At 59.1% G+C, this 67125-nt stretch overlaps 5 protein-coding genes across 9 annotated transcripts; 4 read left to right on the top strand and 1 right to left on the bottom strand.

Annotated features, from left to right (window-relative positions):
- Nucleotides 1-23108: 23108 nt before the first annotated feature.
- On the top strand, nt 23109-37392 carry KCNK3 (potassium two pore domain channel subfamily K member 3). Its single transcript, XM_065681974.1, has 2 exons — nt 23109-23448; nt 34813-37392. Exons 1-2 carry the CDS (start codon nt 23166-23168, stop codon nt 35703-35705), a joined length of 1176 nt encoding a protein of 391 aa, XP_065538046.1. The 5' UTR covers nt 23109-23165; the 3' UTR covers nt 35706-37392.
- A 5759-nt stretch (nt 37393-43151) lies between these two features.
- Nucleotides 43152-47796, top strand: SLC35F6 (solute carrier family 35 member F6). Its single transcript, XM_065681973.1, has 6 exons — nt 43152-43287; nt 45119-45191; nt 45262-45433; nt 46124-46336; nt 46704-46814; nt 47003-47796. Exons 1-6 carry the CDS (start codon nt 43211-43213, stop codon nt 47473-47475), a joined length of 1119 nt encoding a protein of 372 aa, XP_065538045.1. The 5' UTR covers nt 43152-43210; the 3' UTR covers nt 47476-47796.
- Nucleotides 47797-48249: 453 nt separating this feature from the next.
- Nucleotides 48250-53044, bottom strand: CLU (clusterin). 2 transcript variants are annotated; one of them, XM_065681970.1, is made up of 9 exons: nt 52942-53044; nt 51604-51710; nt 50880-51028; nt 50552-50722; nt 49898-50315; nt 49234-49347; nt 48910-49136; nt 48500-48681; nt 48250-48414 (listed from the first exon to the last, which is right to left on the bottom strand). In XM_065681970.1, exons 2-9 carry the CDS (start codon nt 51686-51688, stop codon nt 48408-48410), a joined length of 1353 nt encoding a protein of 450 aa, XP_065538042.1. In that variant the 5' UTR covers nt 51689-51710; nt 52942-53044; the 3' UTR covers nt 48250-48407. The 2 variants fall into 2 exon arrangements, with proteins under 2 accessions (XP_065538042.1, XP_065538043.1); XM_065681971.1 differs by lacking the exon at nt 52942-53044 and adding an exon at nt 51844-51963.
- Nucleotides 53045-53467: 423 nt separating this feature from the next.
- Nucleotides 53468-58372, top strand: LOC136015692 (uncharacterized). Of its 4 annotated transcripts, none has more exons than XM_065681967.1 (2): nt 53468-53536; nt 54009-58372. In XM_065681967.1, exon 2 carries the CDS (start codon nt 54244-54246, stop codon nt 57940-57942), a length of 3699 nt encoding a protein of 1232 aa, XP_065538039.1. In that variant the 5' UTR covers nt 53468-53536; nt 54009-54243; the 3' UTR covers nt 57943-58372. The 4 variants fall into 4 exon arrangements, with proteins under 4 accessions (XP_065538039.1, XP_065538040.1, XP_065538038.1 ...); XM_065681968.1 differs by having other exon boundaries at nt 53500-53542; XM_065681966.1 differs by having other exon boundaries at nt 53524-53642.
- Nucleotides 58373-60534: 2162 nt separating this feature from the next.
- SCARA3 (scavenger receptor class A member 3) lies at nt 60535-65996 on the top strand. Its single transcript, XM_065679240.1, has 6 exons — nt 60535-60875; nt 61997-62056; nt 62126-62245; nt 62707-62805; nt 63225-64268; nt 65219-65996. Exons 1-6 carry the CDS (start codon nt 60869-60871, stop codon nt 65656-65658), a joined length of 1770 nt encoding a protein of 589 aa, XP_065535312.1. The 5' UTR covers nt 60535-60868; the 3' UTR covers nt 65659-65996.
- The last annotated feature ends 1129 nt before the right edge of the window (nt 65997-67125 follow it).

Below are 67125 nucleotides of genomic sequence, written 5' to 3'. Positions count from 1 at the left end.
GGTCAGAAGCTGGAATACGTGATCCTTGTAGGTCCCCTCCAACAGAAAATAGTATATTATCCTATCTATCCTATCCTATCCTATCCTATCCTATCCTATCCTATCCTGTCCTACCCTATCCTATCCTGTCCTGTCCTGTCCTGTCCTACCCTATCCTATCGTATTCTATTCTGTTCTATCCTGTCCTATCCTATATCCTATCCTATCAAGTTCTATCCTATCCTATCCTGTTCTATCCTATCCTGTCCTGTCCTATCCTATCTTCTCCTATCCTAACCCGCTATCCTATCCTATCCTATCCTATCCTATCCTATCCTATCCTGTCCTGTCCTGTCCTGTCCTATCCTATCCTATCCTGTCCTATCCTACCCTATCCTGTTCTATTCTACCCTATCCTATCCTACCTTATCCTATCCTACCCTATCCTATCCTACCTTATCCTATCCTACCCTACTCTATCCTATCCTAACCTGTCTTATCCTGTCCTGTCCTGTTGTGTCCTATCCTGTCCAGTCCTGTCCTGTCCTAACCTATCCTGTCCTATCCTATCCTATCCTATCCTATCCTATCCTATCCTATCCTGCCCTGCCCTGTCCTATCCTATCCTATTCTATCTTATCCTGTCCTCGTCTTTCCTATCCTATCCTATCCCATCCTATCCCGTCCTATCCTATCCTACCCAATACTGGCCTGGCCTGGCCTGGTCTTCCTTTCTCTTCCAAAAAAACATCATTCCTTGCACAGTGCAGAAACCCAGGTGCTTTCCAATGCCAAGTTGCCATTAATGTGACAATAGGATAAAGATGACCCAGACAATGGGAAAAATAACCACTTTAGCTGGGAGGGCACAGTGCCAAGGAACTCAAGTGCCTCTGCGGGCACCCAGCTAAGTTCTGGGGCTTTATTAGCCCTGAATCAGCCCCGAAAGCCCTCATGGAGATCCAGGTTTGCCTGCTGGGGAAGCTAGTTCATCTCTGACCATAACACATCTCAAACCCATTTTATATCCCTAAAGGACAAACAAGGACAAACTCTGGCCCCTGTTGCGACACCCAGGGCAGCACAGTGGGAGCACCCATGTCCACGGGGGAGCGCAGCCATGCCAGGGCTGCCTGTAGGGATGCTTGGTCAGAGGCAGGGGCCCTGCCAGCTCATCCTTGGCCAGGGACACTCACAGGCCATCAGTGTCCTGTTTCGATGGCTGTGACCCTCTTTGTCCCCAGCAGCCAGTGAGACAAGCGGCAGCAGCTGGATAAGCCCCTGTGTACGGGGCCCGATGCAGGACTGTGTAGGTGCTAAAACCAAAAGCTTTGAGCACAGCTCTGCACTCTGCTCCTTCCTTTTGGGGCTGTCCAGGGGAAAATCTCATAAGGACTGAGAAAAAAAACAAGTTTTCGTAGCCGTGTAGCTGCTTGAGGTCGGCAACACCCTGTCCTCACCCTGGTTCCCCCCGCTTCTGTATTTGATAGTGGAGGCAGGAGTCAGCACACTCTAGAGCAGAGTCTGCCCGCTCCCAGCTGGATTTTGGCCACTGTAGCCATCCCTGCTGGGAGCTGGGATGCCTGGCATCACTGTTCCAGCCTCACGGGGCTCACCATGGGGTGAGCTTTGGGGCTCAGCCACAGGGCAGGATGAGTGCTGCCCTAGGGTGTACCAGCTGCCCCATTGCCACATTTCACCCTCTTTTAGATGAGGATTCAGGTCCCAAGCCCCTATATCCAGCACCAAACTGCAGTCTAATTCCATGCGGCCCTGAAATTCAGGCAGTACCTCACCACCATGGGCTCTGCCCCTGTCTGACCCCAGCCCCTTCTGCTGCTGGGGAAAACCTCCTGGTCTCGCCCCCAGCCCCTGCTCCAGCACAGGGATGTAGCAGGGATGCAGCTTTTGTCCTTGGCCAGCCTCAACCTGGTCCCAGTGCAGATACAGAGCAGGCAGAGGAGTGTGTGAGGGTGGCAGGATGAAGCCCAGAGTTGTCCATGCAGGAGGCTGGAGCTGAGCAAGCATCATAAGCATCACAAGCACAGGCCCTGGTGTGGTCCTCACCTGGGTCAGTCAGAATCCACTGCTGAGGGCTGGCAGTGAACTGGCTGCTCTGTGAGCTATTATGTGCAGTCTTCAGTGAGGGTGGGAGACAGCAGTGACCCTTTTTACCTCTCAAAGCAGGTACCCTCCCCAGCAGTGCCTGTCTCCAGCCCTTGCTGCCCTTCCTGGCTGTCCCTGCCCAGCGATGCTGGGTAGGAGGGGTACCAGCCCTTTCGCAAGAGCATCATTTCTGGGACTGTCCTCTTTATAGCAAGCTTCTCTCTGCAAAGGGAAAGGAGAACCAGAGCGATGATCTTAGCAGGGACAAGCAGGGCTGTGGTGCTCTCCCTGTCTTCAGTGCTGCCAGTTCCTGCTTGGCTCTGCTCTGCTGCCGGAGGTCACAGCGGGATGTTCTGGCAGGGTTGCCAGCCCCTCTGAACCCACCCTGCCTTGCAGGGGCAGGAGGAGACATCACCTCCTCCCCTCCAGCCCCAGCTGAGCCTCCAACACCATCCCTGGGACCACACTGGGGAGATGGGGACTCAGCCATGGCTCCAGCAGAGCAGTTCAGCTGAGGACACCTTGGCTGGGCCACCACAGTCCCTGGAGGTCTGATTCCTCCGTGCCACCAGCTCTGCTTCCCTCCCGGCCTCCCCGAAAGCTCCTATCCATTGCTCGCCCAACTCTACCAGCTTCTCTTATTTAAAGCCCTAGGAATCCTGATCTTCCAGAGAAAAAGGCTGGGCACACTGTGATGCATCAGCAGAGGCACCAGGTACATTGTGCTCCCAGCCCTGGAACATGCCAGCATGAGGGCGAAGCCGGGGCCAGCAATGTTTTTTGGCCTATGTGCCGCAGCGGAACTGTTTAATACCTGCCACGCTATGGGCTTTGGATGCTGCATTCAGTAGCTGTGCCCAATGAATTATTTATTCCCTGCCCAGCGTTTTTATTCCTCCTTCCAAGCCCCTGCTGGAAGCAGGGTTTGGGCAGAATGGATGCTGGCAGATGGCAAGCGTAAAAGACAGAAAGAAAACAACCCAGAAAGCATGACATGATTGGATTTTAAATAAAAGTCACAAGCAGATCTTGATGGTGATGTTCTCACAATGCTGAAAACCACAGCAAAAGACCAAACTTCTCCAAGTCTGAATGATGCAGCCTCACAAACGCTGCTGCCTCCTGGTTCCAGCACTGGGTGCCCTTCTCTGGGCATCCTTGTAGAAGTGAGAGCCTCCCATCCTGTGTCCCTGGTGTCCCAGGGGCTGGCTGGCCCCATTCCCAGCATGATGATCCTTTGGTTATCATGCAAAAGCCGCCCCTTAAATGGGGAGACATCAGCATCATTGGGCCCGGAGGAAACAAGGCATGAGCTGTGCCTACTCACGCACTGTCAGTGATTGCTCCCGCTCCTCGGGTGAGCTGGGGCTCCTGCAGGCAACACCGATCCTCAACTGCGTTATTAAGGATTGAGTCATCAGGCGTGAGGACAAGGGGGCCCAAACTCGTTGTCCGGGCAACCGGGATTCTGGCGTTTCCTTCATTTCAGATGCTTTTCCTTTTTTTCCCTCTGTTTTGCATCACTGGTGATTTGTGAATGGAGTCACTCGGGATTGCGCGGGCTGTGATGACAGCATCGCCTCCCACACGGCAAAGCCCTCTGACAAATGTCTGTGGGTCTGGGGATCTTCCAGTCTGCCCACTCCCTGCAGGGGAAGCCACTTACTCAGATGGGGTAATTCCTAGTTGAATGTACCATGTCTGTGAGTGAGGATGAGCGGGGCAGTTCCTCCTGCAGCTCCCCTTTCCCTGCTTGAGATGACCAGCAGTAGTGGAGGGCCCTGGTCTCCCACCAGGAAGCTGCTGGGGGATTTGGGAAGGGAGAAGCAACATGCTGCATCCTCCTACCTCCCGCATGCCAAGCAGCGAGGGATGCTCTGCTGCACTGCTCCCATATTTCCCCGGTGCCAAAAGGGCTCTGTTCCAGGACAGTAACAGAGGGGTCTGCCGGGGGCTGCCACTGCCCTACACAAGCCCCAACTTCTCAGGCTCTGGCGTCTTTGCAGAGGGCATAGAACATGTTGCTGGTGGGATTAAAGATGTGGATTTGATTCCTGTGACTGCTTCTTACCTTTTGGGGTAAAGGGGAAGAGCAGGAGGAGGATCCCAAGTCTCCTCCCCTTGGGTTTTTGGTATTGGGGGGTTTAGGCAGGGAAAGAGCTGAGTCTCAGGTCTCCTTTGTACCCCCATGATGCCCTTGTTGATAATGCCTGCCCCAAAACACAGGGCCCTAAAAGCTGCCAGATAGAATGAACCACCTTGGATGGAGGAATCTGTCCTTGCTCTACATGTGGAGATATCCTGGCCTCCCCCTTCTCTGCAGGTAGGTCTGGGGAAGGGCTGGGGGGCTGAGTAGTGCAGGGCTCCTACCCAAGGGAGTAGGTGCCCCTAGGAGGTCAGGGCTTCAGCTGCAAATGCCCCCAGTGTCCCAGTGCTCGCAGCGCTGCACTGGGAGGACTGGCCAGGATCTTCTCAACGTCTGGCATTGCCCATAGGGCCACTATGTCACACTGGTTCCTGGCCCCAGGACAGGACTTCCAGCATCCTCATGTGCAAATCTCAGCTCACACTGCTGCAAAATGCAGAGTCAAGCTGCTCTGGGCTACAAGAGGCCAAATCTCAGGCTCTGGGTGCTGCTTCCCAACCAGCTGTGCACACACAGGGATGCAAGGCTGTGGGGAACCTCTGCTTCCTCCCAAGTCCAAACCAGTGTTCGCTGAGTACATCTGGCTCCAAGACAGCTTCTGCCCAGGCTCTGGCTTGCCATGCTCCTGTCACCAGCTTCCTATCCTGTTTTCCCTCCAGGCTTCTCTGATGGCTTGTAAGGGAGCTGTGTCTGATGGTGGGATGTCTGCTTACATCCCAGAGGAGAAGCCACATCACACAGGCTTCTCACCAAGCTCCTTGGAGCAGAGAGCCCTATGAGGCTGCCCAGACTGTCCTGCTCTTGTTGGGAAAGTCACCCTGAAAGTCAACCTCCATGATCCTGCAGGGACCATTGTGGCCACGATGCCCCAGGGAGCCAACGCTGCAGCTGGAGATGCTGTAAATCAGGGGGAGGAGGCTTTAGCTGTCACCACTCTGAGGCGTGGAGGGTATTTTTAGCAGCTTTTCTCTGCAGGCTTGTGGTGGCATTGCCCAGGGTGCCTGCACCAAGCTTGTCCCTCCCAGGGATGGCGGGGTTTGGAGCTGGATGCATCCGAGCATGCACTGTGTGCCATGGGGCTGAACGGGACATCGGGGACTGTCATGATGGTGACAGGGGACACTGGAAAATGTTTAGGAGAGGGCCCTGCTCCAGGAGGACCTTCTGTTTTCTGTGCAATCCCAGCAAGGATGCTGGGCTTGTTATCACCCAGCCCAGGGACCCTCATGCGGAGTCCTGACTGTTCCTTGGGGCTGAGAGTCAATGTAAGCTTTCACTGTGTGACTCTCTTGCAGAGACTCTAAAGACAAGACATCAGGATCCTGTCTCTAACAGCAGCCCTGAGCAGGTGCTCGGAAAAGGTTTAAAAGCCCAGTGCAAGCAAAATGAAACTTTAACCCCAGTCAAACCCTCCCCATCCCCTGAAAATGGCCATGCCTCCCCACGGCGCTCATGTCACAGCACTGCCGACCCCTTCTGCCTGTGACAAATGTCCCGTACTGATATTCCGCAGCACCTCCTGCAGAGCACATGCTCTTGATGCTGCTGTTCCCCATGTCCTTCATCCCTGGCGGTAAACCATCCACGGGGACTAACTGCTCACACAGAGGGGAGCCGGTCTGTGCAGCTTGGAGCTCCAGGCTTTGCTGTCCCCAGCTGCCTGGAAATCATGATGGCAAGCTGGGACATGCTGAAGAAGGTGTAGATGATCACCAGTTTCACCAGCGAAGTGGTCAGCCATCTGCAAGAGCAAGGGTGGATGTCATCCCTGGCTCACAGGCAACAGAACAGTGACAAGGGCACCAGAGCGGTCCCCATTTCTGTTCCTAGCACAGTCATCGATCATCTGCACAACTCTGCAAGAGATGAAGAGCATCAGCCTTCCCCTCCACTGACCACATCCCAGCTCTGAGGGCCTTGTAAATAGAAAGCATCAATATTTGATGGCTCCCATCAGTTGTTTTGCTCTCGAGGTGGCGGACAGGTTGGACAGAGCCTTGGACGACATGGTTTAGTGTGAGGTGTCCCTGCCCATGGCAGGGGGGTTGGAACTTGATGATCTTAAGGTCCTTTCCAACCCGAACTATTCTGTGATTCTATGAGTCCATGACAGCAGACTCCTGGGTCTGTCCAGTCTGTGTCTGCATGGTGCTGGGACATCAGAGGGGCCAGTGCCATGCCTCTGCATGCCAGAAACCAGCCCCCTCCACACAAAAAGCTCCAGCTCAGCTCATACAGACCTGCCATCTACCCCATCCATCCAGGTGGGATGCAGCAAGAGTGATGTGATGGGGTGCAGAATCACCAGCCTGGCCACAGACCTCTCCACCCTGCCCCACGGGCACGGAGCACAAGGCAAGAGCTGCTGTGTCCTGTGATGGTGGCTATCCGAGAAGATGGGTCTGGGAAAACCCTGCGGTATCTGCCTCTGTCGGCAAATAGTTTCACCTAAATTGGTCATGGGGCTCGGTTTCAGGGGAAGCCAAGCACGCCGCCGCACAGCGATGCCATTTTGGCAGAAACGTGGGCTTTTTTGTGCATTAGGCTGTTCCCCTTAAAATAGCTGTTTGGAGTTTATGCCTCGGATCCTTTTCATTGAAACAATAAGGAAGGAAAGGGAGGGCAATTGAGCTGGAGTTTAAAGTCCGTTGCTGCGTCACCAGCGTTACCAGCTTGTATCAGAGGAGGGACTCGGGACTTCAATCAGCATCTGACTGGTAAAGTCAATGTTGGGCATCATCCTGGTAAGGATGCTCTTCTGCCAGCCGAAGCATGGCCTGGTCCTGATCATCCAAAGCTGGCCAGATGTGGCTTCTATCCATCAAATGTGCTGCATGAGCCCTGAAAGTGGTTCTGGAGGAGTTTGTCTTCTAATCCCTGCTAGCTCTCATCTGCTGGATGCACAGCAAAGAGAGGTGCCTGCAACATGAGGGGAGATTGAGATGAGCTCTTAGGCAGAAGCTCTTCCCTGTGAGGGTGGTGAGGCCCTGGCACAGGGTGCCCAGAGAAGCTGTGGCTGCCCAATCCCTGGCAGCGTTCAAGGCCAGGTTGGACAGGGCTTGGAGCAACCTGGTCTAGTGGAAGGTGTCCCTGCCCATGGCAGGGGTTGGAACTGGATGAGCTTTAAGGGCCCTCTCACGGATGTTGTTGTTGCTTGGTCCCTTCTTCTTCTGCAGCCCCAAGCCTCCCCCAAACCTCTAACCCTGCCCAGGACCCAGTGCAGATGCTCACGTGGATCCATGTGATCATTGCCTGCAAGAACAGGTTACTTTATCCACGAGGATGAACATAAAGGGAGAGGAAACCTCCAGACTCTGAGGGGAAATAACTTTTTTGCAAGAAAGCTGGTTCCCTGGTCCCCAGACACCTAAATCCTCCCAAGAGTAATGGGCACCTCTCGCAATAGGGCCATGAATGATCACAGCACTGCCAGGCTGCATCGCCAGCAGCGAGAAACCCATGAGCATCCTGCTCATGGACAGGATGTTTACTATGCACTGGGAGCAGTCTTTATGTGATTATTTGTGTAATTAGAGAGGAAAACACAAAATTACAGCATAAGCGTTGCAGGCGTGCTAAGAAAATGTGGATTAGTAAAGCCGGTAATGAAATACCCAGGGAGGGCGGGCGGGAGAACGGTCCCCTCATCTCCCACACGCTGCTTGGGAAAGCATCGTGCTGCCAGTGCTATAATCCTGTTATTCATGAGCCAGGGTCTGGCCACCGTATGCTTTGTGCCAACACAGCCCTGCCTGCAGCGCTGCTGGCTCCTGCTCCCTGTGGAGTCATAGAATCACAGAATCACAGAATGATCTTGATTGGAAGGGAACTTAAAGCTCATCCAGTCCCAACCCCTGCCACAGGCAGGGACACCTTCCACTAGAGCAAGTTGCTTCAAGCCCCATCCAACCTGGTCTTCTGTCCTTATGTCTGTCTGCACCAGCTTTGCAAAGGGGGGACCCCCAAGGACTGTCTGGAAGGGATGCAAGCCAGGGAGCCAGGATGCCCTCCCCACAAGCCAAACAGCATCCTGCTCCACCCCTGCAGCGACACCCTGATTTTGTCTGATGTGCAAAAGCTGTCCTGGTCCCTACTTAGGTCCTCACCACCATCACGAGGCTGGGATGAAGTCTGAGCCCATCAGAGCTTCTTAGAGCTGGCACAGCCCATCCCCATCCCCTCTGGGCTCCTCTCTGCTGGTCTCAGAGGGGTTTGTAACCATGGGCACTGTGCACAGTGCCGGTGAGGAGCTGGGCTGGGATGGCAGCCCTGGGAAGGGCAGAGCTGCCTGCACTGGCTTTGCAGGGGACTGCTCAGGGTCCCCATCATCTCTCTGGGGACCGTGACCCCCAAGCTGCGGGGTGCGTGCCTGTCGGGTTGGGTTGTGCGTGTTGCCCGGGGAAGTGGTGCTTTCAGAACACACTGTTCCCCGCCTCCCCTCGCTTGTCAGAGTTTATTTTTGCTCTCCGGTAGAAATTGGATTTTCTCTGATTTCATTCCTCTGCTGTCATATCAGGCGCTTCTGGCTTTCATGCCTCTTGCCGCTCCCCGATGCTTTTCTGTTCTTGCTTCAAACAACTCTTGGTACGACAACTGAGAGCTCGGTCGTCTCCATGTCTTTTATTCCCCTGCACTCACTGCCAGGGCCAGTGCAGATGCTCTCAGATCCCACACCGTTTCACCGGTGCCTTTGCAGGGGTCCAGAAAACATGACCTGCAACAGCAGCCAGGAGGAATGGGGATTGCTTTAATGTGGTGAAGACACAGTGCCAAGGTGACATGAGCCTGGTTTCCGAAAGTAAAAGATATGTCTGCAAATAGGAAGGGGCTATCCAGTGCCCTGGTGGCCAGCAGAAAAGGCTTGAAATGCAGTAAGGGAGGTGAAAGATAGGAAAATCATTCTAGAAAGAAGAGCTGGTCTGGACCACCCAAGGTCAGTAAAGGGAGATTTCCAAGAGCAGATTAACAAAGATGTGCCAGGTTGCGCACAGAACAAGCAGAAGGTTTTGCATAGGGACAGGAGATCCCAATTTTGCACCCACAGACCACACAGGCCCCTTGGAAGCAGATCCCAAGCCCTGTGGGCTGCTGATGTGTTGAGACCTGACAGCAGCTCACAAGCCAATGGAAGTTCAGCTGAGCGTGGACTGAGCCTTTTTCCCTGCCCTCTGCCTGCCCCTTCCTTGCTCAAGGGCTTGTGGCATTAGCTCTGGGCTTGAGTAGTTTCTTGGGTCACTCTCCTGCAGCCACAGTTTGGGCTACCACCATCTTCCATAGTCTGGTGACCACCAGTGGCGTTACAGTGGGCTATGCTACCTCCTGAGGACCCGGCCTGATCTCAGCAGGATATGCAGGTCCACTAACCAGTCACACCAGCACCCAGCTACAGACTGACCTTGCAGACACAGCTCTCATACAAGGGACTGTCCTCCTGAGCAGCCGCTCACTCCACTCTCCTCAATGCCACCACTGGGTTGGGTTTGCTCGCAAATGTCCCATGTGGACAGACTCAATGCATCTATCCCACTGCCTGGTGCTCCTTCTCAATGTATTTCCTGGGAAAGACCAATCCTGCTGGCCATGCCCTGGGTTTGGCAACTCCTCAGCATGGTAGCCTCCACACCCAGCATCCCCACTGAAGCTTTTCACCCTCCCACCCATTGCAAATCCCTGGAAAAAAAAGCAGGAATTCCTAAGTTCAATGAGATAAACTTGTGCCTTGATGAACTAAGGTGAACTGCTCTTTGAAAATGCCCTTTGAGCAGAAAGCATGAACAACCTCTCCTGATGTTATGGACTCAAGTCAGTCATCCAAACATAGCTGGCCAGATCCACCTGAGGTACTCAAAGGACCCGGGAGGGTGCCGAAGACATGGGCTGGCTGATATGGCAAAAGATCCATGGGAGATGCATGGCTTTCCAAGCTACCTGATTGAACTTGAGGGCACCATGAATGGCACTAGGCGCCTACTCATGGACATCTGGATCACAGTCTGGCGTCATCAAATACCTCCTTTTGGTCTGAAAACACTCTCTTGAGTTGTCCAGCTCCCAGTTCAGATGCAGGCACGATGTCTGGGGAAACTACAAGTGCCTCCCTCTTCAGGTGCTCAAAACCAGACAGCAGAAAAAGCAGAACGGCTCTTTGAGAAACAGGTCATAGAACCATAGAATGGTCCTCTTGAGACATCTCCAGGTAGACCCTGCTAAGCCCTTGCACCTCCAGTTCATCTTGGCCTTGCTCAGAGCTACACAGCCCACAGACCCAGAGCAAAGCCTTGGAGATGAGTGCATCTCTCATCCCATTTTTGCCAGGCATCGTGGTTTGCCTTTTAACTCCGTGCTTTGCTCCTCTGGTTTCCTGGAAAACAGCCTCCAGTTGTACTCCGTGATTCCTGCCGCATCCCTGAATAATCCTTCTCTTCTTCATTTTTCTCCCCTTTTTTAAAAGGAAAAAAAACCCCAATACTTACATATCCTCTTGGCAGACTCTGGCTCCCAGCCTCAGGCCGCAGCAGGACAAGTCGATAATAGATTTCAATTCCATGTTTCCCTGGATGCCCATGACTCACTTGCGATGCTTCTTGCCCTTTTACTGCTCGGAATACAAATGGCACAAGTGCCCCAGGTGCCACAGGAGCCTGTGTCTGGTTTTTGGCTGGACTTACTCACCTTGTGCAAGAGGTGTGGAGTAATTCTCTGCCCAGCCCAGAAACCCTCCCCTTCTCTCTCTCTTTCCCAGGGTTTTTAAGTGCAAGCCTTGGCTGCCTAAGTGAGGATGAACCACTGCCAACCACATGGACCGATGCCTAGTTTCAGGCGGGTTGGTAGAGAGATGAATCGGGGCTTTGCCCTTCATACTGTGCACAGTTAAATACCCGGTGTAGTCTGATGCCAGCACCGGATGGCGTGAACCACGGTGGCCAGGACCTGCTGCATTCCCAGCAGAGGCTCTCACGTAGCCAGGGTGGGAGAAGGGACGTGATCTGGGTCACAGCATCTCATGGAGGAGCCATCTGGATCGCAGGAAGGGGTTGGATCTGTAGGCATGGTCCTGGGACACAGCCTCCAAAGCTGGATGCGAGGCTGTGGGTGGCCTGTCTGGTGCAGAGACAGCAATGGGACAGCCCTCATCTGGGAGGAAGAAAACTAGGATTTCATTAGAGCAGCTCCATCCTTTCGTCCTCCCTAACAGCTGGGGGGACACAGTGGTCGCAAAGGCCAAACCATGGCTAAGGACTGGCTGAGCCTAGAAGAGGTGATGCTTACTGACTCCAGGGCTGGAGATGCTGATGTCCAGGGGATACCTCCTGTGACACTGGTTTCTCCCATGCTTCCCCCCACGTTCCTGCTCCCAACAGTTGCCCTCATCACGTGTGGCTCCAGAGAACAAGACATCCTGCACCCTCTGGCAGCTCGAGTATACTCAGCTCTCACAAAAGAGTCCTTTCAGGAAAGCCCGAAAGGCTCCCTAAGCAATGATCCCAGGCAGAGTCTGGGATCCAGCTCTGGGGAACGGGTGATTTCAGCTTATCCCCTGGGTCTGCTGCCTCCCCACAGGAGTCTCTTGGGCAGATGTGGGGAGGGAGAAGAGGACTTCTGCCCTTTGAAACCACTGCCTGGGCTTTCCTCCTTCACAAGGGCTCTCCGGGCTCATTGCACTCCCTTTCCTCCCAGGATTTCCCTCTTCCCTGCAGTACATCCACCACTCAGGTGTTCCCATGAGCAGAAGGTTTCACCTCTCCATCACCAGGACCCATTCCAGCCCTGTCAGCACCCATTCAATGTGCTTTCCTCCAGAAGGCCCCTTACAAAAGTCACCCAGGACCTGACACAGCCTGCTAGGGTAAGGTGATTGGCTGAGAAAACTCTGGGAAAGGAGCTGAAATCACAGACTGTTGTACCAACAAACAAAATGGGATGGGATGAGATTAAACCCCTCAGCTCCGCAAGCAGCGTGATGCACTTCACTGCTGGATTTTAGGGGAAGAGGATGCAGCCGCCTCCTCTGCACTCCCCTGGTGATGGTGGAGCAGGGTGGGCTTTGCTCTTATAACTGCTCTCCCTTGCGTCTCCTGGGAGGTCAAAAAGATTCTGCTGGTGGGATCTCTGTTTCCCCAGAGATACCAGTGTGGGCTTGGATGTAAAATCTAACCAGCATCACCCCATCGCTATGGCACTGCCTCATATTGCAGCCCTCCTTTGATTCTTTTCCAGCCTGTACCCTCATTGCTCTCTCTTATACAGGAGCAGCAGAGTGACCAGGATGCTGTTCTTCTCTCATGCTGTGGCCAGGGAAGAACTAGAGGAGATCTCACTTGGCTTATAGGTGGTAAGAGTTTGTAGGGTCTGAGAGTAACAACAGAGGGCTCTTCACATCTTTCCAGCCAGCAGTGACCAGCAAATGCCAGCCTGGGATGCAGGAGGAATCCCATATGCCATTCACTGCTTATATCCTTCTCATCCACAACCCAGCCCTTTCCCAAAGCTCAGAGATCATTCCTTGGAGGAGCCGGGCTCCCAGCAGGTGCTAAAAGCCTGTGCACTGTGCGCTTGGCAGAGGAACGGAGGTTGGCAGCAGCTCGCAGCTCTGCTCGACCGCAGCCAGCCTGTTGTTATTGCAGCTTGCTGCGCTTTACGTAAGCCTGGCACGGTCCTGGAGAAATCTTCCTGGCATGGGGAGGCAGTGGGGAGGGAGGAGGGCTTGCATGCATGAGGGCAGACCCCCGAATACCCCAAGATCGCTGAATTCCACCCGTTCTGGGGTACTGCTGCTCTGTCAGAGGTCCTGGATGCTGCTCTGGATGCACGTGCAGCCCTGGGGTGACGTTGCAAGCACAGGGCAAAGGGGCAAAGCAACTACCCCCACCCCAAGCAGGCACAAAGGGTGGGGTGGCAGCCCCTTGGAGCTGAGCTCCATAGATACGCCTGTAGCAGGGTATAACCACAGCCAAACCACAGCAATGCCTCCAGCTCACCCACCCTCGGAAGTGACCAGCTCCATCCCACCAAGCGTAGGGCACCCCAGATCTCATCTCAGTCTCTCCTCTGTCAGGTTAAAGCCATTCACCCTTGTCCTGTCCCTACAGGCCCTTGTCAAAAGCCCCTCTCCAGATTTCCTGTTGGCCCCTTTAGGCACTGGAAGCTGCTCTAAGGTCTCCCTGGAGCCTTCTCTTCCCCAGGCTGAACAAGCCCAGCTCTCTCAGCCTGTCTCCATAGCAGAGCTACTCCAGCCTCTGGAGCATCTTTGTGGCCTCCTCTGGACTCACTCCAAGAGTTCCGCATCCTTCTCATGTCGGGGCCCCAGAGCTGGATGCAGGACTGCAGGGGGGGGGGGGGGTCCTCACCAGAGCAGAAATTTCATGAGCAGAATTGATGCCATTCTGGCAATGTTGTGATGAGCCACATGGGGGGAGTCTGGACCCTGTGCCCATGTTGGCTGGATGCACAGGGACCACAGTGCAGGCACATGGTGTATGCACAGGCATGGGCAGCCTCATGCTGAGCACCAGCTTCTCCCAAGTCCCTGTGGTGTGAAACAAGAAGCATCCTGAGGGACACTGGTTTTGCAAGAGGTACCCAATCTGTGCCAGTCCATCCTCCTGTGTCCTTTTCTGGTTGTGCACGTGGCACAGTGAGAAACCAGGCTTGGGCTTTCACACTGAGGAATCCAGACACGGTGTTTTGGTCCCCAAAACCGCACTGTGGTTTGGGCTGGGAAGCTTCAACAATGCCGCAAAGGTGAAAACAAGCCACCCCTACGCCAGGGTTATCAGCTGCTTGCAAGGTTCTCCCTCGGCATGTTTCTGAGTGCAGGGTTGTTGCCTTTGTCACTTAAAATTAGAACAAATGCTGGGTTTTCGTTGTTTTGACTGCATTGCTCTATATTTACATTGCTTTGGGTTTATTAGCATTCTTGGTTCCGTCTTTTTGTGACAGCAAAAGTATGTGCTTCAAATGAATCACAACATGCGTTTGGGAAAGTTTTATGGTGGCTTCCAGTTTTCTGTCGGTTTGATCTTGTGTCTCGGCCTGTCAGAGTGTGTGCTCTTAAAAAAGCACTCACGAAAGTGAATTCCTCTGCTCGCCGGCCCTGCCAGAGCATGGGATGTGAAAACGCTCCAGATCAGCTCTGTCAAGTCCTCCCTCCCCCTGTTTTAAGCTGAATAGCTTAGATTTGCTTGTTCTACTTAAATAACGACAGTCTTGTCATTTCTGCAGCCAGCTAAATACTTTATATCTATTTGAAGTCCAGCAACTTGTCTCCCTCCATCATCCAGAGCGAGATATCAGCAACTCAGAGGGTGGTTCATCTCACCCCGCTCTAAACACTGTGCAGAGGATGTGCTGAGTCACTGAGCTCCTTCTGATGGACGTGGCTTTGGGAGCTTTCCAAAAGGGCAATAACCTCCTGGCGAAGGGAAGATCTAAGTTGCTGCAAGTAGGGTCTGCTTTTCCCAGCATAGTTAGCTCCAGAGGACAGCATCTGTTGCAGCCTCCTTGCTCCTTCAGAACCTGGGCTGGGAAGGTCCACGATGCCCGGAGGGTTGGGGTCAGCAGAGCAGCTCCATGATTTATCAGCAGGGCTCATAAATGAATGCTGAAGCGTGCAAGCTTGTGCCAGGAAAAAGGTTTTGGCTGTCAAACTATTTAAAGAAGTTTATTACATCTTTGTGCTCCTCCCCAGTGTGGTCACCTCAGCCCAGGGTGGGATCAAGCAGCCCTGGCAAGACCCTCTTCCCATAAATGCATTGATGCAGAAGCCAGATCAGCATTGCTGGGGTCTATGGGGTGGATTTGCATTGCATCCAGGCTAGCTCTGCTCTTTCTTCCCAGGGAAACAGCCTGAGGAGCGCTCAAATCCCACGTGCTTTGGCAGAGGACCTACCCAGGAGTGGGCAGTGATGGGGACTGGCAGCATCCTGCAAAGAAATTCCTAGCAGGGACCCAGAGCTTTCTAGGGGGAGGTTTGCTGCATGTGACCGTGGAGGATTTGACATCCCTTCTGATAGACCTGCTGCTTGTTCCCATCCCTCTGCCCCCTGAGGTTTCACCCACGCTAGATGAGGTCAACCCTTCCCTGATGACAGTCTCTAGATTACCAAAGATCCCAAGGCACAGACTGTTTGCATGGCCAGGAGCTGAAAGCATTTAACTCATCTCCCTGTCTCCTGCCACACCACTGGGAACCACGAGACCCTGAGAAGGTCCTAAGCAAAGCCCTGGGTCTGAAGAACATCTGGGATGAACCCACTTCCCCAAGATTTCCACCACAATGTGATGGATATTCGGGTGTGTGCTTTGGGACATCCATAAACTCCTGATGCTACAAGTGTCCAGACAGGTGGAGGGCTGTTCTGCTCCTGTCCTTATCTGGAGCTGTCCCTGTTCTACATGAACAGAGACAAAACCCTGGTCCAGACGGATTCTTGATCCCACCCAGAACTGCTCTCAGGAAGCTTTTCCTTTCCTTTTACTCCTCTGTGTCCATCATTAGGCTTTGGGGTTAACAGGTTCCTACCTCAGCTGAGGAAGCTTGCAGGCACCAGTCCCAGTCTCCTCTCAGCAGATGGGGGTGGCTGATTTGGAGGAGCATCACGCCTGGTACTTTGGGGTCTGTTACTAAAACCTTGCTGTTCAATTTGTTTTGATCCGTGTGTTATTCCCAGCACTTGGAAAGAAGAAATCCAGGCCCCAAATTACCCAGACTGATGCTTCCCTCCGCGGGTGCCGAGATCCGCTGGCCACAGCCCAAGGGCTGGCAATCTCTGCCGGCCTCCAGCCCTCTAGGCAGAGAGCTCTGAGCTCCCCAAAACCACTGCGGGCTCAGTGCTGGGGCGCTGCTGCTCGCCAGGGCCCGGGGCAAAGCTGGGCTGAATGGGAAAAGCAAAATATATCCCTAGAAATGAGACAAAACCCCAGGCCTCTTGGGCTCCTCTTGCTGAGCCCAGGATCAGACCTCCGTGTTCCTGACGGGTGAATAACTTACAGCAAGACGATGTATTTATAGCATCTAGCTCATGAGTTTTTAATTAAAATTCCATTTTCTTTTGCTCCAGATGGCACGAACAACCATTTTGGTGTTTTTGTTGGGTTTTTAAGGGATCACGCGGCTCTTGGCGGGCTAGGTTTGTTTTGGGGGTGTGGGGAGGGCGTTTTGGGGAGGGGTTCCTCGTATCCTGCACAGCACATTGGCTGCTTTATGGATTTGCTGGGGTGAAGGTGGCTCGCTCCCCCCTCACCTCTGCAGACAAGTGTCAGGTCCCCAGGGATCACATCCATGCAGCCGCCGCGGCAGGGAGAGCAGCTCTCAGGGCAGGAACGGCTTCACGTCAGGAAAAATCAGATCAGGAAACCAAACCATTTACCGGAGCTAAATCGAGCTGGCTGGAGAGGCTGATGATGCATTAGGGAGCAGCAATGCCAATGAGGCCGGGATGGATGCGTGCTGCCAGCACGTGCTGCTGCCCCGCGGCGCAGGGCACCCCACCATCCCCACCGTGATGCCCGGCTAGGATGCAGGCAGAGATTTGCATGGCTGCTTTCCAGCCTAATGCTGCCCTGGAGAACACTGGGGACACACCCTGCACCCACCAGTGCCTGTAGCACCCAATCCTACAATCACAGAATGGTTCGGGCTGGAGGGAACCTTAAGGATCATCCAGTTCCAACCCCCCTGCCATGGGCAGGGACACAATGATCCCTGAAGCAGCCTCCTGGGATCTATCAAACCCCTTTCCCATACCTGGGAATGTCCCAGAGGGACTTTCTCTGGAAAACACCTGCCAAAATGAGCTGGTGGAGGAAAAGTTCCCACTTCCTGGAACTGGTGCTGCCCCACCAAACCCCGTAGCACAGAGACGTGGTGAGAGGAGAAGACCCAGTTCAGGTCCTTACTTTGGGTGTCCTGCTTGCAGGAGCCCTTTCCTGTAGCGCCCACCAGACCTGGGCTGGTTTGGGTCAAGGGTGACCAGGGCAGGTCATGCTGAGCATGCAGGGGGGTGATATCCCAGAGCTGTGAACCCCAGAGCCAAGCCCTCTCTTGGCTCCTGCTCTCCGAGGCCCTGCCAGATGCAAACAGAGAGTTCAGCATCACTGGTACCGGAGAAGCCGCAGCCCAAACCAGGTTAGGAAGCACCAAGAGGACTTAGCATCTAGCTCCTGCTGTGTTACTGCTTTCTGCATGAAATGAGACGTATCACGGAAACCTTCCAGCTCAGTGGCCCTATAAAGATATCCAAGCTCTGTGTATTCTTTTTTAGCAAACACACATGGTGATACAACGTGGAATATGGGGCTGCCACAGCTCCTGGGACCTTCCTGTGAAGCTCAGCGCAGGAACGGGCAAAGATCCAGCAGAAGCTCTGCAAACAATGGAGTGAGGCTGTACAGCCTGTACCTCTCTTTGGGAATAAAACAGCGTGCACTGGGTGACGTGTAGGAGTCTGAATCCAGCATCCTCTGCAGGATGTTCTATGGTTATGTCAGTGGTCACAGCACCCCAGAAAGAAAGCAGAGAAAACCCAAGAAAGCCAGACTCAAAGTCCATGTTAGGCGTGGGCATGCAGGAGGGGTGGACCAGGGCAGACTGCAGGATCCATCAATCTCAGCACTCAGAGAGCAGGATCAGTCTGTCACAAGGGTCTGGATCCACCACTCTGGTTGTGCTGTCATTTCATGAGCTCATGTCAGTGCTGCTGATGGGAGATGTACAAAGGACCATCCCCCTCTGGTTTGGGGTCTCAGAGGACCTTTGGTATTACTCTGCCTGGAAAAACCCTCCCGTCCCAAGCCGTCCCATCCCAACACTTCCCAACACATCCCACTCCATTCCATCCCATCCCAAAGGCCATTGCTCTCTCAGCCCTCCCAGCCTGTGTTTCATAGAGGAGGCGGCTCATGGGAGGTTCTCTGGACCTCCAGCTGCAGGAGAGGCAGGGAGGCACCCAGGCTGCCCAGTATGAACTGTCCCACCAGTGCCAGTCCCACAAAGGAGACCCAGGGGTGCAAGGGCTGCCAGTGCCCATGGTCCCTTCTCTGAGCTGCTGTGGGAGAACAAGGGGGACCTGCAGGAACGGGGTGCCCTGGGAGACCCAGGCCAAGCAGCCACCACCCCAATGACTTTTCCACTGGCCCACTCCTCAAAACCAGCCTCTTTCCCTGAGTCTCACTTGCTGACCTCCTGTCCCAACCCCATTGCCCATCTCCTGGGATGGGATGGGGGCTGGTCCAGAGGTGTTGCTCTGCTTTCCTCCTGAGACATGAGATCAGGAAACCTGAGCACGTTTCCCTCCCAGCTCCCAAAACCATCACTCAGATCAGTGGTGTAGAGCAAATATCCTGCCCAAGGGTGGTGGCAGGGATGGCTGGACCAGGGCATAGACCCGGCTGCAGGCAAGGACAGTGCAGCCTGCAGGAGTGTTGGCAGCCCACCTCTTCCCTCAGGACTCAGTGTCTGGCTGTCGGGGCAGAAATGCATTAGGATCCTGCGAAGACAAAATAAAGAGTCCTTTGGGAGTGACTCGGCAGCGCAGCCGGAAGAGACACAGCACAGTTTGCTTTTTAGGAGGTCTTTTTAGTTTCTTTTTTTTTCTCTTTCATTTTATTTTTGGCAGCTGCAATGGCAGCAGGGAGGGAGCAAATGGGCTCACTCGAGCCCGGATGCATTTGTGGCTTTCAAGAGGCAGAAGTGGCCGGAGCTTGAGAGTCTCTGCGCTGCAGAGGGCATGAGTCACAGGCAGGCAGTGGGGCTGGGGAGGTGAGGGAGAGGCAGGGATGGAGGAGCAGGATGCAGGGATGGAAGAACAGGGATGGAGTAGCAGACATGCTGGGATGGAGGAGCAGGGTGCACGGATACAGCAGCATGGGTGCAGGGTCGGAGTGATAGAACACTGGGATGGGGTGGCAGAGCTGGAAGAGCTCGTTGTTGGGATGGAGGAACAGGGTGCTGGGATGGAGAAGTGGAGTGCTGGGATGGAGGAACAGGGAGATTGAATGGAGAAGCAAGGTTGGAGGAGCTGGGTGGTGGGATGCAGGAGCAGGATGCTGGGATGGAAGAGCAGGGATAGAGTAGAAGGCATACCAGGATAGAGGTGCAGGGAGCTGGGATGGAGAAACAGGATGCAAGGATGGAGCAGCATGAATGCAGAGTTTGAGGGGCAGGACACTGAGGTGGAGTAGTGGGGTTGGAGGAGCAGGGTGCTGGGGTGGAGAAGCAGGGAGTACGGATGGAGGAGCGTCTGCCTGGAAAACCCAAAGACCCACCACATTAACCCTCATCTTCTGATGCCAGAAATGAAGATACCTGCTCGCATGCCACTTGTCCTCACTCCAGGCAGAGAGTCAGGCAGAGTCAGTTTCTGTTTCCCTTCCTCATACCCCTTTTAATACCATCCTCTTCCTCTCAGTGGTATCTGGAGTGGCTGGGGTTGGGGCGGAGTAGCATCCACTGACCCTGGAAAGCAAACAGCGCCTTTCCCTGCTCAGGGGTTGCTCTCCTTTTCCATTTTCCCTGGAAGCAGAGAGCTCAGCCCCTTTTGAGAGCCAGTCCTCACCCACCCAAGATCTCTCATCCCACGTCTGGCAGCAGGACGTGTTTCATGTCCATGCCTGCACTTGGAAGCAGGCTTGAACCCCTCTGCCCACCAGCAGGACACTGGGGTGTGATGCAGTTTGCCCTGCCTGTGCCTCCTGGGTGAGCCCCACAGCAGCCCTGGGTGACAGAGAGCCACAGCATCTTTTGCAAGAGGCCAGTGAGCTGAGGTCCACCATCTGCGGCTGAATAAGGCCCCCGAGCTCATCACTGCTGCTTTCCCACCTCTAAGGAGATCTCAGAGCAGAAAGAAACTGCAGCAGCTCAGAGCCATGACCAGGGATGCTCCTGGGGCTTGTCTGAGGGGCTCAGCAGGGAGCAGGGAGTGTTTTAGGGAGTAAAGAGATGGCTGCTCCCCAGAAGGAGAGGTCTCCTCTGCCTTTTTCCTGGCTCCAGTGGCTGCGGTGGTGGGCGATGCAGCAGCTGCCACCAACAGCTTGTGTTGCATTCTGTTTGCTCACGCCTTGCAGTTCCTGCTGGCGAAGAGCACAGCTTGTGTGGGGAAGCAGCAGCACCCTGCCAGACACAGCACCCTGTGAGCCACAGCACCCCACTAGCTACAGCACCCTGCAAGCCGCAGCACCCCGTGAGCTGCAGCACCACATGAGCTGCAGCATCGCTGAAGCCGCAGCACACCTGAGCCACAGCACTGGTGAGCAGGCACAAAGCCCCTGTAAATTATTGTTCCAGCTCTGATTTCCTGATGCAAAGAGCAATTGGAGGGTGATGTGGTCCTCTTGGCACCATCTTCACTCTCCCATAGGCTGGCAGTGGGGTGCAGCAGACACCCGGAGCATGGAAGAGGCTTTCGTTGTGCCCAGAGTGACAGTGGCACCAGCACATCCCCACCACCAGCCCTCACCACACTACAGAAATCCTCCCCAGCCTGCAAGCCAACTTTCTCCAAAGTAATCTTGCTGTTTTTCTGGATGAGGAACCACCCTGCCTTTGGCTCAACCTGCTAAGTGCATGGATGCATGGAGGAGCCACAGATCTGGGGAGCGTGCTGCTGGGGGCAAAGGAATTACATCCCTGCCCCCCATGTGATCAGGATTTCAGCTCTTTTCACACTTCACCTCCTTGGAAATTGCTGCTTTTCCCTCTTCTTTGCTTTCACTGGGTGCAAAACAGACACAAGTCATCTTCTGGCTGAGCTCAGCATGCTTCTGCCTTGTGGGCCAGCGTGCCCTGGCCGGGCTGGCTCCCTGCCCTGCTCTCCTGCCCCTCTGCCCTTTCTCACTTCCACAACTTGGAAACCAAACAGAAATGTTCCCCAAGGGGGAAAAGAACAGGGCTGGGAGCCCAGGAGGGCAACAGTCACCTCCTGGCACGGGGGAAGGTCCCCTGGGAAGCTGCCACTGAGAGTTCGTGTGACCATGGAGCATCCTGCCTCGCCGTGCCCCGCGTCAGAGCTGTGCCACGCAGTAATTCCCATCCCCGCCAGCCCTCGCGGCACTGGCACCATTGGGGCAGGATTTGTGTCCCAGCCTCCTGCATGTGGGCAGAGCCGGGGGCAGGACCCTGGGGTCCCTGCAGTGGTGTGGGAGACTGGAGGGACCCGGGCATCCTGTTGCAGTGACACATGTCCCAGCATGCCGGCAGCCCACTTGAGGTGCCAGCACATGTGCAAACAATTGTTCCTCGTTTCAGGTGTCAGCAGCTGGTAAAATGTGTCCTGGGGCCACATGGGCAGGCCGGGTTCACTCCTTTTTCCAGGATCTGATCCTGCTTCCACCCAGGACTGCCGTGTTTACAGCGTTTCTCTTGGAGATCTCCTGTGTTTTGCATGGTGGATGCAAGAGATGGAGCAGGGGATGGGGACACATAAGCTGACATCAGTGCTGGGGCACCCCAGGGTGCCAGAGACACCCCTGGCCACAGGGACAGCCCCAATGCTACTGGGCTGGGTAGTCCAACCGCCATCCCCTGCACAAAGCATGTAAGGATCCACACAAACTCATGAGCATCTGTGCTGATGGAGAGTCTGCAGGGCTGTTGTGCAACATGGGAGTGTGGGAGTATGTATGGAGGCACATGTGCGTGTGTGTTACGTGTGTGTTTGTACGTGCATACATGTGACTGTGTGTACATGTGCACCTAGATGTGTGTGAGTGTACAAGTACGGGCAAGGGAGCATGTATGCACATGGGAGTGTGTGTATATGTGTATATGTGCGTATGTGTGTAAGTGTGCGTGCAAGAGTGGCTGATGGGTCTCACACGGGTGTGTGCATGAGTGTGAACACATGTACATATGCACCTCTGTGTGCATATGTATCTGAGTATGTGTGCACGTATGTGTGTGCAAGTATAGGTGAAGGGGTGCACATAGGTGTGTCTGTGCGTGCATGAGTGTGCATGTCCATATGCATGGAGGTGTGTGTGTGTGCATGAATGTGAACATGTGTATGTGTGCACCTCTGTGTGTACATGCATAAGAGTACAAATGCATGAATGTATGTGCAAGTGTGGCTGAGGGGGTGCACATGGGTGTGCCTGTGTGGGCATGAATATGTGTGTGTGTGTATATATATGTGTGTGTATTGTGTGTATGTGACTGAATATAGACAGGAGTGTCTGTGCTCATGCGACCATGCACATGTGTGTGCCTCTCCATGCATACACACGTACAAGCATGTACACACAGGTGTACAGAAGTGTCTGAGTGTCAGTGGGTGCACACCCTGCATAGGGCATGCTGGTGTCACCGGGTACTGGTACCAGCACTGGTGCGGGTACAAGTGCCAGTACCAGTGACAGTGTGTGGGTTGGGTGCAGGTGTTGGTAGTGGTGCTGGAGTGGGTGCTGGGTTGTGCCACTGTCTGTGCAGGTATCACTGCCGGTACCTGTGCAAGTGCAGGTCCGAGTACCGGTGCCAGTGTGAGTTCAGGTGCAGGTGCGGTGGGGTGTGGTTGTCAGTGTCGGCGTCAGGACCGGTGCTGGTGAAGATGCAGGTGCCACTGTCTGTGCGGGTGTTGATGCTGATACCGGCGCAGGTGCCAGTACCGGCGCTGGGCAGGTGCTGGCACTGGTGCAGCTGCGGAGTGTACCAGTACCGGTGCCGGTGCGGGTGTCAGTACCCGTGCGGGTGCGGGGAGCCGCCGGTCCCGGTGCCGATGCAGGGCGCTGCGGGTGCCGGTGCGGGGCGGTCCCGGTGCGGGTGGGGTGCGGGGCGGTGGTGCTGAAGGACAGCTCCGCCCCCCCCTCCGCCCCTCCCGCCCCCCGCTCCTCCGCCGCGCCGCGCCGCGCCGGGCCGGGCCGGTCCCTCTGCCGCTGCCGCCGCCGCCGCCGCCGCCGCCATGCCCCAGCCGGCCCCGCCGCCCGCCGCCGCCGCCGCCGCAGCATGAAGCGGCAGAACGTGCGGACGCTGGCGCTCATCGTGTGCACCTTCACGTACCTGCTGGTGGGCGCCGCCGTCTTCGACGCTCTGGAGTCGGAGGAGGAGACGGCGGAGCGGCGGCGGCTGGAGGCCAAGAGCCAGGAGCTCAAGAGCAAGTACAACCTGAGCGCCGAGAGCTACCGCGAACTCGAGTGGGTCGTCCTCAAGCTCAAGCCGCACAAGGCCGGCGTCCAGTGGAAATTCGCCGGCTCCTTCTACTTCGCCATCACCGTCATCACCACTATAGGTACCGTCTTCCCGGTGCTCCTGCCAGCGGATACCCTCCTCCTCCTCCCGGCTGCGGGACGCCGGCTCGGGTCACCCCCCACCACCACTCTCTCCCCGGTACAAACCTTCCCCGACCTCCCGGCCGTCCCCGTGGTATCGGGGTGACCCAACCGTTCGGCTCCTCCACTACAGGGACCCCCCCCCAGCCCGTCCCCGTGGTATCGGGGTGACCCGACTGCGTGGTTCCTCCGCTACCTGGACCTCCCCCACGCCCGTCCCCATAGTATCGCGGCCACCCGCCTGACCCGATACTCGGCTACCGGGACACACACTCCCCCGCCCGTCCCCGTAGTATCGCGGCGACCCGCCCTCCAAGCCCCCGATATCCCTCGGAAAGCCCCGTCAGCGCCCTACCCAGAACGCCAATCCCCCCAGCGGCGGGCGCATCCACCTCTGCTACCACGAAATCCCCGCTCGACCTCCGCCCGTCCCCCCGGTACCGGGGCGACTCTCCCGAAGGGGAGACTCTGCCATCGGAAAATCCCAGCCCGGATCCTCCCGAAATCTCCCTTTCCCGTAGCGTCAGGGCTACCCGATCTGCCCTTAGCTCCGCTGCCCTGGGAACCCCCCTCCCGGACCTCCGCCCATCCCCGCGGTATCGGATCTACTCGCTAGTCCCGCTTCCCAGCCCTGGAGCCCTCACCGGACACTCCCTTTAGCGCCCATCCCCGAGGCATCGGGGATCCCTCCTGCCCACCCTCTCCCACCTCCTCTTCCTAGAGGAACAGCAACGTGCCCATCCCCGTGGTCTCTGGTGTCCCCGCTCTCTAGGCACCCCTATCCCTGCAGCCTCTGGGCTCCTCACTGTCACATTCCCCGTTTTGTACACACACACCCCCCCCCGCACGGGTCGGGGGCCCGTCACCTCCACTCCCTCACCCCACTGCAGCTTAGGGGGGCGATCTAAGCTAGGACCTGCTGGGTCCAGCCCTGCGGGGGGCAGCGAATGCTGGGGGGGTTCCCAGTGGGGCTGTGGGACGGAGGAGGAGGAGAAAGGTCCCCTGAGGACAGGGGTCCCTCGCAGCCGATCTCCTGCCCCTCCTGGGGGATGGATCCCCAGACCGAGGGACCCGGTGCCCGCTTGCTTGCACGGATGCACTGACCTAACAAGGGAGATATCAGCGTTGCACCCCCATGCTCAGGGTGCTCCTCCTGCCCCAACCTGGGGATGCTCAGGGTGTCAGGAATCAGGGTCCCTGAAGAGATGCTGCTGGAGACTGCTGGGGGGGGGGGGCGACCCCAATTTGGGAGAGGGGCTCAAGGAGCTGGGGGGGCTGCAGGGTCCCGCAGGGTCCAGACCAGTTGGACTGCCAGCCCATCTGTCCTTGGGTGCCCTCGATGGGGACCTGCCATCCCCTGGTCCCCAAACTGGGTGGCTGCTGGTTCCCGAGGCTCAGGCACGGGTGTTGGGCAGCTGCTGGCTCCCGGGGCTGACACACGGGTGTCGGGGTGGCCGTGGCTGAGTGGCGGCGGGGTCTGGCCCTTCCCTGCTGGCGAGAGCAGCTGGGAAAGGCTCTGGAAGTGAAGCCAAGCAGCTTATGTTTGACGTGCGAGGGAGGAGGAGCGGGCAAGGGGGTGCGCGGGGGGCTGGGGCGAGGAGCGAGCGGGAAACGAGCAGCGTCTCGCTAGCCCACACAAAGGATGCTGCAGTGACGGAGGAAGGAGACAAAGCCGGGCCGGTGGGCACGGTCCTGAGGCTGTAGCTCAGCACCGGGCTGCGGGCAGGCTTGGGGGCTCTGCCATGCCTCCCCTGGACACCCGCTGCCCTCCCCTACCTGCAGCTGCACGGACCCCGAAGGGATGGAGGAGAGGTGGCTGAGCCCTGATGCAGGCGTTACACCCCAGCAAAGCATCCTGCCGCCTGCAGAGGGGGTTAAAACCCTGATCCCTTCTTTCGGGGTGTGTTGTGGGAGCTCAGGGGCGGCTCTGGGGTTGGGGTAATGGCACCCAGACCCCCAAAACGTGTCTGGCCACAGTGGAGTGGGAGGCGGATGCAGAGGAAATGTCCCCAGACTGGGCTCTATTGCTCTGCTAGCATTAAGCACTTCTTTCCCAGCAGCTTCAGCCTTTCCATGATGTCCAAGAGTCCATAGGGAAGGGGCACAGACGTAACTAGGTACAGCCATGGTGGCTTCATCAAAATCTGAGGAGTTAGAAGGCAGGTGGCCTGTGGCAATGGAGCTCGGGTGTGCCAGCAACAAGAGCAAAATCATCAAAAGCCACTGCTGTCAGGGAAGACAGGAAAGAAAATTCCATTATTCCCATGAAATGGGATTTTCAGGGCGGGGGGGTGGGGGGAGGCATTCTCCCAGGAAATCACCCACCAGCCCCTCTGTAAAGCTCCTGTTGCAGTTGGGGATGGTGAAGAGCCAGGCTCCCGTGGTGCTCCGGAGGCAATCAGAATGTCAGGTCAAGATCTCCATGCCAGGGCCAGCTTTAAAATGGGAAGGAGGGAAAGCCAGGAGGGCGACAGGTCCCACTGAGAAAGTTTTTCCTACATTTCAGGGCTTTTTTGGGTTTTTTTCCTTTATCTGGGAAGGGAGCCAAGAAGCGGCTGCTCTGAAGGTCTCCCACAGTCCCCACTCCCTCCACAAGGCTGTCCTGCACCCTGCTAGTGGGGTGCAGCCCCACCAGTGCCTGGAGACCCCCAAAGCACCCCAGAGGGGGACCGAGGACTGGAAGGTTTAGGTTTGCTGTCACTCACTCCGCAAAGCCACGGGCAAAGGGAGCTGCAGGGTTTGCAGGGACCACGCTCGCCTGTCCTCACAGCAGGGCTGGTCCTCAGGGTCTCCTTGTGGGATGTCAGCATCAGCAGCGCATGTCCCCTGCCACCTCCATCCCTGTCCCCGCACCACGGGCCTCTGTGCTCCGGGGCTGGCTGTGATGGCTCTTTCTGGATCACTCCCAAAAGACACATTTCCTCCCTCCTTCCTCCCCGGCTCGCTGTGTGCAGAGGCGAGCGGCCATCTGGGCCGGGGCAGGTGGCAATGCCACTGTGGTGTCACCATCTGTCACGGCCCTCCTCCTGCCCCACTTGTTTATCAACGGAGCAGGGGCCCTGGGGTGAAACCAGGTCCTCACTGACCCTCTTTGGTATGGTCTGTCCCTGTCTGTCACCCCATCACCCCCATCTTGGGCTGCCCCTTACGGTGGCAGTAGGCCTGACCTCACTCCATCGCATTCATACGGGAAGCCCTTACCCTTCCAGCACCAATGGGAAGGGAAGGACCTCCATTTTCTGGCTTTGGGGGATGCAGCAGAGGGAAATGTCTCAGGAAGGCATGGGAACCACTGGAACAAGGAGGAGGTTGAAGCAGCCTGGGGGCTGCAGTGGGGCTGGTCGAAGGGAACCCACTCCCTCTGGCCCCTCCGGACATTTCTGTTCCCATCCTGCAGTAGCTGTGCCTGATAAAAAAATAGCAGTAGAAATTAGTGCTGGCACATTTGATAGGTTTCAGAGTTAACGTGCCGGAGGGAAAAACTGTCCCACTCCGTGCCAGGGTTGGGATATCTCTCCCCTCAGCCCAGTGCCCCACGGAACGCGATGCCCAGTGTGTGACCCCAGTCCCATTACAGGCAGTGGAAAGGGACAGGCAGCGTCTCACCCCTTCCAACCCGGTGCCTCCTTGCTCGCTGGTGTGGGGTGGTCCTTTGAGTGCTCCAGCCATGCTGCAGGGGCTGGCAGGGAGCAGCACTGGGCAACTGGGATCGCTTTCTTTCCCCTCCAGTTAACCATCAGGCCACCCCTCGCCTGTGGTATGCTGGTATTGCTCATTAGGGTGTTCACTCTGAAACCTAATGAGGGTATACACCCCTCTGCCACTGACCCTCATTGCAGGGAACACGAAGAGGGTGAATGGGGAGATGGAATGTATACACAGAGACCAGAGTCATCCCTGAGCCTTTCCCAGAAGTGATGTGTGTTTTAGAGGTACAGGCCACCACCCCTGCAGCCTGCCCTGATGGGTCTCAGTGCCTTTGCCAAGGAGGCAGAGCCTCTTCCCAGGGTGGCTTCAGCAAACCTGTGGTGTGACAACATGGGGTGGTATTGTGGGTGTCCTCTCCCATGGGATTTTGCCCATGGACCCTCTGAACAGGGGGCTTGGCCCAGCTGGCTGGATCGCTGCCCCTTTGCGAGCATCCCTCCCTTCCTCCCATCCCCCGCTCCCTCCCAGGCTATAAATTCCATGCTCCTCTCCATCCCGAAGCGATAACAGCAATTAATACCCGCTCCTTCCCTGCCCCCCTGCCTGGCCTCTCCCAGCTGATGCCTCATTAAGCTCGCCAGCAAAGCCTGACTCAGAGCAAGGCATAAACACCATTCGCAGGGCAGAGATGCTCCGAGGCGAGGGGGGGGTCACCCAGGACAGGACCAAAAAACCCCAATTTCTTTGGGTTTGGGCGTTTTTCCCCTCGGTTTCCAAGCCCCAGGTCTGGCTGCTTCATCTTGGTGCTGCCAAGTCCAGTGCCAAGAGGGCAGACTGGAGCTGGAGGCTGCGGGAGAGCCCCGCTCTGCTGGGGTGTGATTTATGGGCTGGCTTAAATATTTATCAGGCGGCTCTCGGGCTGAAGTGACTGCGGCGCGGGATTTATAGCGGGCACCACCACCTTGGATAAATCACAGCAGGAGGGTTAATTGAAGGAGCAAGAGTGGAGCGTGCTGCAGTGGGGAGGGGGTCTGCCTGCCGAGAGGGGAGGAGAGCGGCCATGGGGCAGAAAGTCTGCACTGGTGCTGCAGTGGTGACGGGTGCTGGGTGCATGGTGCTGAGCACTGGTGCACGGTGCTGGTCCATGATGATGGTGCATGGTGCTGGCTGCTGGTGCATTATAATGGTTCACGGTGCTGGGCACTGGTGCGTGGTGCTGGTGCACAGTTCTGGGTGCCTGTGAATGGTGCTGGGCACTGGTGCATGGTGCTGGGTGCCATTTCACACCCCTCCACACCTTGCTCTTACCCAAACAAAGCTGGGCACCAGGAGGAAGGAGCCACATCCTGGTTTTCACACTGGAGACCCCGGGTGAAGGCAGCCAGGAGAGCTGGGGTCAGCCACCCCTCTGCCAGCCTCCAACCCTGCCCTGTGGGGGCCTGACCCAAAAGATGGGTGTAAATAACACATTTTCCGTAAAGGAGGAGCATCACACGGCATCCGCCTGCTCCCGGGGATTCCGCAGCTTCAGGTCTGTGCTGTCCCAAGGGGTGCCCCCCAGCAGAAAAGCCCAACAGGACCAGTCTCCCAGATAAGGGTGTCCACCAGCATCCAGCCATGCCCATCACCGGCATATCGCGCCTTGCCTGCCAACTCAGAGGGTATCCATGTCCTGCTGCAGGGTCCCTAAGGTCAGAGGGGGACCCGCCTTTTGCAGGAGGAGGGGAGGGATGGAGCGGGGAGGGAGAGGGGGCCGGGAAGGGGCCTGGCGGAGCCCCAGGACAGAGGGAAAAATTGCCAGTTTCGGCGCAAACAGGCGCTTGGCCGGCGCCGGGATTTTCCATGACACCATCCTGCCCCCCCCCCGCCCGCAGGCAGCAGGGCTGGGGGGGACCGGCGCTGGATGCACCCCCAAATCGTCCTGCTCTGCCGCCTTCCCCGGCAGGAGGGCAGCGAGAGGGGATGTGGGGCTGCCCCCCGGCACCCCCACTGTGGTGAGAGCAGGGATGGGGGACTGTGAGACAACCGCACTCCCAAGTGTATAGGATAAATCTGGGGAATGGGGTCACGGTGATGTGGGGACATAGGGGTGGCAGGGGGCAGATGCTGCTGCAGAGGATAGGAGGGGGTAATGGGGAGTTACCCCAATGCTCTGTTTGGGCGGGGGGGGGGAACAGGGAGACCCCAAAGTCTGCCCCCCATGCCCTTCACCCAGAGGAGGGGTGAAGGGGCGCAGGAGAGGTGAGTGCAGGGTAGGAAGAGGTCTGTGGGTGGGTGGGTGGTCGAATGGACAGATGGATGGATGGATGGATGGATGGATGGATGGATGGATGGATGGATGGATGGATGGGTGGACGGATGGTCATAGAATCACAGAATCCCAGGTTGGAAGGGACCTCAAGGATCATCTGGTCCAACCTTTCTTCGCCAAGCGTGACATAGGGTAGATGTCCCAGCACCCAGTCCAGCTGAACCTTAACAGTGTCCAGCACTGGGGACTCACCACTTCCCTGGGGGGATTATTCCAGTGGCTGGTTGGGGAAAAATTTTCTTCTTGTGCCCAGTTGGAATCTCCCCAGCAGTAACTTGTGCCCATCACCCCTCGTCTTTTCCACGGGACTCCTTGTAAAAAGGCAGTCTCTGTCTTCTTTGTAGCCACCCTTTAAATACTGGAACATGGGGATAAGGTCTCCCCTGAACCTTCTTGTCTCCAGGCTGAACAAGCCCAGCTCTCTCAGCCTTTCCTCACACGGCTGCCCGGTGCTTGGATCATCTTTGTGGCCCTTCTCTGGACCCTCTCCAGCCCATCCACATCTTTTTTTGTACAACAAGGGTCAAAAATGGACACAGTATTCCCAGTGTGGCCTGACAAGCACTGAGCAGAGTGGGACAATGACATCTTTATCTCTGCTGGTGATGCCTTTGTTGCTGTTCCCCAGCAACCTGTTGGCTTTATTGCTGCAGGATGGAAGGATGGATGGATGGATGGACGGATGGATAGACGGATGGATGGATGGATGGATGGATGGATGGATGGATGGATGGATGGATGGATGGATGGATGGATAGACTGATGGATGGATGGATGGATGGATGGATGGATGGATGGATGGATGGATGGATGGACGGATGGCAGGCAAGGTGAGAGGATGTCAGGCTGGTTGCCTCTTCAGCTGCTCTAATGAAGGCGCAGCGAGGACAGTCCCTGCTGTAGGTCCAAGTCACAGCTGGGACAGGGACAGCCTGGGTGCTCTGTGTCCCCAGGCTCACTCCATCTGCATCACTCAAGTGACCACCAACTCACCCCAGGGACCTGCTGCTCATGTCCCATCCCTCTGCTCTGGCTGCCGCTCTCCCTGCCCAGCCAGGACGTGTCCCCTTCCTGGGGGGGACGGAGGCACTGCCAGGCACCAGTGTCCCCATGCAGCACACCCAGAACTGTGTCCCTTCATGCTGCGCTGTGTTTGCTCAGGGCAGGCTGCTGCTGCCACATGGCTTTTTCCCAGCTGCAATCTACCTGTTGTTTGCATCTGCCAGGCAGTGCCAAGGGTATCCCATATGTTGGCTTCATCACTGGGTACCCATCGCTGGGCACTGATGACCTGGCAGGGCTGGGCACAGCCTGGGTGGCTCTCGGCTGTGGGTGCTGAAGAGAGCTTGCACCATTTGTACCTCAGTCAAGCTTGTGTCACCCAAGAGAAGTGGGTGCCCATTATACACTGAGTGGGATGCTGGTCCTTACTGGGAGCAATGGGGTGGTGGGACGCAGGTCTGGATGCACAGCTGACATGAGGAGGATAAGGATCACAAACTGCACCCCAAGGGATACCCACTCACTGCCTCCTTCCTTCTTCTCCATGAGAGCCAGGAGAATAGAGTGCCTGGAGCTCTAGTCCCAATCTCCTGCCATGGGCAGGAACACCTTTCACTAGACCAGGTTGCTCAAAGGTTTCATGCTTGTGTGAAACCAGCCTCAGAAGGACCTGAGCTGGGTTCATCCCAGGCTGGGACAGAAACTGGGGCTGCTCCAAAACGTTGGAGCCCCCAGAGTGGTCAATGCCTCTGTAGACATCCCCAGCCCCCCTCAGCCAGGATACTTGAACCATCCCTACTGTTCCTCATCGCTCCTGCAGCTTCACAGCCCAGCAGTGGAGAGTGCGAAAGCTGCAACAGGTCAGAGACCACAGTGAAGGGCTCTAGCATCCCTCTGCCGGGGCCAGGCTGTTGCAGCAGCAAAAGGCAGCAGCTGCACTGGGTAAGGGAGGGGGACACCCACCTCATGTACCCCTCAGCAGACAGCCAAGCTATGGAACCCAACCTGCTCCCTGCACGGGCCCCGGAGGACGAGCACCATGGTGGCTCTGGCAGCAGGAGGCAGGGCTCCTGCCCAGGCATGGAGGTGTCCTGGTGTGGGCCATGGCTCGTGGCCACCAGCCCTCTCTCCCGGCCAGCGCCTGCTTTCCTGCAGTGATGTGTAAAGCAGGGAGCTGTTTTCCTGACTGCTTCACCCCCTAAAACCTCGGCCCAGCTCCGGGTCCCTGTTGTCAGCTGGGATGCTCTGTGCCCTGCCCTGGCACCCTGCACCCAGTGTCCCTCATGGTGTCCTGTCTCCCTACCTTCCCAACCCTTTGCACCTTCCATCCTTGTTACAGCTCCCCTCTGCAAAGTCCTCCCCTCCTCCCATCCCCATCCCCAGCAGCTGCCCACTAATCCCGGCCATCCATCGCTCCGACAGCCTGGGATTTGCTCCAGGCCAGGGCCCTGCTGAGACCTGCACCTGCTCCCTGCAGCCCTAAAAAGGAGAGGAGCCGGCTGCGTTCCGCAGGGACGTGTCATATTTTCTCTCCGGGGACACACGCCGTGCTCCCTGCCTGCTGGCAGCACCCTGAGCCGGAGCACCCTGACCATGCTCTCCCATGGCAGCATCCCATGGGACACCCATCTGAGGAGCACCCACTGGCAGGGTGGTTTGGGGTGCAGGAGATGGAGAGGAGATGCTGAGCTCCTTTTGGAGGGAGGGCAGGAGCACAGCAGGAGCCTCACTGAGACTGCCAGGGAGCTTGGCCAGGTTGGGAAGTGCCACAGTGCCAGTGCCTGCCAATGCATGCTCCTTGAACCTGGCAACTGCGGGACTTTGCCGTATCTCCGGGAGCTGAGCACTCTCCAGTGTGGTTCCTTGCCACAGTGGATGAAACTGCAGGTGCAAGAGAGCTTTGGGGGTTCACTCTTTCCTTCGCCTTCCTGGGGTCTCCCTCTCCCTCCCAGCTGGATTTCATATCCCAGTGACCTTTCCCCTGTCCTCAGACGTGCTGGAGATCAGGCAGCGCCCGCTAAAGCTGGGAAAGGGGAGGGGGGTGACAGATTGACGGATGCTTGGACGCGCTGCGAGAGCTCATAAACTCCTTTCCCTGGGGAAACGGGGCTAAATATAGCTGCGGGAGGCTGCGGTGGTGCGGGGCAGGCAGGAGCAGGCAGGAGGATGCTCAGCGAGGCTGTTGGCAGGGATGGGGGCCGTGGGCACTGCTGGAGGCTTCTGTCCTCAAACCCATCCTCTACCAGCTGATGCATGAGGAATGGGGATATTTGGGTGTCTGGGAGCAGGACAGAGGCATCTGGCAGGAGACGGAGGGCACGGGCAGGCAGATGGGATGGTGAGGGCTCTGAGCCTGCCCTGAGGGCAGTAGGATGTGACCGTGGGTAAGTGCACCCAGTGGCCACCCAGGTCTCATGGCATTGCCTCAGTTTCCTTTCTGGTGCTGGGGGAGGGGCACAACAAGCAGCAGGCCCCCCTTTTTCATCAGTGGGGGAAGGAGCAGGATGGTACCTGCCACTGAAGGGAGCAGCGCTGCTTTCCAGCAATGCCCCGTCCCTGGCAGTGTTCAAGGCCAGGCTGGACAGGGCTTGGAGCAACTGGCTCTAGTGGAAGGTGTCCCTGCCCATGGCAGGGGGTTGGAACTGAATGAGCTTTAAGGTCCCTTTCAACCCAAACCGTTCTATGACTCTATGATGCTCTCTAGCTCCCTGAGCCACAGCCCAAGTCAGCAGTGCTGACAGGGGTAGAAGATCATGCCAGCTCCTTGGATGCAGCTTGAACGGAGACCTGATGATCCTTGGTTTTGCCTGGCTCTGGGCTGGCTTTATCCTTGGTGTGCCAAGAGTGATCGTGACTTTGAGGGATGCTGCCTGCCTCTACCCAGCCAGGATTAAACAGAGCCGGAGCAGAACAAGCTCCCACGGGCTTGGGGTCTGCTGCAGCATCGCGTGGCCATGGGTGATGGTTTACTTGCTAGGGCAGGCCTTGGAGAAGCGGGTGCTGCAGTGGATGTGCTTGTGCCGGCACCCCCAGCCCTGTCCCAAACATGCTCATGGCCCAAGGGGAGCATTTTTGAGCCCCCTGGGGTCTGAGTGGTCAATGAGCTGGGTTGCAGACCCCAGCCCCCAGCACTGCTCCTGCCTGCCCCTGCCCATTGCCCCTGCTCCTGCTCCTGCCTCTGCCTCTGCTCTTGCCTCCTCCTGCCTGCTCCTGGACCCCAGTCCGATGGCTTGGGGTGTTGGGGGTGAAGCTCTCAGTAGCCTTTGCCCTGGCGGTCATCCATGGTGTGGGGTGCTGGAGGTGGAGAAAGGGGAGAGGAAGGAGAAGGGGAAGGCAAAGAGAAAAAATGGGAAAGGGAAAAACTAAAAGAAAGGAAAAGGAAAAGAAAAGGAAAAAGGAGCAAAAAGAAAACCAGAAAGAATGAAAGAGAGAAAAAAGATAAAGGGAGAGAAAAAAGGGGAGAAAGGGAAAGGGCAAGGAAAAAAGAGTAAGAAAAGGGGAGTGGGAAAGGAAAAAAAAAGGAAAGAGAAAGAAAAGTAGGGAAAGGCAAAAAGGAGAAGGAAAAGAGGAGAAGGAAAAACAGAAAGAAAAGGGAAAGGAAAAAAGGGAAAGGGAGTGGGAAAGATAAAAAGGGAAAGGGAAAAGGAGAAACAAAGGAAAAGGAAAAAAGAGAAAGGGAAGGATCAGGAAAAGGGGAAGGGGAGCAGCCGGCGCCCAACAGCGAGGGCCCCTCTGCAGCTCCTCAGCCCGCAGCTCGGCACCCCCCACCCGCAGCCTCAGCTGCCTGTGCCAGGGATCCATCAGGAACAGCCAGCGCAGAGGCAGGACAGGTCCCTTCTGCCAGGGCTTGTGCGCAGGGAGCTGAACTGAAACCCCAAAGGGACCCCAGGGCTGGGTGTGGGTGCTCCCCCAGCTCGCATAGCAGGCTTGGATGGCAGGCAGTGGGCAGTGGGGACATGGCGATGGGGGGCAGAGGAGAGCCAGCTGCCATTGTCTCTTTGGGTCCTCAAAACTCCCTGTTCTCCTCCTCTCCTTTGCCTTTTCAGCTGCTCCGATCCAAGCATCCCCAACTGCCCCCATCCCACACCAGAGATCCATCACCTCGTCCATCACCCTCTGACAGCCCCCCAGCTCCTTTCCCCACGAGCCCAGGGCTTTCCCCCTTCTCTCGCTCCCTCCTCTTCATTTTCATTTAGAGACTCCATTACCCTCCAGCCTGCAGAGCCATCTGTGGTCACTCCTTGTGCCTGGGGATGAGGACAGCACCGGTCAGGGTTGGTGGAAGTGGTTTGAAGCTCTACACCCCCTAACCCCCCTGCCCCAGACCACCGAGCTGATCCCACTCTGTGGCTTTGCTCCTCAGGTTATGGCCATGCAGCCCCCAGCACGGACGGGGGGAAGGTCTTCTGCATGGTCTATGCCCTACTGGGGATCCCCCTCACCCTGGTCATGTTCCAGAGCTTGGGCGAGAGGATCAACACCTTTGTCAAGTACCTCCTCCACCGCATCAAGAAGTGCCTTGGCATGAGGCGGGTGGAGGTCTCCATGGCCAACATGGTCACCATCGGGTTCTTCTCCTGCATCAGCACCCTCTGCATCGGGGCGGCCGCCTTCTCCTACTACGAGCACTGGAGCTTCTTCCATGCCTACTACTACTGCTTCATCACCCTCACCACCATCGGCTTCGGGGACTACGTGGCCCTGCAGAAGGACGAAGCCCTCCAGAACAAGCCGCAGTACGTGGCCTTCAGCTTCGTCTACATCCTGACGGGGCTGACGGTCATCGGGGCTTTCCTCAACCTGGTGGTGCTGCGCTTCATGACCATGAACGCCGAGGATGAGAAACGGGATGCGGAGCACCGGGCGCTGCTCACCCGCAACGGGCAAGCCAGCAGCATCCACACCACGGACACCGCCTCGGCCGTGCCGGTGGCGGCAGGGGGTGGCGGGAGCGGCGGCGGCGGCGGCTTTCGGAACGTCTATGCTGAGGTTCTCCACTTCCAATCCATGTGCTCGTGCCTGTGGTACAAGAGCCGGGAGAAGCTGCAGTACTCCATCCCTATGATCATCCCCAGGGATCTCTCCACCTCGGACACCTGCGTGGAGCAGAGCCATTCCTCGCCTGGCCGCTGTCCGGAGACCCCCTCCAATAGATGTTTCTGCAACGCCCGCCGGTCGGCCATCAGCTCCGTCTCCACCGGGCTCCACAGCCTGGCGGCATTCCAGGGGCTCATGAAGCGCCGCAGCTCCGTGTAGCTCCTCTCCATCCCCACCCGTGTCCCCCAGACCCCTCCCCTTGGCTCTGTGGCCAAAGACCTCTCTTGGTCATGGCAGGAGGAGACCACCCCAGGTCTGGCAGTGGGACCCCCAGGGAGCTGTGGGCCATGGTCCTCTGGCTTGGGAGGGATGCAGGAACAGCGGCAAGGCTGCCTGGTCCTCTGGGAAGCGGGAAGAAGGGAGCTGCTGGTTTTATTTTATTTTAATTTAAATTAATTTTATTATTTTATTTTGCAAAACCACTCCTCAAAAATGTGAAACTTGGAGAGCTGGAGAGTGCTTTAACTTGATGGGGTGGGGGGTACGCCTGCACCTCCCTCCATGACGAACTTTGTGCGAGGGGCTGGGGACCCCCATAGCCCCAGCACAGCCCCAGGGCAGCCCAAGCGTGCAACAGCACGGCCGTGAGCCAGACACACGGTCCTGGGCGCACCAGAGGCCTCATGAGACACGGACTGAGAAGGACATGGGGCTCTCAGCACCGACCGCAGGCAGCGGCAGGGTCCCGTCCCCTCCGTCCTCTGCCTCCTCCAGCCGCGGGCAGCGAGGGGATGCCGCTGCGAAGGCGAGCACGCATCACAGGGCAAATCAGGCTAAGAGGGGCTTAGACGGAGCTCTCTCGATCCCTGCACACATCAGCCTGCCCCTGAGGCTGAGAAAACAAGCCGTGAGTCACGTAGGCTGCCGAAAACGCCTGCCTCCACTCAGTGGGCAGCCCCCCGAGAGCTCTGTGGGGTTATTTCAACCCTTTTCAGACTGGCAAACCCAGGATTTTCCCAGTGGAAAGGAAGCAGGAAGCACGGATCCATCACCAAGGAGGCAGGAAGGCAATGGCAGCGTGGTCCCTGGGACCCCCATCTCCATCCTCTGCTGTGGCAGCGCTGGGGCCAGAGCTGTTACCCTTGGGGAGATTCCCTGGGACAACTTGAGGCATTATAAGAGTTTTTCACCCTTCTTCTCCTTCACACCCCTGGGCTGCTCCAGTCCCCTTTCAACCTGCCCCCCCATCGCACCCCAACACCCAGAGCCCAGAGCAGGGGATGCTCTCAACGCTTTACCCAGCAGAGACATCCCGGGGTCACCCCAACACAGCAAGAGGGGAGCAAAATCCTCTTTCCTTGTCCTCCTACATGCACAGGGCAGCCCCCAGCCCCATGGGGAGCATCCCCATCGTCCCTAGGACTGTGCCCACCCCCCTGCCAGCATCCAAAGCACAGGCTGTCCCCCCAGCAATGGGGACACTGGGGGACACCCTGACATGCACTGGCCCCTCTTTGAGCACCAGGAGTGCCAGGGGGACTCTGGGGACAGCCAAGGCACCCAGCCCACTTATTTCTTTTCTCACCTTTTAACAGAAGAAAACCAATGTATTTCTAATACTTGACAACTTGTACATACTGTTAGATACCAGAGAGGATATTTATTACAAATGATGCTATCATCGTATCTATAGAAGTCTATAAATATCTATTGGAAAGAGGGTCTTGGGGGAAAACTTGTTGATGACTCCGGAGAATTTCTTTTCGCTCTCTGCATCCTTCTCATCCCAGGGTACCCATGGGGAGCCACACTCCCCACGGCAAGGTTTCTCTGGTTCTCATGCCAAAGTATATTTGTACCGCTGAGTTACCTTCCATAGAGAGAAATAAAGGCTGGTTCAAACCTCGGCATTGCCTCGACTTCTTCCCTTTAGGGGATGGGGGTCCCAGTCCCATGGGACCTCCCTACTCCAGCTCTGTGCCCCATTGCCCTTGCTCTGCAGGGACCAGGGAGTATAAGAATTTCTTTGGAATAAGCTTCTGCCCCTCTCCTGGCTTTTTCCACAGACAAGGGAGAGGAAAGGAAGGAAGGAGAGGCTCAGCTCTGAGCTCTGCAGCATCCTTTAGTGAGTTCAGTGGGAGAAGTGTCTCCCTTCTGTATAGGCTGAGCTCAGGGCTTCCTGACCTCTTCCATCCCACCATCACCTGCTGCAGCTTTTCCCAACGGAGCCCCTCCAAACCCAGCAGAGCTGTAAACCTCCTGCTCTTACCAGCAGCAGCATCTCTGCAGCCGTGGCTTGCTCAGGCTGGAGACATCCCTCTGCTCCATGCAACAGCCAAGAAGCATCTGCGATTTGCTGTGTGAGCCAGGGGCACAGGGGTGAGCCCCCTGCCTTGGGCCGTGTGGGGAAACTGAGGCACAGACAGGAGACACACAAATTGGAGAGCTGGAGGCATTTTGAACCATGTTGGGCATCTGGCTCCAAAATTCCAAGGGCGTTTGGGCAGTGGTGACGGCCAGGATGCACAAGGATGGATGGGGCCATCTCATGGCTGGGACTGTCAGCAGAGCTTTGGGCTGCTCTGCTGCCTTTAAGTGGATAAACCCATCTCCCTCCAAAGCCAGGCATGAGCCACCGGCTAATCTAATAACACTAAGCCTGCAAAGTGCAGATCAGTCTCAGCAGCAGCTGATGGAGAGAATGGATTATCTGAGCAGCAGCTTTCACCCTGCACGAGGGTGCATCCATGGGGCTGTGGGAGGGTTGGAGACTGGGGGCTTCTCTGGCATTTGGTCCCTCTGTTATCCTTCTCTCCATCCTCCTCTGCCTCCAGTGCTTCCCATCAGGAAGTCAGGATGCTGAGCCAGCCAAAGCTTTGGCCTGGTCCAGTTCAGCCATCCCCAGGGTGTAACTGGTACCCCAGGCTCCCACCCCCCTGCATGCAGCCATCAGCCTGCACAGCACTGCCTCGGTTGTGCATGGGGACAAAGTCACCCATGCATGGCCATGGACCTGCTGAGAGACTGCTGGTAACACAGGGCTGGGAGCCACGGAGATAGCAGAGGGACATGGAGAGAATGGAGAAGTGGTCAGAGAGAGGAACCTCACGCAGTTCAGTGAGCAGAAGTGCAAAGTCCTGCCCCAGGGAGGAACAACCACACGTAGCAATGTCCATCCACCTCAGAAGAAGAGGACCTAGGGCTGCTTGTGAACACCAGGTTGACCATGAGCCAACAACATGCTCTTGCTGCAAGGAAGGCTGAGAGTAATACAGGCTTCATTAGGCAAAGCATTGCCAACAGGTCAAGAGAGGGGACCCTTCCCCTCTGCTCATCACTGGAGAGGCCACTCCAGGAGGGCTGGGCCCTGTTCTGGGCTCCCCTGTCCATGAGAGACATGGACATACTGGAGAGAGTCCAGCGAAGGGCAGCCCAGTTCACCATGTAGATGTAGATGGTGGACTGGAGCATCTCTCCTAGGAGGAAAGGCTGAGAGAGCTGGGGAGCAAAGAAAGCTCAAGTTTTCACCATGGCTATGAACACCTGATAGGGAAGAGGATGGAGCCAGAACCTTCCCAGTGGTGCTCACTGACCGGACAAAATGCTCGGCCACCTCCAAAGGGTCCGCTTGGGGAAAACAGAGCACCCCCAGGGGAGCCATAGGGATCTGCAGGGGCTGGTCCTCTCCAGCCAGACCAGGGCAGCACAGGAAGCTATCTGTGATGTGCAGGGTACGGGGTGGGAGCTGGGACACCCCATGGCAGGGGACCAAGAGGTGCCCCCTTTGGAGGAAGCCATGGCAGGTCCCAAGAGGTTTAGGAGCACCAGAGCCATCCACCCCTCTGCCTCATCCCGGGCGATCTTTATTCCTTCTCAAAGCGTTTAAATTCTCCTTGTCAGCCATAGACCAAATATTTACAGTCCGCTGGAGGGACTTAGAATTCCTCCCCGGTATTAAGCAGAGCTCGGCTGTGGGGGAAGCTCAGCCCCAGGCGGTCGAGACTCATCCTGTCTCTCCTCAAAGCCTTGAGGAAAAGGAGGAGAAGGGGTGGGGGACGAAGGCTTCTATCCTGGCTAAAAAGGGGCCAAGTAGGCAGTAGGAAGCAGGAAGAGAATGGGGAAAGTGGGGAGGGAGGAGAGGTGTAAAAAGCAGAAGCAATGAAAACTCGCTTTCTACAGCCATTTTCAGTACTCTTTTTAAATTTATTTTAAAAAAGCCTTATAAATGTTTGTTTTCCCCTCCCAGCTCATTAAACCCAGCAAAAAGAAACCACCGGGGATGTGGGAAACCATCTTTTCATTATCCTGAGCTTCTCCCTACCCCATTACACGAGTGGCCTCACCATCTCTATTGCAGTGCACCAAGGGCCATCAGATGCTGAAGGTACTGATTCAAAGAAATCACCCCACAGTACACACTGTACAGCACAAACCTTTCTTGGCAGTGGGCACACGTGGGGGTTCAAACCTCCATGGACACGTCCAAAGAACAGCAAATCTTAGGGGTTCTGTTATACCTACTTTTCATCTTGAGATACTTGTATCTGTTCATACAGTTCAGCAAGTCACGTAACTTGTGGTTTTCTTATCCTGTTGCGCCCTTGGGTTGGGGCTACAGCGGCAGTCTAGAGTTAGTATTAGTCAGGATTCTTACCTTTTAGCTTAGTATTATTGATTAATTGCTAATACCTGCAAGCTGCGTGCTTGGTTCTTTGTTTAAATTGTTATCATATTTTGCCATTAGAGATGTCCCTGCTTATAAGCAACTTACAAAAGCAGATGCAAGGCTGCCTACATACCTGAGTTCTAACTTACTGTATATAGTGCCCTTCCAGGAGGGCAGGTCCTTACTTGCAGGCAAGTTTCTATTAAGCAGGTGCAGTTGTGGTTTTAAGTGTTGAGTCATACTCATGCTAAATAGCGAAGTTATGTCAGCTAAAGCCTATTTGCTTGCTCGCAATATCCTGGGACAGCTGGGGGACTTGGGACCGAATTTGGGTCTGAATTCAGGGAGATGACATGGGAGAAGTGCTGGGCAGGAGCACTGTGCCCAGATGGATGCAGCCACAGGATGAGGACCACCACCGACACTGGCCTGGGGACCCTGAGCTGGTGCTGGGGACACTGGGGTGACCTGAGAGGCAGAGGCAACCAGCTGCAGCCAGTGGCATCTGAACAGCATCACGGTGTCCTCTGTGACATGATGCAGCATCCTCTGCGGCAGAGGGATTGAGCGCACCCTCAGTAAGTTTCTGTTGACGCTGAGTTTTGTGGTGCAGTCACACTGGAGGAAAGGGATGGGATCCAGAGCAACCTGAACAGGCTGGGGAGATGGGCCAGTGCAAGCCTTGTGGAGTTCAACAAGGCCAAGGGCAAGATTCTGCACATGGGTTGGGGCAGTCCCAAGCACAAACACAGGCTGGAGGAGACTGGATTGAGAGCAGCCCTGAGGAGAAGGACTTGGGGTGTTGGTCGATAAGAAGCTCACCATGACCCAGCAGTGTGCGCTTGAGCCCAAAACCAATTGTGTCCTGGGCTGCATCACCAGCAGCGTGACCAGCAGGTTGAGGGAGGGGATTCTCCCCCTCTGCTTTGCTCTGCTGAGACACAACCCCCCCCACCCCCCCACCCCTCATAGAAGAAGGAAGTGGAGCTGATGAAGTGCCTAAAGAGGCCAAAAAGAAAGCTGGAGAAAGGCTTTTGACAAGGAACAAGGGGAATGGCAAGGGACAAGTGACAGGACAAGGGGGAATGGCTTTAACCTGACAGAGGGGAGTCTGAGATGAGCTCTTAGGCAGAAGTTTTTCCGTGTGAGGGAGGTGAGGCCCTGGCACAGGTTGCCCAGAGAAGCTGTGGCTGCCCCATCCCTGGCAGTGTTCACGGCCAGGATGCACAGTCCTGGCAAGCCCAGGAAATAGGAGTGGAGCCCAGGAGAGGAAAGGATTAAACACTGTTAAAGAGGGGATGGGCCTCATGGTCTCATTAATTACATGGGGCTGGGGAGCTTCTGAGTGATCTGGGGGCTCGGGTGGTGCATGTGCACTGACCTGCAGGGGTACATGCTTGTGGGCAGGACATGCCACCATCCCCATCGTGCCAGCATGTCCACACTCTTCTTGGTCCTAGTGGGACTGGGTGTCTCTAATGTTCTGTCTCTCCCCCCTGGAGATCCGACAGACCCCAGACAGACTCACAAGTGTGCTTGTGCAGGGCTGGCATTGGCATGGAAGAGTAGGCACATGTTGTGCATTGTGCAGGGGACTTTGTAAGTCAGTGGCTCTGTCACAGCTCACCCACGTGTCCTTGGAACAATCACCCATCCTGGGGCTGGAAGAGGGGGACCAGCACAGGGGACAACAGGGGACCAACCCCAGCTGGCCCATCCTCCCTGCCCAGCCTGTAGTGTCCTCATGGGTGACACCAGTGGGTTTCTGCCAGGGGGGAATCCTGATGTCCCCGAGATACTGCAGGTATGTGGGGTCACTAGCGGTCCAGGAGGCAGATCTACAGCCTGAACAGCAGTAGGGGCCAGTGGCTGCTGGGTGTCCTGTGGAGTTTGAGGGCACTGCTCTGCTCCCACCCCGTTCCAAGAGGAGCCACTAGAACCAGCGCTCACCTCCCATCACATCCCACCCCAGGGCCATATTTTGGTCCCCTTCCCGCAGCATCCTTGGGTGTCAGCAAAGGCAGGAGGCGATGCTCACCCTGCCCTGCCCATCCGTGGGCCCCCAGCCGCAGGAAGGGTTAACTCGGATCGGTGCAGGCAGCCTTGGCGGAGGCCCTCGGAGTGGGTTTTTTTCTCCCCCGAGGCCTCCCACGGGTCACGGCTGCCGGGGCTGACGTGGGATGGAAAAATAATTTATCTTCGTCTGGCGGGGAGGCGCAGGGGGGACGGGCGGCAGCAGAACCCGCTGCCGGCGGGAGAGGGCATGGTGAGACCCTGGCCCCGGCAAACGCATGTCCCAGGATGGGGAAACTGAGGCATGGAATTTCCATGGGGCTGGGGGGGGGGGGGGGGGAGGGGGGAATTGCCCCCCAGCAACAAGCCCCAGGGAGATGAAGGAGGAGGTTGGAGGTCTGGCGGGGTTGCCTTTGGAGCTGCAAGGGCCCTGAAACCCTAGGGTGCCTCCGAGACAGAAACCCCCCCCCCTCCCCCCAGCCCTATAAACGGCTCGGTTGGGCAGCGTTAACCCAGGCAGGGTTAGTCCGGGCAGGATTAGCCCGGGCAGGGATAGCTCGGGCAGGTTTAGCCCGGGCGGGGGGCAGGATTTAGCCCGGGCAGGGTTTGGTCGAGGCAGGGTTCAGTCAGTGCAGGTTTAGCCCCGGAAGGTCTCTGGCTCCTGCCTGGCCCGGGAAGGGCGGCGGGATCGGAACCCGAGAGCAACCGGGAGCCAACCCTGAGCCGCTGACGCCATCTGCCGGCACCGCCTTGCGGGACACCGTCCCACGGGACCGCGGCGCTGCGGGCCTGGCGGAGGGGCAGGAGGCACCGCGGCGCGGGCACCGGGGCACCGGGGCACTGGGACACCGGGACACCGGGACACCGGCACCACGGGGCGCAGCAACACGTGGGCAAAGCGGCACCGGACCGCTGCGGGAGGGCGGGGCCAGGCGGGGCTGTGGGCGGGGCTAGGCCCGGCGGGAGGGGCGGGGCTAGGCCCTCAGGGGGCGGGGCCGTGGCGGCGCTGTCCTGGTGCAGGGCGGGAGGCGGCAGCGGTGCGGCCATGGCCTGGTCCCGGTACCAGCTGGGCCTGGCCGCCCTCATGCTGCTCACCGGCTCCATCAACACCCTGGCGGCCAAGTGAGTCCTCCCGGCGGCTGGGCGGAACCTGCCCCGCGGGGCTGGGGTCCTGCAGCGGCCTCGGCCCCCACCTTGGGGCCTGGGCTGGGCCCCACGGTTCTGCTTGGGGTCCTCCTGGGCCCCAGGGCACCCCCGGGCCCTGCGCTCCCCCGCCCGGTCTGCAGGCCTCCGGTCCCCTCCTTCCATCGCGGGGTTGGCCCCCCCATGCTCCGGGGGTGTCACCTGTGCTCGGGCCTCCTCTTGTGACCCCAGAGACAGGGTTCCCCGGGCCCAGCTCCCCGCCGTATCTCAGCCCCACGGCAGGGACTGGGGAGGCCCCGGGGCTAAGCAGGCCGAGCTCCGGTCCAGGCTGTGTTGGCAGAGCCCCAGGACCTTCCCGGTGCCCCCCGCACCCCGGCTGGGCAGCGCTAGCATGGGGGGCAGGCTGCGCTGTGGGGTGCCCCATAGGGGCTGAGGCTGCCGTTGCTGGCGGGCCCAGCTCCTGGTGATGGGGAAGGAACGGGGGTGCTGCATGGCCGGGGGAGCTGGGGACCTTCAGCCCTCTCTCGGGTGATGCTGAGGGTGCAGGTCTCCTGCTGTGGGTGCTGTGCCCAGCCCTGGGGGGGAGCTGTGGGAGTGACCCCCAGCCTGGCTCCCTGCACTCCAGCTCATCCCTGTAGCCAGTCGGGGGCTGGAGTGAGCCTTTTCCCACAGAGAGCACCCTGGGGTGGGCGCAGCCTTTACAGTGAGGATGAGGACAGTGTTCCCAAGAGCTGCCCAGGCCAGGCAGACCTGCCCAGCCGGCTTATCCCGCTGCTGCCGGGCAGACACACGGGTGTTAGCAGATAGCCAGGCTCCGGCTGCTTCTGGTGTTACAGCAGAGCCAGGTCCCCGGGTGGGGAAACTGAGGCACGGAGTCTCCATGTGGCAGAGCAGAGGTGGGAGGTGGCACCGAGCGCTCACCCCGCTCACGAGGCTTGTGTGTGGCCGGACAAGGCCTCTTGCGAAACACGGACCCGAGCTGTCCCGTGGCGGAGGGGCTGCGGCCGGGGCTGACTCACGCTGAAATCTCGCTGGCCTGGCTGAAAAGCCCCTCGCAGGGCAGTGGGGGATGGGCTGGGGATTGCCCTGGCCTCCGCTCGCACCCCGTTTCCCCAAGCTCAGCAGCTCTGCGGCCACTCGGCATCAGCAGAAAGCAGCTGGAGGGTTGCTGGGTGCCTGCCTCCCTGTGTCAGGGTGCACGGGCACACCGGGGGTGTCCTGGGGTCCCCTCCTGATGCAGATGGTCCCTCAAGAGGGTTGATCCTTGCTGAAACAGGCCAGGGGGACCTGTCCCAAAGCCTATGTTTATCCAGCATTGCCCTCTGTGCTGCACGGAATCCCCAAAAGAGGGGTTTTGTGCCCCGAAATGGTGGCTGGGGGTGTGAGTGGTGGGAGCTGCTGTGCCCCAGCCTGTGACCCACCATCATTTCTGGGTCGTGTGTCTCAGCCACCAAGTTTTCAAGGCTGGTGATGTAGAGAGGGGGTCAGGGTGACCCCCCACCATGCTGTCCTGGTCTCCCCAGCAGGAGATGGTGCTGCCTGGACGTGTCTAGCAGCATGGGGACACCGGATCATGGGACTGTGCAACATGGTGATATCCATTTCCCTGCCTGTCACTCAGGGCTGGGAGCTGGGCCAGGAGCTGCCGGCAGGTTGAGGCAGCTACAGCCATGTCTCCTTCCCCATGTCCTTAGAGCTGTCACTTCAGGGGGCTGGTGGCCTGTAGGAGACCCCCAGGCTGGATCTTGGGGCGCGCTTCATCTCCCTATGGCCCCCTGCTCTAACCACCACCCTCTCTTCTGCCTCCTAGGTGGGCTGATAACTTCAGCGCAGCCGGCTGCAGCGGGAAGGAGGAGCACAGCTTCCAGCACCCCTTCCTGCAGGTGAGCCCCCCGCCCCGGGCAGGGTGGGCCTTGCCAGCAGGACCAGCCCCCCTCACCCGCTCTCTCACAGGCCGTGGGCATGTTCCTGGGTGAATTTTCCTGCCTGGGGGTGTTTTACCTGCTGGTCTGGAGGGATCGGCGAAGGCCAGAGCCCAGCATGGCCCCGTCACAGCACTTCAGTCCCCTGCTCTTCCTGCCTCCTGCTCTCTGCGACATGACTGGGACGAGCATCATGTACGTGGGTAAGTGCTGGGCCATGGGTCAGTGCTTTGCCCTGCAGGGATGTGGCCATCCCTGGGGCCTGATTTGATTTTTGGGCTGCAGGACTGCATGGTGCATTTGGGTTTGGCCCTAAAGTGGGTTAGAGGGGTCTGAGCAAATGCTTCCCACCCATGCCGTGAGTTGTGGCAGGGCTCAGTAAGCCAGGTTCCTCAATGGGAGGCACGGTGTTCCTGCGGAGTGGGGATGTGGGGCTGTCTTGGCATGAACCTCTCTGCTGCCAGATCTGAGTAGGAGTGGGGGGAGACAGCATCACTGCCCCTTCCACTGCTTAGTCACACTTCATCGTTGACTGTAGTGACAGGACAAGGAATAATGGGTTCAAACTTAAATAGGGGAGATTTAGGTTAGATATATGGAAGAAGCTCTTTACTGTGAGGCCCTGGCACAGGTTGCCCAGAGAAGCTGTGGGTGCCCCATCCCTGGCAGTGTTCAAGGCCACGTTGGACGGGGCTTGGAGCAAGCTGGTTTAGTGGAAGGTGTCCCTGCCTGTGGCAGGGGTTGGAACTGGATGATCTTCAGGTCCTTTCCAACCCAAACCATTCTGTGATTCTATGATCTGCTCTTAATTACCATGGCAGACCGTTAAGTGGTTGTAGTGTGACATTAGACGGCCCCACACACAACACGTGGATGTGTCTCTCCCCACACAGCCTTGAACATGACCAGCGCCTCCAGCTTCCAGATGCTGCGAGGATCTGTCATCATCTTCACCGGGCTCCTCTCTGTGGCCTTCCTGGGCCGCAGGCTGGAGCTGAGCCAGTGGTTGGGCATCCTGGTCACCATCGTGGGGCTGGTGGTGGTGGGGTTGGCTGACCTGCACAGCTCCCATGGCCAGAAACACAACCTCAGCCAGGTGATAACTGGTAGGTGATGGTCCTCAGGGAAGGTGGGATGGCTGTGGTGGGGGAAGAGCTCCTGCAGGGTGCATGCCAGGCTCTCCAGCCATGGCTTGGCCGTGTTGCACATCCAGTGGGCAGGGAGATGAGGGCTCAGCCTCCCCTTCCTTCTTCCCTTCTTTCCTTCTTTTTCTTCTCCTCTCCCCTTCCTTCTTCTCTCCTCCCTTTCCTTATTCTTCTCCCCCCTTTCCTTTCTTCTTCTCTCCCCCTCCTTCTTCTTCCCCCCCTCCTTCTTCTCCTCCCCCTTCCTTCTTCTTCCCCCCTTCCTTTATCTTCTTTCCCCATTCTCCCACCTTCCTTCCATCTTTTTTCTCTCTTCCTTCTCCCCTTGCAGGTGACCTGCTTATCATCATGGCACAGGTGATTGTTGCCATCCAGATGGTGCTTGAGGAGAAGTTTGTCTACAAGCATGATGTGCACCCGCTGCGGGCCGTTGGCACCGAAGGTCTGTTGTGACATCAGCCAAAGGGTTGGGTGCTTGAGGGCTTCTGGATCCCCCAAACCCAGCTTGGGGAGGGCCACACTGTGCAGGGTGGGAGGAGCAGGCTGCAAAGAGGGGGCTGTTGTAGAGGTTTGGGTCTCATGGGGCAGGGAGGGACAGGCCTGGAGCAGCACCCATCTGACACCCCACAGGTTTCTTCGGCTTCATCATCCTGGCCCTGCTGCTGGTGCCCATGTACTACATCCCAGCAGGCAGCTTCAGCGGGAACCCTCGGCGAACACTGGAAGATGCCCTCGACGCCTTCTGCCAGGTCGGCCACCAGCCCATGATCGCCCTGGCCCTGCTGGGTAATATCAGCAGCATTGCCTTCTTCAACTACGCTGGCATCAGCGTCACCAAGGAGATCAGTGCCACCACCCGCATGGTGCTGGACAGCCTCCGCACCCTCGTCATCTGGGCCGTCAGCCTGGCTGTGGGCTGGGAGACCTTCCATGGCCTGGAGATCTTGGGGTTTGGGGTGCTGCTGGTGGGGGCTGCTCTTTACAACGGCCTACACCGGCCCCTGCTCGCCTGCCTGCCCCTGCACACGGACGAGGCTGGCTCGGCAGCTGAACGGGAGGGTTTGCTGCGGGGGGAGAGCACAGCCATCAACAGCGAGAGCTGAGCACCCCCTGCCTGTATCCGGCTTGGGCCTGGGGCTCCTTGTCCCGGATGTTCTCATCAGGAGGGGGTTGGCATGGCGGTGGTGATGCCAGCCACCGTCCTGCTGCTGTTTGCAGGAGAAACCTCTGCCCTGCCAGCGCTCCAGGAGGAGATGGCTAGGCTGTGCCTGCCCCTCACAGTGGGAAGCAGGCCCTGGGCCCCTGTGTGGGGCACACTGGAGCCTCTGCCCCTGATCTCAAGAGGCTTGGGAGGCTGGGAAGGAGGGGCTGGCCCCACTGCTTCCCCAGCCTGCCTCTCCCCCTAATAAAGTGCATCACCTGTGGCTTGCTTTTGGATGTCAGTGCTGGCCATGGGAAGGGTCCGGGAGCCCCCCAGCTGGTGTATAGGGTTCCCACTAGACCCAGGACAAGGGTGAGGGTCTGAGCCCACTGACCATGCTGGATATGAGCCTTGCTTCCAACAGAGGGAGAGGATCTGGCACCCTAAGCCCTTTCACGTGCCATGTGGGAAGAGGAGGGGGAGACCCAGCGTTCTCGAGGGTGAGTTCCTGCCCCATTGATTAGATACAAGGATGAAGTTGTTCTTGTGAGAGTGGTGAGGCCCTGGCACGGGTTGCCCAGAGAAGCTGTGGCTGCCCCATCCCTGGCAGTGGCTCACCCGCATTTCACAGTAGCTGATGATCAGTCCTGGGCCCACAGAGCCACGTTTTGGAAGGTTTATTGTTTCTGGAAGGTGTATTTGCTTGGCAGAGTGCGTTCCAAAGATGCAGCACAGGCTGGGTGTCAACTCTACCTTTATTTTATGTCTGGGCCCTGCAGGGGGGCCTGCAGCAGCAGGGGGAGGGCAGTGGTGGTGGCATTTGGCCCCCTGGCACAGGAACAAGGGGGCTTGGTGAGGCACTGGAGCTTGGCAGCAGCGATGAGCATCACCCAGCTACTCTCTGCCGGAGGAAGGATGGGAGGGGGTGAGCCATGGCATGCCCCCCCCGCCAAGCCGTGCCATGGGATGTGGGGGGCTAGACTCACATGGCATTTTGCTTGTAGTGCTGAAGCGCCTGCTCAGCCACGATCTCCATGAAGCGAGGGTCTTCCCAGGAGATGTCCCCAGGCACAGTGAGGGACAGCGGCTCCGAATCGAAGAGCTGCACTGTGACCTGCGTGTCAGGGGGAGCTGAGGGGTCCTCGAGGTTGGGAGCCTTGGAGAGGACCTGGAAGGGGAAGGCATGGGGGCACATAATGCAGGAAGAGCTGGGCTAGCCCCTGTGCGGCCCCTCGCCCTGGCACCCAGCCCCGCAGCCGGCTATTGTGCCGAGAGGCACCCGCTTGGGCACACAATCGCCTCATTCTCCCCCTGACCCACTTTCCATGGCTGCTGGCCCTGCTGATGGGGCGACCATAACAGAAGAGGGGAGGCTCGAGCCCTCCGGCTGCCTCACCGTGGTGACCTGGAGGAAGCCGTCACTGCCCTGGGTGAGGTTGGCGAGGCGCGAGACCCAGCCGAACTGGCGGTTGAGCTGGTCCAGGAGGCTGGTGGTGTTGAGCATCTCGGCTTGGAAGGCACGCATCAGGTCATCGTAGCGGCGGGTGAAGCGCTCAGCCAGGCGCAGCGCGTCCTCCAGCTGCTCCCGCAGCTGGCTCTGCGCAGGGTCCGTCTGCCAGCAGTCTGGGCATGGATTGGGGGGGCATCAGGGCTCACCCCCAGCCATCCTCACCCCGCCACAGCCATCGTATTGCCCCCAGTCCCATGGGGACCAGCTCACCCACGGAGAGGATCTCCCGGCACTTCTCGCACTCATCCCGCATCCGCAGGCAGCCGGCCGAGTTCCGACGGATCTCCCGGCACACCATGCGATCATCGCTGGAGTTACGGGACACTGTGGGGAAGCGCAGCCCAGAATCAGCACCCCAAAACACCACGGTTAGGGAGGGCAACCTGCAGGGCCAGCCCTGACCAACACCCCCAGGCTGCTGCAGGGAGACATAGAGGTGCTTTCTCCATGGAATATTGCCGCCCTCCCAGGCTGTTTTCCGGAAACAAAGCACTCGGCGCCAGCCCGTGTTTCGAAATCTCCCTTTCCGCAGCCACCCAGGCCAGGGGCCGCAGTGGCAGACGGTGACGGCACCGCTGCAACGGTGCTGCCTGCCCAAAACAAACACCTTCCCAGGATGGCGGCAGCTCCGGCAGCCAAGATTAGGCTGGGGAAACCCCCCACATCCCAGCACAGCTCTGCAAACAGCAGAGCTTGTGATTCCCTGCACTCCCGTGGGGATTCTCTGAAGTATAGTACTAGGGTTGAGCTCATCCTCTTAAGTTAGTCACCCCCTAATAAGAAAGAGGAGGAGCTTTGCCGGGAAGCCCGGCTGTAAATGTACTGCTTTCAGCCAAACTGGGGAGCCCACAGCACCCAGCAGGGAGCACCCTACCTGGGGCAAAGCCTCCCAGCGAGTGCTCCCAACCGCCCTGCGCTTCCTCCAGCATCCGCTGCGTCATCTCGAAGAGCGGCTGGAAGAGGCGGTGGAAGCCGTGGTGGGGATGCTGGAAGAAGGGATGCAGCTCCCGGGAAAGCCTCTCGCTGCGCAGGGGGAAGCGGACGTGCTGGACCGGGGGGCGGAAAGCCTCGCGGAAGCCGCCGAAGGGTGCTTGGAAGAAGGGATACATGCGGCCGTAGACCTGGGTGCTGTCCTGGAAGATGTCATCCACACCGTCCTCCAGCAACCCGAAACGTTCTTCCAAGTCCTCAAACTGCCGCTCCTGCTGCTGGTCCCGCTCCAGCAGCGAGTCGATGCGCTCGCCGTTCACCCAGATGGAGAAGGGTGAGGAATGGTTGAGGAATTCCTCCAGCTGCCAGGCAGGGGAGCAGGATCAGGTCAAAACAAGATCAGGCCAAAATGAGAGAAAGATTCAAAGCCAGGTTGGACCTCAGGGGCTTGGAGCAACCTGCTCTAGTGGAAGGTGTCCCTGCCCATGGCAGGGGGTTGGAACTGGGTGAGCTTTGAGGTCCCTTCCAACCCAAGCCATTCTGTGAGTCTATGGAATTCCCCCCCCCCAGCCTCACCAGTCACTGTGGTACCACTCACCTGCCGCCCCACCAGCCCCGATCCGCTGTGGCACGTGCGGGAGTAGAAGCGCATGCAGGTGTGCTTGAGGCAGGGCTTGCACTCTTCCCACAGCGCCAGCATCGTCTCGTTGCACACCTCCTGCTTCGCTGCCAGCTGCTGCTCCTTCTCCCTGGCCAGCTGCACCGCCTCCTGCAAGGCAGCCACATCCACCCCAGGGCATCCCTCTGCTCCCAGGACACACAGATTCCCCAGCACCGCATCCCCCCAGCCCTTCGGGTGCACCCAGCCCAGCTGGGGGGAGCTCAGGTACCAGGTCGGAACAGCCACCCTCCTCATCCTCACTCACCTCCTTCTTCCTCTTGGTCTCCTCCAAGGTGTGCAGGATGGCTTGGTGGTCCTTACTTGTCTTGTCCATGAGGGTCTTCATCTGCTTCACCCCATTGATGGCATTTTCCACCTCCGTGTCAATGTATTTGCTGCCAGCTGCTGACATCTCTGTGGTTGGGAGGGTGAGGAAGAGGAAGAGCATCCTTCAGCGGGCAGTGGAAGCACCCGCCAGTGCATGCAAATACTTGTGGCTGCAGCAGCTTGGTTGCTCGCCAACGGCTTGATTCAAGCTCACAGAACCCAAGAGAAGTGCCCCAAAACCTCACCCCAGCTGGGACTGCATCTCCCCAGCCACCACCCATAATATTTGGGGGGTGTGCTGTAAGGTTCCAGCTGCCCCCCAGGAGCAGCCCCGTGCTGGGGCCCCATCTGTGCCCACGTCAGCCCTCACACACCCAGACCACCCAACCAGGTGAGCGCTGGGGGCAGGATCCGCATCCCCCACACACCAAAAACATCCGGCCCCAGCCCCTTGGGGATGATGCTCTGTGCCCCCTCCACCCAACCCCCCGATACGATGCTGTGCCCCTCCATCCAGCCCTCCCTGGATAATGCTGTGCCCTCCCCACCTCCCCGACACAGCACTCCCCCCACTCCATCACTGCCCCATTTGCTCCCCAAACCTGCAGGAACCCCCCCACCAAATGAAAAGCTGTGCTCCCCCCCCCCCAGCCCCCACTCACGCTTGAGCTCGCTGGGGGGGACAAGCGCCTGCCCCCATCCCCAGGGGAGCAGGAGGCTGAGCAGCGGGAGCAGCAGCAGCGCCATGGCACGTCCTGGAGGCAGCTCCCTGTGCGGGCAGAGCGGGGGCTTAGAGCAGGAGCCAGGATCCGGCCCCCTCGGACACGGGACTCTGACTCAGCAGCAGGCACCAGCCCCCCCCGGCCATGGCTTTGGGGGGATGGTGACGGTTGAGCTCGCACCTTCTTATCTGGGGGAGCCGGGGGCCTATAGCCTGTCCCTAGGAGGGGGGCACAGGGCTGTGGGGTCCCACACGAAGCCCTGCTGGGGGAGAATGGGATGCAAAGCCATGTGCGTGTGGTTCCCCCCGCCTGCCTGCGGGACAAACAAGCCCAGGCCTGGGGCCAGGCAGGGCAGGCAGCCAAGGCAGTGACCGGGCATGGATCTCCTCCTCCTCCGCAGGAGCTGTGCTGCCTTTCTCTTCCCCAGCCTCCTCGGGGATGGAGAGGGGCTGCAAAGCCAAGCCGGGGCCGGGCCCCTGCCAGCTGCAGGCAGGGATGGGCACTGCTGGCAGTACCCCCCTGGAAGGGTGCCACAGCCCAGGCACCCAGCACTGGCACCTCTGGGGTTGTGCAATGAGGAACTGCAGCCCCCTGGGGTTGTGCAATGAGGAACTGCAGCCCCCTGGGGTTGTGCAGTGGCCCCAGCCCCCCCCCCCCTCCTTCCCCCAAACCTGTGCAATGGCCCAGCCGCAGAGTGGCTCTGGCCCCCCCAGCAACACTGGCCCCATGCCACTGCAGCATATCCATTGCAGTACCTGCTGCACTGCTGCCCCCAAAGTGCTGTGCCCCAAATACACCCCCCAAAGCCTGGCCCAGCTCCATCCTGCCTGGCCCAAGGCATTGTGGGAAACTCCTGCCTGCAGGGCTGAGCATAACCCACTGCATCACCTCCCCCAGCATGGCCTGGGGGTGCAGGGGGCACCCCTGGGTGCACAGCACCCACCTCTGCCTTGCAGTAGCACCACAGAGGGGAGGGGAAGGGAAGGGAAGGGAAGGGAAGGGAAGGGAAGGGAAGGGAAGGGAAGGGAAGGGAAGGGAAGGGAAGGGAAGGGAAGGGAAGGGAAGGGAAGGGAAGGGAAGGGAAGGGAAGGGAAGGGAAGGGAAGGGAAGGGAAGGGAAGGGAAGGGAAGGGAAGGGAAGGGAAGGGAAGGGAAGGGAAGGGAAGGGAAGGGAAGGGAAGGGAAGGGAAGGGAAGGGAAGGGAAGGGAAGGGAAGGGAAGGGAAGGGAAGGGAAGGGAAGGGAAGGGAAGGGAAGGGAAGGGAAGGGAAGGGCCATACCTGCACCCCGATCAGCTGCACCACCACCAGTCCCCGCCCGCTCCTATTTATCCGGCCGCCGAGCCGCGGGTCCGCCCCGCTTCGGCCCCGGAGCTTTCTGGAACCGGCGGGACCGGCCCCGGCCCGGCCCGCCCCCCTCCGGTGCCCCCCCCCTTCCCCGCAGTCCCGTCCCCCCCCGCCGGCCGGTGCGCGGCGCCAGGACGCCGCGGGGACGGGCGCGGTGCCGCTCGCAGCGCATCGCACATCCCGCGCGGAACGGGGCCGCCTCCGCGGGGCTCCCAGACCGCGGGTGCTGCGGTCCCGGGGGATGCGCACCCCAACGGCCCCCTCCCCAGGGGCTCTTTATCCCCCCCCCCCCCTTTGCTGCCACTTTCTGCCCGCGGCCTCGCCCCCAGGGGCTGAGTGGGGACCCCCCCGTGCCCTCATCTCCCCCACCCCGAGCTGCTCCGCCCCCAGCGCCGCGGGGGTCACTGAGGCCCCGGAACCGCGGTTGGCGCCAAGCGAAGGGGCGGGGCGGGGCGGGGCGGGGCGGACCTCCCCGAATCCCCCCTCGTGAGGAGGAGGGGGCAGCCCCGGCGCGGCGGGACCGGAGCGGGTGCGGGTGCGGGTGCGGGTGCGAGGCCCCGTCGGGGCCCCGTCGGCGCGCGTGCCCCAGGGCCGAGGGAGGCCCCGTGCGCGGGGCAGCTCCGCTGGGGCCGTGGGTGAGACGCGGGTGGGCGCGGAGCGGGCTCCCCCCGGGCTGTGCGCGGGGCGTGGGGGGGCTTGGAGGGGCCGTGTCGGGACGCGCTCCCCGGGGCCGAGTGCGGGGCACGCGTGGCTGTGCGAGCCGCCGCGGGACCAAGGGGGAGAGCCGCGGGTGCGTGGGGTGCGGGCTCTCCGGGGTCATGTGCGGGGCCCGCGGGCGAATGCTCTCCGGGGAGCACAGGGGTCACGGGGCGTCCGCTGCCCCCGGCCTGCCCGGGGAGCGGGGTCTGCCCCTCGGGACCCCCGGCTGGATGGGGGCTGTGGGAGGGTGCGTGCGGGCTCCCCCCTTCCCCAAGCCTCACTTCCCGCTCTGCTCCCCGCAGCCCCGCTGCACGCGGAAGAAGAAGAAGGGACGTCTGCGGAGGAGGGGCCATCCTGGTTGTTGTTTGCCGCCGTCACCCCTGCGAGACACCTGCCTGACCTCTGCCTTCCTGCCCCAGCCTCCTCCTCCTCCCCAGCCACAGACCGCATCCCCCGGTGCTGCCGCAACGCCCCGTGCCGCGGCGGTGGGCGGCGGAGGCGAGGTGACCCCCGGCGTCCTGCCTGGGTTTTGGGGTGATGGCCTATTTCCGAGGCAGGAAGCACAAGCGGAAGGGGGGTCTCCCCTCGCCGGCGGCCTCGCAAGCAGCAGATTTGGGGTTGCTCCTCCAGGAGAGCAGCCCCCAGCCCTGGGTGGAAGATGCTGTTCCCCGGCAGCCAGCGGTGGGGGACCCGGAGGAGGACATTGCTGGGTTCTGCCTTCTCCCGCGCCTCCGTAAGGGCTGGCAGCTGAGCAAGGCCCTGCGGTTCCTGTGGCACGAGTCATGGCTGAAGGATGGGAGCAAGAAGCGAGGAGCCGAGGAGAGCCAAAGAGCCTCCGGGGTGCAGGCACAGGCTGCCCAGAGGTGCACCAAGGTGGAGGGGAGAGCACCGGGGCTGCCGGAGGAGCTGGGGACCAGCCAGAAAGCCCCCCAAGGTGGGGAAGTTCACAGCGCGGTCCCGTTGCCTGGGGATGAGCCGGTTGGTGGATGGAAAGCAAGGGACGGGGATGTGCCAAAGGAAGGTGGTGGCCATGGGGGTGAGATGGGTCAGACTCAGCATCTGGTCCAGGCAGGCACCAGCAGGGATATGGAGGGAAGGATCGCTGGCTCATCCCAGAGCCTGGGCTTCAAGGTGGAGGGCAAGGAGGCTGCCACCATCCCTCAAGGTGACGGGCAGGACTTTAGCCCTCTGTCAGCAAAGGGAAGCTCTGGGGATGAGCGGAGGGGGAAAGTCTGGGAGAAGCTGCATCACCACGGAGAAGACATGGCGAGGTGGGAAGGGAGGTCCACGAGAGAGCTGGCCGTCAGGCTGATTGAGGTGATCCTGCAGACAGAAACCAAGATGTACCCTGTGGAGATGGGGAGCAAGAGCACCGGGCAGGAGCAGGCAGCGGGATGGACGAGAGCCAGTGTGGGCAGCTCTGCGGAGGTGCGTGCTCTGGTGGGCACCAATGAGGACGTCTCCACAGCGCGGCAGCGCCCACAGGACCTTGCCGTGTACCCCGATGTCCCTGTCTCTGGGTCCACGGATGGAGACAAGCAGCCGGAGCCGTTTGGGGACGAGCAGATCTGGGAGGGCTCTGATGATGATCTCCCGGAGCAGGGAGGGCCACCAGCAGTTCCTAGTCCTTCAGTGCAGATCCACTGCGTCGTGGTGGTCGGGGCCAAGAGCGAAGAGGAGTGGAGAGAGGAATTCGCAGCCGTGTGGTCGCGGCACGAGATGGACTGTGGGCTGGTGTCTGGGGAGCAGGAGGTGAGCGGGGGACCGGCGCCCTTCCAAAAGCAACCCCGACTGCCTGCAGACGAGGAAGAGGCGGTGGCGAGCATCCTGCAGACACTGCTGGAGGAGGGCGTGGTGGTGGAGGGCAGCTCTGCCTTCAACAGCCCTTTAAAGCTCACCCGAAAAGACAACGGGAGGATGCGGCTGACGCTGAGCTGCAAAGCTGTCAACAAGGCCACCCCCAGAGTGGTGGCTCCGGTAGCCCAGGACACGACCAAGCTCGTCTCAACCCTCAGCCCCAAGAGCAGGTACTTCTCCGTGGTGGATCTGTCGAACGCTTCCTTCGCCATCCCCTTATCCGAAGGCTCCAGAGCCAGGTTCGCCTTCACCTTCAGGGGCCAGCAGTACCTCTTCACCCGGCTGCCCCAGGGCTTCCACAGCACCACCGCCATCGTGAACCAGCGGGTGAGCCAGATGCTGTCCCAGCTTGGCCAAGGAGATCAGCCTTGGGTTGTTTCCCACATCGATGACATCCTCATTGCGGGGAGAAGTTACGAGGAGACCAGAGACCGAACGAGGACTGTCCTGGAGCTGATCCAGAAAACTGGCTTTAAAGCCAAGTTTGAGAAGGCGCAGCTCGTCCAGCGCGAGGTGCTCTACTTTGGGATGACCATCGGGGACAAGGGGCGAGAGATCCACGCCAGCAAGCGGGAGGGCATCCTCAAAACGCCCTGCCCGCAGGATGCGGGCAAGCTCCGCTCGCTCCTTGGGCAGTTTGGCTTCTTGCGGGATCACATCCCTGGCTTCTGGGAGATGGCGTTGCCGCTCCACCGCCTCACCCAGAAGCAGGTCAGGTGGGAATGGGGACCGGAGCAGGAGGAGGCGCTGAACCGCCTGAAAGGCGCTGTCCAGGCTGCGCCCCCCCTGCGATTCCCCGATAAGTCCCAGCCCTTCCTTATCAGGTTAACAACTGGCAAGGAGGCGGTAGGAGCCTCCCTGCTGCAGGAGGATGAATGCGGCCAGCTGGTCCCAGTGGGACACAGCTCCCGCATCCTGAAGGACCACGAGGCCTCCTGCCCGCCGCAGGAAAAGGGGTGCCTGGCAGCGGTCTGGGCCGTGCAGGCCTTCGAGACCCTCACGGGGCCGGCCCCCATCCTCATCCGGATGCCCCATTCCCCATGGAAGTATCTGCTATGGGGAGAAGCGTTGCGGTCCCGTGGAACAAACCCACACCCGGCGCAGTGGACTCTGCTGCTGGTGAACAACGGAGCGATGGCAAAGGGCCCCCCCACTAACATCCTGGTCCCCATCGCTCCCTCCCTTCCGGAGCTGTCCCCCGACATCCCCAAGGCCAGCGTGTGGTTCACGGCCAGCAAGAGGAGTTGCTCCATCGGCTTTGCTGCAGTCAGCCTAGAAGAGCGGTGGCTGCTCGGGGCGAGCAAGGGTGGCTCGGTGCCAGGCGCGGAGCTGGTGGCTCTCAAGCAGCTCCTGCAGCATCACGGGCACTCCTCACCCCTCTATGTGTACATGAGCTGCTGGTCCTTGGTGGAGAGGTTGGGAAACCAGACGGGTGAGCAGGAGTGGGGAAGCTCCGGCAAGGGTTTGTGGGCAAGCATCCTGCGGTGGGTGCACAGCAACCCGGGGATGCTGCACGTCCGTTGTGTGGGAGACGACTGGAGCGAGGAGCCTGAGGAGAAGGAGTGGAACCTGAAAGCGGCCAGGAGGGCTTGGGCGATGTCGGGCAGGGCTGGGGGCTGCTGGCAGGTTTGGGAGCCTTCAAAGCATGAGAAGCAAGAAATAATCGCCCAGTGTCACAGCTGCCTGCACGACGGCGTGGAGGAGACGCTGGCACGGGTGCGGCAGGTTGCGTCCTGGGAAGAGGACCGCAAGCAGGTATCCCGCTGGGTGCAGAACTGCCTGCGGTGTGCGGATGGAGCAGGCAGGGTGCTGGCCCAGCGGACAGAAGGGCCGTGGTCGCAGCTCCTGCTGGGCTGCATCAGTGGCCTTACCAAGACCGAGGCCGGGCACCGCTTCCTCTTGGTGGTGGAGGATGAGTTTTCGGGGTGGGTGGAAGCCTTCCCGATGAAGGAAAGGACAGCGGAGGAGGCCGCCGAGGTGCTCTTCAGGGAGGTGTTTGCCCGGTATGGGACGCCTCTCGTCATCCGCTTGCCGCATGCGCCGCGCTTCCTCTGGGATGCCGTGGTGGCGGCGACGGCACTGAACCTCCCGTGGGACGCGCAGCAGGCCAGCCAGAAGGGGCCGGCCGTGGCAGCCCTGAAGCGGCTGGCCTGGGGGGCCGGCAAGGGGTGGGTGAAGATGCTCCCCCTGATCCTGGCGGGGTTCAGGTCCGTACGGGCGCAGGAAGCAGTGCTAAGCCCGTACCAAATTGGCTTCCCGTTGGAGATGCGGAGGGGAGGCGAGGGGAAAGCCAACCCCCAGGGCAATGACTTTGCCTGGCTCAGCAGCTGCAGGAGGATGGGGCCCACTACAGGCACCAGACCAAAACCGTGCTGCTGAGGAACTGCCCAGGGGAAGAGGATCCATTGCCATAGCCCCCATCCCCTCCGTGAGTGCTGTGTGTGGTGTGGTGTGAGAGAAGGGGTGTAGGGGGCTTGCTGGGGGGGTTCTAGGCAGGGCTGCAGGGCTTTTAGGCAGGACTGAGCAACGCAACCTCTTCTGGCTGCAGTGTGCAAGCACAGGGAGGGAAGTGCTGGGTGCACCGGTTTTGACAGGGCTGGAGTTGGTTTCCTTCCTAGCATCCAGCACGATGCTGGGCTCTCCCGCTGGGATGGTGCTGCAGGGCTTGTGGGGAGCTGGGACAGCTTTTGCTGGGCACTGTGGAAGATGGCGAGCAACGGCCTTGGCATCCCCTGCTTTTGTTTCTGTATTTTCTTTCTATCTTCTTCCATTTACTCATTTATTAAACAGTTTTTACCTCAACCTACAAGTTTTCTTGGTTTTCCTCATCTTTTCTGTACTGGATTTGGCTGGGATAGAGTTAAATTCTGCATAGCAGCTGGAGGTTTGGATTAGGGCTGAGAACAGTGCTGATAACTGAGGAATGGTTTGGTTATCACAGTGCTTACACGGCATCACGGTCTCTTCTGCTTCTCACGCTCCACTGCCCACGATGGCTCACCCCTAACACTGGGGAATCACATCTCGAGACTCAGCTGGCTTTGGGAGCAGTGGAGGTGGAGAGAGGAGCCATCAGTGTCCAACACCCGACCCTCAACCCTGGTTAGTGATCAACCAGGGGATCTCCTGATTCTCCTTGTGGTTTTCAAAGGGTTGTGGGTCCATATCCTTCATCTCTCCTGATGGCTCTCCAAGGCCGCCTACGGCTTGAGGTCATAGAAATTGTAGAATTGTTTAGGTTGGAAACTCATCAAATCCTAGAACGATCTGGGTTGGAAGGGACTTTAAAGCTCATCCAGTTCCAACCCCTGCCACAGGCAGGGACACCTCCCACTAGACCAGGTTGCTCCAAGCCCTGTCCAACCTGGCCTTGAACACTGCCAGGGATGGGGCAGCCACAGCTTCTCTGGGCACCCTGTGCCAGGGCCGCAGCACCCTCACAGGGAAGCGCTTCTGCCTAAGAGCTCATCTCAGTCTCCCCTTTTTGCAGCTTAAAGCCAATGATGAGGGCGATGGAGGGCAACCAGAAACCCTGTGTGTGCACAGACCCTGGGGACAACCCCCACGCCCTAGTCTATAGGCTGGTTGTAGCCAGAGGAGCAGTGAGGTGGGATGCTCCCAGGCCTTTACCAGGAGCCGGTGTGGGGCAGTCACCCCAATGTGCAGTGGGCTCACTTGGGGACCCCCAAACAGCAAGCTGCATGTGATGGCAGGATCCAGGGCACAGCAGGTATCTGAGGGGCAGGTAGCCAAGGGACTCATGGCAGGGACCCATCTGCTACCCCAGCAGAAGTATATTTAGCACTTCCGTGGCAAACCAGAACTGCTGAGTCAGCATGGATGCAAGAGAGCAACCCCGCCGCTGACTTAGCACCTGCATTTAGCTGGATGGCCAATACTGCAGCCGGGCAGTGGTTAAAATAGCTGCAGCCAAAGGAAGCCGGGATCGGCTGACTTGGACATCTCTGGATCGGCTCCATTGGCCATGAGTTATCATGGACGGGCTGAGAAAGAGCAGCAAACGGCAGCCACTGAGGATGAGGGTGGTGTGAAGAAGACCTCAGCTGACAGCAAACATCTGCCGGCAGCACAGAAAGATGCCATGGGCTGGGGCACTGAAGGACACAACCGCTGCAAGAGCATCACTTGTGGGGCTCTGGCGATTATAAATGACTGTGATAGGCTTCGGTGTCTTCTGTGGTACAATGTGGTGGGGAAAGCTCGGGGAAACAGCAGAGAGACCCCCAAAATGCCCCCAAAAATGGCTGAAGGGGCTGAGAGGGGGACTCCAGGACTCAAAACCACAAGGTCACTATGTGCAGGAGCCGCATCTGAGTGAGGAGGGCACAGGCAGGCGCTGGTATGTGGAATAACACAGAAAACCAAGCGAGGTGAGAGGGGCTGGAGCGAGCAGCGGAGGTTTGCAGACCCCACCTCGGCACCCCAGGGGTGTCCGGGGCAGGAGGAGGGAGGCCGTGCAGGGAGGAAGCTGCCTGGAAGCCCGGCCGGATCTCGGCAGAGGGCAGCAGCAGCACGACACAGAATCAAAGCCTCAATGGGGAGGGGTCTCAGACCCCCACAGCTCTCCCGTCCCATGTCGCTGAACTGGGACCAGCGCTCCAAAACAGAGCCAAGCCGCAGGACCCCAACCCCGACCCACAGCGCCCCCTGTTGCTGCCCCAGACCCAGGGGCCGCACCCCAACCCCATCTCCTCATATCCCTGCCCCAAAGCAGGGTCCTGGAGCACAGACCTGTACCCCTGATCCAGATGCATGCACCAAACCTCCCATCCTCCCCCTATCCCTCCCATGTCCCTTTGCCAGTCTCCCAAGCTCTGCTCCCCAAACCAGGACCCCTTCCCCAAGGCTCAGATCCCCCCAAACAGGGCTGAGTGAGGCCGGCACGGCCCGGCACAGTACGGCATCGGTCGGACATTTGTTAGTCATTAGGGCTGGAGGGAAGGAGGGCGGGCGCAGAACCAGTCTTTCTTCTCCAGCACATATCCCAGCGCCTTTTGGTGGCCGGCATCCAGGCTGGCCGTGCTCTGCCATCGCCCGTCACCCGTCCCCATCCCACGTGGGCAGAGGCCATGGGTGCACGGGCAGCCCTGGGGATGCTCTGGCACCGTGGCTGCTGTTGAAGGCTCCCCAGGAAGTTTTGGGAGCGGGGGGCCAGCGGGGGGGAGCAGCCCCGGCCATGCTGGCCGCTCGCTGAGACGCCCTGGCAAGAGACGGATGTGGGAGCCGGGACGGTGAGGCCTGGGTCGGTGAAGGATTGCACCCACCGACCCGCAGCTCCGGGGCTATGAGAGGTGAGTGCGGGGAACCCGGGGGGGTTGGAGCTGTGGGGAGAGTAACGGGACTGCTGGTACGGGGGATGAGGGGGGACAGTTGCGCTGGAGCCGGGGGGCAGCCGGCACTGGGTGAGTGCAACACCGCATCCCTGCGCCCCATGAGCAGCAGCTCCCCACATGGGGGCAGAGCTGGCTTTGCCCACAGCCAGGGACCCCCCCACCCCTGTGGGGAACAAGAGGGGCTGAGGAGGGGGGGATGTCCGGGGAGCCCTCTTGCCTGCTCGGAGCCCATCACTTGTTGACTCCATGGGGCAGAAAAGGAACATCTGGGACAGCCACAAAGCGAAGGGAGGACGGAGGGAACTGCTGCTGCCTCCAGCCCAGCGAGCCCCCCCCCCCCCGGCTCTTGCTGTATAAAGCAGGGGATGTCGGTGCCACGGTCACTCCCGCTGTGCCCGCACCCCCCTGCGGCACCCCCGGCTGGAAATCGCCCTTCTGCCAGCAAGGAGGTCGGGGAGGCCCTGGGCAGGGGCTGGTGGGGCTCGTGGGGAGCTGCGGGGTCACGGCACGACTCCCGGGGAGCCCTGGGGAGCCAGGGAGGGCGGTCGTGCTGTGTATGGGTGCTGAGCGCATCCCCCGTGCCGGAGCTGGGGGTGGGATGCGGCCCATGGCGTTTCCCACCCCGCGGGAGCATCCCAGCTTGCTCTACATCGGGATGGGGTCTGGGGTGGGTGCGGGTTTGTGGGTTTTCCTCGTGCCCATGGGTTTTGCAAGAGGGCAAAAGCCACACAAAGTCCCTCAGCGCTGGGAGCCAGTAGCCATTAACTTCTCCATCACACACATTTGGCCAAACTCTGTCAGATTTCCCCAAGTTTATGGTCTTGGAGGACAGAGTTCCAGAGAAGCAGGCGGTGGAGGAGGGATGTGTCCACGGGCTAGTGCCACCAGGCTAAGGGTGGGCAGTGAAGGCTGCTGTGTGGCTTCCCAGCTTTTCCCCGGGTTGCCGGGTGACACAAGGCTGGAGGCTTGGCAGCATCCCCCGGGACCCTGCGCATCCCCGGGGCTGGGAGGAGGGTGCAAGCAGCAGGCACAGCCCAGGCAGCACCTGCAGCTCCAGTCCCTCCTGTGTTGGCTTTCAGAAGAGGAACCGGTGGGAGGAGAGGAAGAGGAGATGCCGACCTTCAGCTACCGACCAAGCGGTAAGGACACCCCCTTAAGGGGTGAGCAGAGGGTACAGCAGGGCCTGATCCTTCCCCCTCTGTGCTCAGGCAGGGCACAGACCAGCTGCAGCCGGTGCCAGAAGAACCTTTCCCTCCAGACGGCTGTCAAAGTCCTCTACGTCTTCTCCATCCTCCTCATCGTGGCTGTGACCATTCTGGCTGCCTTGGGTGAGCTCCTGCCTTCCCCCCTGCCCTCTCTGGGGCAGCTCCTCGGGGATCCTGGGGCTCTCCCTAGGTGCCTGCAGCACCCAGGCATGGGCAGGAGCATCTGGCTCCCCCTGACCTGCCCCTGCGGTACCTGTGGAACCCTATGTGTGATGCCACCTTGCCAGGGGTTTACCCTTACAGAGACCTCAGGAACCACTTCAGAGCCCAAAGGTTGCTGCCCCATCACCTCCACGGGCACAAAACAGCCTCTGAGGCTCATCAGAGAGACAGCACACTCCCCGGGGCTGGACTCGGACCTTAGCTCAGCCCTGAACCTGAAAGCCCCTGGGGACATACATCCACCCTGCGGAGCCAGCACCCCCCAGCCTGGCTCTTCAGGCCCTGGCCACCCTCCTTGCCAGGGACCAGGCCGGGAGGACAATCGCATCCCAGTCCCCTGACCAACCGCCTTTCCTCCGCAGTGTTCAGGAAAGTTGACTCCATCTCCAACGACATCAGCTCAGCCCAGACCTATTATGAGAAGAAGATCGTATCCATCCAGGAGGATCTCCAGGGCTTGGGTGAGTGGCTTGTACCTGGACCTGGAGGTCTTCTCCAGGCTTCGGCACCATGTGTCCCTCCAGCTGAGTGGACCTCAGGGTTGAAGCATCTCCAGTTTTCAGGTCCTGAGGCTCCCCCAGAGCCAAAACTCCACTTATGTCCCAGGGCTTTGGGGAGGGACAACTGTAGGACCCTGGGAGTGGGGCTGGATGGGGCTGTTTGGAAAGCTTGCTGCGCAGGGGTGGCAGGGGCAGGATGAGGGTGGGAGCTGGTGCCGGCTGATGGCATTGGGGTTGTCCCAGTAGTGGTTCCGTGGTGCTCGTCTCCAGGTCTGCAAGGACAGGCTATGGTGAGGCTCCGTCCTCCACCCTCAGCGGGGCGATCTCTAGGTCCAGCAAGGGATGGGGTGGGATAACAGAACCCTCTGCCCTTCCTTTAGATGAGAAGACCTCTGGGAACTGCTCCCTCTGCCACGAGACGGGGCAGCTGGGCCAGGAGATCACCAAGCTGCAGGGCGAGCTGGAGGAGATCCAGAAGATGCTTTTGGTTCAAGAGGTGCTGCTCGACCGGACCTCGCAGGCTCACGACCAGCTCTCGTCCACCAGCAGCAAGATCACCAGCGAGGTGGACAGCTGCTCCTTCTCCATCCGGCAGGTCAACAAAAGCCTGGGGCAGTTCCTGGCTGAGGTCGGGGGCTGGCGGGCCGTCACCTCCCAGCTAGACAACTCTGTCAAGGGCTTGGCCCAGGAGCATTACGACGTCCGGGCAGCCATGCAGCAGGTGAACTTCACCTTGGGGCAAACCTCCGACTGGATCCAGGTCATCCAGAGGAAGACGGACGAGGAGACGCTGACGCTGCAGAAGATCGTGAGCGAGTGGCAGAACTACACCCGCCTCTTCGGTGGGCTGCGGGCCACCTCCGCCAGGACCAGCGAGCTGGTGAAGAGCATCCAAGGCAGCATCGGCGCGGCAGCTCGGCAGGTCGGGCAGAACTCGGAGAGCATGCACGACCTGGTGCTGCAGGTGATGGGGCTGCAGCTGCAGCTGGACAACATCTCCTCTTTCCTGGATGACCACGAGGAGAACATGAACGACCTCCGCTACCATAACAGGTACACGCAGAACCGCACGGCCGAGCGCTTCGAGACCCTGGAAGGTCGCATGGCGTCCCACGAGATCGAGATCAGCACCATCTTCACCAACATCAATGCCACTGACAGCCACGTCCACAGCATGCTGCGCTACCTGGATGACGTGAGGCTGTCCTGCACGTTAGGCTTCCACACCCACACCGAGGAGCTCTACTACCTGAACAAGTCCCTTAGCCTGGTCCAGGGTACCACAGACCTGCTGCGGGAGCGGTACAGCCTACTCAGCGCCCGGCTGGACTTTGACATCCGCAACCTGTCCATGGTCATGGAGGAGATGAAGGTGGTGGACGTCCGGCATGGGGAGATGCTGAAAAACATCACCATCTTACGAGGTGAGGTGCATCCTGGAAGTGCATCCTTCCCATCCCTGGCAGTGTTCGAGGCCAGGCTGGATGGGGCTTGGAGCAACCTGGTCTAGTGGAAGGTGTCCCTGCCTGGGGTCCATGGGGTTAGAACTAGGTGATCTTAAGGTCCCTTCCAAACTAATCCATTGTATAATTCTACAATCCTAGAAGGCACAGCCTAAGCCCTGCCCAGGGATGGGTTGGAGCCAGCCATGTTGGGCAGGCAGTCTTGGGGGCTGTTTCTTCTGTGTCTGAGCATGGTGGGCTCTTGGCTTTTTGGAAGCATCCTGCACCCATGGCAGGTGGTGGAGGATGCAAACCACCATTGCTGAGGCCAAGGCAGTGCTGGATGTGCAAGAAGGCACCCAGACACTTGCTCATGGATGCAGAAGTGTTGTGGGATGGAGCTGTGTGGACTTGGCTTGCAGAGCTGTCCCTGCCCGGGGGACAGGGACAGTGAGAGGGTGACCCACGTCCATCTACACAGCTGGTGGGCACAGTGGTGCCAGTGACACTTCTTGCTGGTCCTAGTGGAGAGGGTACAGCTGCCATTTGGCAAGGGTCCTCCAAGCTTCCTGCAGTGGCCTGGGGACACCTCCATCCACCCAGGGGAGCAGTGTGGCTGCCCCTGCTCCACGGAGCCCACAGGCACGCCAGCATCTTCCCTTTCCACCGTGGACCACCCAGCCTGGACCCATAAGGCAACCACATCTGCATCCTCACAGGGCTGCCCTGATTAACGAGCCTAGCTGTTTCCTGGTCCTGGTTTTAGGGGGAACCCTGTGGTGGTCCCATGGCACCGTGCCCCCCACGCAGTGCCAATTGCCCCTGGAGCCCACAGCAAGCTCTGCAGGGTTGGGGCATCTCCTGCTCTCCTCATTTTGGGGTGCTTCTCTCCCCTCCCCATGCTTCCTATTCACCCCCTCCTCTCCCCCCAGGTGTGCCGGGCCTCCCGGGCCCCCGCGGCCTCAAGGGTGACGTGGGCATCAAGGGCCCCCCAGGAAGCGAAGGAGAGAAGGGCGACGCGGGCAGCCTGGGCTCACCGGGACCACAGGGACCCCCCGGCCCTGCAGGACCCCCTGGCCCCCAGGGCGAGAGAGGCCCCCTGGGCTTGAAGGGCTTCCCTGGCCTCAAGGGTGCCAAGGGCAGCTTCGGGCAATCCGGCTCCCAGGGACAGGGTGGACCCAAGGGAGACCCCGGTCCCCCCGGACCAGATGGGGTGCCGGGGCAAGTGGGACCCCCCGGCCCGCAGGGCAAACCGGGGCTCCCCGGGACCCCTGGGGCTGTGGGTCAGGCCGGCCCAGTGGGGCCCAAAGGAGACCCCGGTTTGCGGGGTCCCCCAGGGCTGCCGGGCCCCCCTGGCCCCCCAGGACAGTAACCAGCCTGCTGCCAGCCAGGGCACCGGGATGGTGGGGTGGGGGATCCCCACTGCTGACCCTCAAGCAGCCCTCGGTGCAGGGGTGTGAGGCAGAGCCTCGCAGGACGGGGGGCAGAGGGGTGTCCCCCCGCGTGAGGGTCTGGTGCTGGTCTCCAGCTCTCAGGGACGCTCCAGCTCTGGGCTTGGCCGTTCCCCACTCTGGGTTGGGGGGTCCCTGCTGGACGGGGTGCAGCTGGTTTGTGCCTTTCCTTCCCCCCCCCCCCCCAGCCACCTCTGTGCCCCACAGACCCTGCGCTGTGTCCCCAGTGTACTCACAGCACAATAAAGCTGTATGGGGACAGGCGGCTCCTGTGCTGGGGGGACAAAGGGGTGCACAGGGGGAGTAACCACAGCCCAACTGGTGCCGGTGGTGGGGTGCAAGTGGGGTGAAGTGCGTTGTACTCACGTGTGCAAGAGGGAGTGAGCATGAGTGAGTGTGCATGTGCATGAGCGTGCTCACGTGTGCATGCCTGCATGCGTGCTCATGCCTGTGCATGAGTGAGAAACAGCACGAGCGAGGCTGCATGTGCACATGTGGGCACGGCACACACGTACAGGTGCGCACACAGGTGCCTGCGGGTGTGTGCACACATGTGCATGCAGGCATGTGGAAGCATGCACATGTGCCACGTGCGATGCGGTCTCTGATGAGGTCCCCACTCCCCACCTCACCCCCCAACAGGGGCAGGGGTGGCTGGAGGACCCAGGTCCCCGAGCTGGGGCTGCAGTGCCTACAGCATCATGGCACTGGGGTAACAGCCCTGTGTCCCCAGCCCCTGTACCCCTGGGTTCTCTGGCGCGGGGAGCTCCATGCCCAGCCCTGCCCGGGGCACAGGATCTGGCCGTCCAGGTGGTTTATTACTGTTGGCAAAGCAGCTTCCTGTTTTCATTACAGGAACAGCCTGGGGCTGCTTATTAACACAGGCCAACACGGGCCCAGCCCTGGCTTGTAACTGCTGTGGCTGGAAAGGCAGCACGAGGAGGAGTGGGGGGCTCTGAGCAGGGCGTGATGGGAGCAGAGACCTGACAACTCGTTACACCGATGGGCCACAGGCTGATAGGCCTCTGGGCAGTGGCTGTGACCATCCTGCTCCGGGGGACAGCAGAAAGCCAAATGCAGGATGCGAGGAGTCAGAGCCTCATCCATGCCTCAGCTTCCCCCAGGACTGGCCAACACTGTAACACCCACCCCAACACCCTCACCCGTTCCCAACCTCCTGTGTCTGCGGAAAGCAAAGCAAAGCCAGCACAGCCCTGGCCGGGAAGCAGCCTCAGCATAACACTGGGCAGTGCCAGTGTTTGTGGAGGGGTGAAAAATGTGCAAGGGCAGGATTTTCCTCCAGAGGCACGGGCGAGGGTGGGCGATAGGGTTTCAGAGCTGGGAGCAGGAGGATTAATAAATAAACGAGGACGAACCGGTGGCCGGGA

The sequence above is a fragment of the Lathamus discolor genome, chromosome 5 (assembly GCF_037157495.1).
Source record: "Lathamus discolor isolate bLatDis1 chromosome 5, bLatDis1.hap1, whole genome shotgun sequence".
Taxonomy (NCBI): domain Eukaryota; kingdom Metazoa; phylum Chordata; class Aves; order Psittaciformes; family Psittacidae; genus Lathamus; species Lathamus discolor.
The sequence above is the reverse complement of the archived record's forward strand: the minus strand, read 5'-3'. Positions and strand labels throughout refer to the sequence as shown.

What these genes read in the sequence shown, in the direction of transcription:
- LOC136015692 (XM_065681967.1), top strand. Translation starts at nt 54,244, where the DNA reads ATGGCCTATTTCCGAGGCAGGAAGCACAAGCGGAAGGGGGGTCTCCCC.
- KCNK3 (XM_065681974.1), top strand. Translation starts at nt 23,166, where the DNA reads ATGAAGCGGCAGAACGTGCGGACGCTGGCGCTCATCGTGTGCACCTTC. An exon ending in CACCGTCATCACCACTATAG is followed by an intron (nt 23,449 to 34,812) that starts GTACCGTCTTCC and finishes TTTGCTCCTCAG; the next exon opens with GTTATGGCCATGCAGCCCCC.
- SLC35F6 (XM_065681973.1), top strand. Translation starts at nt 43,211, where the DNA reads ATGGCCTGGTCCCGGTACCAGCTGGGCCTGGCCGCCCTCATGCTGCTC. An exon ending in ATCAACACCCTGGCGGCCAA is followed by an intron (nt 43,288 to 45,118) that starts GTGAGTCCTCCC and finishes TCTGCCTCCTAG; the next exon opens with GTGGGCTGATAACTTCAGCG. An exon ending in TCCAGCACCCCTTCCTGCAG is followed by an intron (nt 45,192 to 45,261) that starts GTGAGCCCCCCG and finishes GCTCTCTCACAG; the next exon opens with GCCGTGGGCATGTTCCTGGG.
- SCARA3 (XM_065679240.1), top strand. An exon ending in GGAGGATCTCCAGGGCTTGG is followed by an intron (nt 62,806 to 63,224) that starts GTGAGTGGCTTG and finishes CCCTTCCTTTAG; the next exon opens with ATGAGAAGACCTCTGGGAAC. An exon ending in AAACATCACCATCTTACGAG is followed by an intron (nt 64,269 to 65,218) that starts GTGAGGTGCATC and finishes CTCTCCCCCCAG; the next exon opens with GTGTGCCGGGCCTCCCGGGC.
- CLU (XM_065681970.1), bottom strand. Translation starts at nt 51,688, where the DNA reads ATGGCGCTGCTGCTGCTCCCGCTGCTCAGCCTCCTGCTCCCCTGGGGA. An exon ending in CCCCCCCAGCGAGCTCAAGC is followed by an intron (nt 51,029 to 51,603) that starts GTGAGTGGGGGC and finishes TCCCAACCACAG; the next exon opens with AGATGTCAGCAGCTGGCAGC. An exon ending in GCTGGGAGGCTTTGCCCCAG is followed by an intron (nt 49,348 to 49,897) that starts GTAGGGTGCTCC and finishes GCTTCCCCACAG; the next exon opens with TGTCCCGTAACTCCAGCGAT.